This window comes from Podarcis vaucheri (genome assembly GCF_965113315.1).
Source record: "Podarcis vaucheri genome assembly, chromosome: 13".
Classification (NCBI taxonomy): Eukaryota; Metazoa; Chordata; class Lepidosauria; order Squamata; family Lacertidae; genus Podarcis; species Podarcis vaucheri.
Window position 1 is genome coordinate 8,748,667 of NC_138751.1, and position 72,089 is coordinate 8,820,755.

Genomic DNA, 72,089 nt, shown 5'->3' on the forward strand with positions numbered 1-72,089 from the left:
AATGACTTGGATGAAAGAATTGAGGGGATGCTCATCAAATTTGCAGATGACACCAAACCGGGAGGGGTAGCTAATGCCACAGAAGACAGAATCAGATTTCAAAATGACCTTAACAGATTGGAGAACTGGGCGCAAGCTAACAAAATGAATTTCAATAGGGACAAATGTAAGATTCTGCACTTAGGCAGCGCTTGTTAAAATTGTATTCCATTTGATGGTTGGGATGCACTCAACACCCTTCAGAGCTTGCCAGGGTTGGACCATAGGGTGTGGCAAAACAAGAATCCATACACCCGCTAAGCAAACATGGTAGGGATTTAGGCAAGGCTGAATCCAATCTAAACTAGAGCCATGTCTTGATCAATGTCCTACCGGGACATCCTGTTATCTCCACAAACTACTGCCTCTGTGTCCCTAAATAGGGAGTCACCTACCACCACCACCCATCCCTTCCTCCTCGGGGAGTGGCAGAAATTATTCTATACACTTTAACTTCCAAAGACACCTCAGAGCATTCTAAGGTCTGCAACTGCTGTTCTTGGTCCTCTGGCCCAAAACTGGGAAATATATTGGTAGCAGGATAGGAGTTGAGAGTCTCTAACCTGAGCATATTGTTTCTAACCCCTTCATTCACACCAATATAATGAATCCTCCCTTCTTGTCTACTGGAGTTTAGCTGGATGTTTTTAGGATAGCTTACGATGACAGAAGCCTTGTAGCTCGAGTGCTTTCTACTCCTTCCTCTTCAGTTGCCTTTTCTAGACTGCAATTACATTATTGTCACAAGTAACTGGCAACCCCCAAGCATCAAATGAAACCTAAAGTTCCGACCCCTCTGCCATCGTGGATCCATCTACCCCCTGCCTGCAGTGAGTACCGCGTGGCCACTTAAAATGGTTTAAACAAACCTATGTCAGATTCGGCAGAAAACTCAAATGGTAATTCAGATATACAAAATGCTCTCTAATATTCAGAAGTGTAAGATTCACAGGAACAAAACACACACACAAATTTTCAAGGGAGGTTGTCATTCTTCTGTTTTTCAGACATGGATGACTGCTTCAGATGCCCAGAAGATCAGTATGCAAACAAGAAGAAAGATGGGTGCATCCCTAAAACTATCAGCTTTCTTTCTTATGATGAACCTTTAGGGCTCAGCCTAGCCTCACTTGCTCTTTCTTTTTCCCTGACCACAACTTTGGTGCTTGCAACGTTTATTCAGCACAAAGACACTCCAATTGTCAAAGCCAACAACAGGGATCTCACCTATGCTCTCCTCATTGCCCTTCTGCTATGTTTCCTCTCATCTTTTCTATTCATTGGACACCCTGGCAAAGTGACCTGCCTTCTTCGACAACCCACTTTTGGCATTGTCTTCTCTGTGGCAGTTTCCTGTGTGTTGGCCAAAACCATCACCGTAGTTGTAGCTTTCATGGCCACCAAGCCAGGCTCCAGTATGAGGAAGTGGGTGGGAAAAAGAGTGAGCAACTCCATTGTCCTTTCTGGCTCACTCATTCAAACAAGCATTTGTGCTGTGTGGTTGAAGTGGTCTCCCCCATTCCCTGCTCTAGACATGCACTCAGTAACGGAAGAAACCATTGTACACTGTAATGAAGGCTCAGTGACCCTGTTTTACTGTGTCCTGGGCTACATGGGCCTCCTGGCCATTGCCAGCTTCATTGTAGCATTTGCAGCTCGCAAATTACCAGACAGTTTCAATGAAGCCAAGTTCATTACTTTCAGCATGTTGCTGTTCTGCAGTGTTTGGCTGTCTTTTTTCCCAACCTATCTGAGCACCAAAGGGAAATCCATGGTGTTGGTGGAGATCTTCTCCATCTTGTCCTCCAGTGCTGGGTTACTGGGCTGCATCTTTGCCCCTAAATGCTACATCATTGTGCTGAAGCCTGAGCTTAACAGAAAGGAGCAACTAATAAGGAGAATGACGTGAAGGTATTGACATGGACTCACAGAAATAAACAGCAGCTTGAATGTATTTCCTGATGGTTCTTTTGCTGGAGGAAAGTCCCCTTCCCAATAGCTGGAGGGATCTTTCCTGATACCCCTCCCACTGCTTTTGGAAGCCTTATAAGAAGCTGCTGAAGGAGCAGGACTGTGAGCAATGTTTCTAAGAGCAAGGATAATCTGCTGTTTCCAGATTCTGTAATGTTGCTAATGAAGCATTTCATTTATAGTACAGAAATGTTGTTTTTGTAGGTTGTTACATATGCTATTACAACATTGTTCTTATAAGTTATAATAAAACTATTATCAACTCATTTTGAAACATATCCCCTCTCTCTTTTTGTAAGCCACGTGATTACATTTTGTGGAAAGGTGGCACAGAAATGAAATGATGGTGATGGGGAATGGGAGCACATCTTGCTACCATTGGAACAGGTGCTAAAATAGATGGGGGAAGTGCTGCTTATTAAGAAAGCTTTTGTTCGATATGTCCCTTCAAAAGGTGCATCACCATAAAATCTGCTGACTGACATATTAATGGTCCCATTCACTTATCAATAATTTGGCCCATGTAGTAATAGTAGTAGTAATAATAATAATAATAATAATAATAATAATAATAATAATAATAATATGTTATTTAGATCCTGCCCTCCCCAGCCGAAGCTGGGCTCAGAGCAGCTAATAACAATAAAGTAGCACAACATTCTAAAATCAATTCAAAATCAAATTAATGGCAACCATTAGGCTAGAGTTCTATGAGGATTACCAAAAGAGGGGGTCAGACTGTGCCTTGTCTGGTGGAACAGCTCTGTCTTGCAGGCCCTGCGGAAAGATGTCAAGTCCCGCAGGGCCCTAGTCTCTTGTGACAGAGCGTTCCACCAGATTGGGGCCACGGCTGAAAAAGCCCTGGCTCTGGTTGAGGGCAGCTGAACCTCCCTGCGACCCAGGACCTCCAAGATGTAGGGTAGTGCAGATGGAGATGTGGCCACCTGGAGGGGAACAATTCTTGAGCACTGTCAAGCACAACAACCCCTTTAAAAAAATAAATAAAAATGTGTTTTTGTGGTTAGAACAGTAATTGGGAAATAAGGAAACTGTGGAATGAGAATGTGTGAATTGGAAAGTCTGGAAAGAATGAATGATGGCCTTTATTTTGTATTGCCTTATTAGATTATATCTGGACCTCAGAACTCTCTACAGGTTATATCGTTTCCTAACTCTGCTTGATTTTGGGGTGGGGTTTTTTTGGTTGCCTGGAATTTCCCTGAACTTGGATAATGCTTCTTGGTGATCAGAGAGGGGTCTATGTATGAGTGTAGAAACTAGCCCCCATGCAGTAGTAAAATTTACATTATACACTTTCACCTTCGGTCCCACTCACAAGTGAAATATGGCCTTCAGAAGCTCACTCAGAAGGGAATTCAGGCTGAAAAAGATTGCTCAACCCTCCAATACAGGAATATTCTCTGTTAGTTCATGCAAGTGAGTCAAACAACCGGTTTTTAAACTATAGTCTTGAGAGGTATAGTCAGAGAAGTCTTGAACCCCATTCCCTTGGTGAGAACTGGAGCTGGGAAGTGGCCATTTTCTCAAAATTCTGCACTTCTCCTTGGTAATGACTTCACTCTGAGTTTCCTGTTGGTCTGTCACTTTTTCTGACTCTAAGGTGCAGAAGAGACTTGTGGTTAGAACTGGGAGTTGAAAAACAAACAAAAACCAAAGTGCCACTTAGACATCAAAACTCAGAGGAAGTAATTAATGATCTTACCCTGAAATTACTCAAGTGACTTCAATTTCTTCACCAGGTCAAACCTCCAGGTGCTTTCTAGGAGGAAATAGAAAAAGATCAATAAGAAAGTCTGAAAATGGTTATAAATAATTTCATGTGGTACGGAGAACAAGGGTAGAGGCAAGTGGCAGGCAGGGCTTGGTCAGTGTAATTTCTGGCATTATAATCTCTGTTAGTACTCAAGAGATGCAATGCTTTAATTAAATACAGCCCGTAATGTCTCTCATAACACTGGCTTGACTGAGCTATATATCATTCACTGTAGCCTATTCAAACGTAGCTACTATGGATGCACAAAGCTAGGCTGCCAGGATGTTGCTGCTATTGTTGTTGCTCTTTCTAATACCCCCTGTTTCTAATAGCTCTAATTCTATCTGGTGCCCCAGGAATAATCCTTTCCCTGTTCCACATGAGTGGTACCAGCCGGGTGACCTAATAATTGGTGGGATTGCCTCTCAGAACTATTACATTTTCTATGAAGTTTTATTCAAGGAACACCCATCACAGAACCTGTTTGATGTTTCATAGTAAGAATCTTCCATTCCCCCTCTCGATTGCCTTTCTCTTTGTCTCATGCCTTTCTGACAGGAATCTTGGGGAGAGGGGCTATCTTATCATCTGCATTTGCAAGCTACAACAGGGGTCACTTTTTGGCTGAAAGGTGGATTAAAAAAAGATGTTTCCATTGTTTAAAAGCTACCAGCTCACAAAGAATGATTTGAATAACTGTCAATAATTCTCCTGTTTATGCATCTCTGAGAAACCCATTGGTTTCGGACACCTCCTGAACCTTTCACAACCTAAGCTTCTCGACAGGAAATACAATTTTTCTTCTCACATAATAAATACTTTCAATTTTGTAAATGACTATTTTATTTTATTTACACCAAGTGTATTCACAACTGCTCTGCTGCACGAATATCGCGAGGAGCAAGGAAGAGAAGGGTGAAAGTGAAAATAAATTTTAAAAAGCTTACATGGTGGGGAAATTATGTTTCATTAGCTCATTTTCAAATTGATTGAAAGTTTCAATGTGTGCTGGGTTGGGCTTACATCTTGGGTGTGATGTTGCTGACATTCCTGAGGGTACTTTTCTTTCCATTAAACATTTCTTCTCCGTGGAGAAGTTACATGATGGTGAAACTCCCTGGGCTGTAATCGAAGTTCCATTACTGGGGCTATTTGGAGTTATCTGTGGATGGTTGAGTTGCACTGAGGCAAACAGGGATTGCTAAGGTTCAGGTTGGACAGAGAGACCAAAGGCTGTCAGGATGGGACATTAGGTCAGAAAGAGAGGCAGTCATTGGGCAGGAAAACCTGAGACAAATTTTACCACCAGCTGTGTCTTCCAGTGAGAAGATAAATTCAATGATACCTGACTCCCCTTTCTGTCTGATGCCTCACAGGATCAATGACTGTGCTTGACTACTGAGGACTGCACACCTCCAACCTGTGATTCTGATTTACAAGCATCTTGTCTAACCCTACTTCAACTTTATACAGAGACGTAAGCCCCACTGAATTCAATGGGACTTTCATATAAGGAAGAATTAGTGTCACGAGCATGGTTCTTTAGAAATAGGGTGTGGTCACCTACGTAAGGAGAAACAGAAAGTTTACTTTTGTTTTCTTTATCTACTGAGATGAGAAGGACAAGCAATAGATGAACAGCAGGTGTTTGAAAGTACTATACACAGCAAGAATGACCTAATCAACCATGGGTTTTCTGTGATTGTATGGTGTTGATTATTTTAGGTGCATTAATCACAAATAAAATAATTTCCCTTCGGTTTGAAACAGAAGATGTCCAATATTGTAGTATATTCATATTTGTACCTAATTTACTTTATTTGCAGTATGGTGCCAAAATTTTATCAGCACATCCTAGCATTGGCATTTGCTGTGAAAGAAGTCAATGAGAATCCCAATATCTTGCCCAATATCACACTTGGCTTCCACATCTATGACAGCTATTATGATGCAAGGATGACCTACCGTACGACTCTAGACCTCCTCTTCAAGATGCATAGATTTGTCCCCAACTACAAATGTGACACACAGAAAAACCTCATAGCCATCATTGGAGGACTTGGCTATGATACAACTTTCCATATGGCAGATACATTAGGTCTCTACAAGATACCACAGGTAAGATGCATAAATGAGGATATGGGGATATCTCATCCCACCCACCTTATATTTGGTTTTTATCCTATATTTGTTCTACACAGAGCAGATCTGTTCGGAAGTAGTTTACTCAGTAGTTTACTCAGAGTTGACTCATCAAAATTAATGGACCTAGTTATGATCCTTGATTTTAACTTAAATTGGATACCAACTTACATCGTTCCACCATGCTCCCTGCACATTGCTTTTTCTCTGTTATTTTTAGAGGTGTGAGACTGATCTGTTCAAATATTAAATCAAAATGTGCAATCAGAAATAAAGCTGAGAATAAGCCTTGACTGTAAGGGTTCTTGATTTAATTTATATATTACTTCAACATAGGACAAATCTTTGTTATGGTCATATACCAGCATAAGGAGGGAGTGGTACAATCATTTAAAATCTAAAAAAAAAGTTTTAAAAACAACAACAAAAAAGCGTTCAACGTATATTTGTTCAATAAAATGTCATATGGTGCAGGATGAATGCTTTCTGCTTAATTAGATTTTTTTTTTTACATTTTCTTTTAGTTTGCATATGGTTCATTTCCCCCAGTGGAGAGTGATACAAGTCAGGTTCCTTCTTTTTACCACATGGTGCCCAATGAAGCCCACCAGTACATGGGTATTATCAGTTTGCTTAAGCATTTTGGATGGATGTGGGTTGGACTTTTTGCTCTGAATGATAACAGTGGAGAACATTTTTTGCAAACCCTGGAGCCACTGCTTTCTCAGAATGGAATTTGTTCAGCCTTTGCACAAAGAATCCCAAAACAAATCTATCTTGATGACTTGGATGAAATGCATGATATAGCCTTAAATATGCATGTGCCATTCACAGATAATAAGGTCACTGCATTTCTTGTCTATGGAGAATCCCTAACAATTATAGCACTGAGAGCTCTTATATTTCTGCAATATCCTACAAATAAAGAAAACACATCATTTAAAAAGGTTTGGATTTTTACAGCACAGACTGATTTCGTATCTATGGGTCTTCTTAAGGCTTGGAATGTTCTGCTCTTCCAAGGTGCCATTTCCTTCACAATTCATTCACAAAATCTTCTAGCATTCCCAGAATTTCTTCAGAGCATAAAGCCTTCCCAGAGCCAGGGAGATGGTTTCATCAAAGGCTTCTGGGAGCAAGCATTTGACTGTATTCTTCCCAATTTCAATACGCCAATGGAGTTCAATGGTATGTGTACTGGAGAGGAGAGATTGCAGAGTCTTCCAAGGTCTCTATTTGAAATGAGCATGACTGGTCACAGCTACAGTATCTATAATGGTGTCTACACTGTGGCTCATGCCTTGCATAAAATACCTAAATCCAAGCAAACAGCTATGGGGAGAAGTAAAAGTTTACTTCAAGATCTACAGCCTTGGCAGGTAATGTTTTGAAAATGAATTGGTCCCTATGGCTGCCCCTATCGATCTTGTCACCAAAGGAGGTTGCCTTATCTCATGGGTGGGCTGGGTCTGCTCATAAAGAAGGGTTTCTGTAAATCATGGCATTTGTTATTTTCGCTTCATCTCTCTCTCTCCCCCCCCCTTTCCCCCTTAGCTCCACTCTTATCTTCATAGTATTTCATTTAACAACTCAGCTGGAGAATCAGTGACTTTTACTGATCAAAGAGAAATGGGAGGTGGATTTGACATCACAAATATGATCATGTTCCTGAATAGGTCCTTCATTCGAGTGCAAGTTGGATGGATTGATCCTGATGCAATAAATGGAAGAGAATTCATCCTTTTTGAGGACATGATTCAGTGGCACAATGGTTTTAATCAGGTCTGGAATCTAGGGGTTTTTTATCTCGCTATATTCTCCAGATTAGGCAATAACCATCACTGTTCTCCTGGATAGGTTGATTGAAAATGTTTGAATAGCTAGTTGGATGAAACGATGAACTTTCCAATCAAAGATTACCTTTCGTATTTGAAGTTCAGTGGCTATTTCTCCCTTCTGAAATTATTTCCTGTTTGTTTCTGTTTGTTTAAAGGTGATGCCCATATCTGTGTGCAATGACTACTGTCGCCCAGGTAATAGGAAGAAAAAGAAGGAAGGACATAAATTTTGCTGCTATGATTGTACTCCATGTCCAGAAGGGGAGATTTCAAACCAGAATGGTAAATGACATGTTTTCATTGTACAAGGTTAGCAAGTATCCGTTGAAAGGAATTTAAACATTACCTTATGCATGTAACCACTGCTTGGAGTGGTGTGAATATTTTATTGCTACTTTCCAGTAATTTTTCAGTGAAACATTCAAAGACTGTTAAGCCTGGTGAAATCCCATGCACATGGATTTGAAAGGAAGCCCCGGACAACAGAATTAATGATTTTCATAATTTAAGAGAACCTGTCAAGTACTACAATTGTACAGAAGTTGCAGATTTGTGAAACATGTCTGTGGCAAGAATGAAACACACTAGACACCCATTGTGGGTGAAATTGGCCCAGAACTTTATTCATTACATTTCAGGATGGAGGGGATGGCATGACACTAGAGTGAAGATAGGGTCATGATTCCAGCCAGCACTTGCTGTTCAAATGATATTCCACTTGAATGTGCAGATGCACTCAACACCCTTCAGAGTTTAATAATGCTGGACTTTTTTGTGTTGGCAAAACAAGCATTCAGGTTCCCAGTCGCAACTGTGGGAGGGGTTTGGGCAATTCTGGGCTCCAACTGACCTCAGGGCATGGCTTGATACTATCTGTTGCTAGGCCCTATATGGTCCACAATAATGATGTATTTCTGCCTAATGGCTTTTTGGCCCAGCTTTTCAACAAAAGTTTTAGATCAACTAACAAAGGTTGTTTCCACTTCCTGAGGGAAAGGTGAAAACTCCTCAACCCAGAGAAAATTAAGTATGGGAGTAATATATATATATATATTGTTCCAATTAACTGGTGACCCAAAGATTCAAGATTCCATACCTTCTGCCATTCTGGTGCATCAAGTGGCAATTTAAAATGTTTAAACAAAACTATGTCAAATTAAGCAGACAAATCAAAGAGTAGTTCAGATATTATACGACAATTGGCTGACACATAATCAGATGATTCACACGAAAAACAGCAAAAACTGTTATATGGGGGGGGGGGCAAACGTCAAACACAAATTGCCAATGGAATTTGGCATTCTTCTGTTTTTCAGATATGACTGACTGCTTCAGATGCCCAGAAGATCAGTATGCAAATAAGAACAAAAATGGATGCATTCCCAAAATAATAACCTTTCTTTCTTATGAGGAAGCTTTAGGGATCAGCTTAATGGCAGTTGCAATTGCTTTTTCCCTAATCACAATTTTGGTACTAGGAACATTTATCCAACACAAAGACACTCCCATTGTCAAAGCCAACAACAGGGATCTCACCTACGCTCTCCTCATTGCCCTTCTACTTTGCTTCCTCTCATCTCTTCTATTCATTGGACACCCTGGCAAAGTGACCTGTCTTCTTCGACAACCAACTTTTGGCATTATCTTCTCCGTGGCTGTTTCTTGTGTGTTGGCAAAAACCATCACTGTAGTTGCAGCTTTCATGGCCACCAAGCCAGGGTCCAGTATGAGGAAGTGGATGGGGAAAAGACTGACCAATTCTGTTATCCTTTCCTGCTCCCTCATTCAAGTGATTATTTGTACTGGGTGGTTGATGACCTCTCCCCCATTCCCTGCTCTAGACATGCACTTGGTAATGGAAGAAACCATTGTGCAATGTAATGAAGGCTCAGTGACCATGTTTTACTGTGTCTTGGGCTACATGGGCCTACTGGCCATTGCCAGCTTCACTGTGGCATTTGCTGCTCGCAAACTACCAGATAGTTTTAATGAAGCCAAATTCATTACCTTCAGTATGTTGCTGTTTTGCAGTGTTTGGTTGTCTTTTGTCCCAACATACCTGAGCACCAAAGGAAAATCCATGGTGGTGGTGGAGATCTTCTCCATCTTGTCCTCCAGTGCTGGATTGTTGGTCTGCATATTTGCCCCTAAATGCTACATCATTGTTCTGAAGCCTGAACTGAACAAAAGGGAGCAACTAATAAAGAGAAAGATGTAAATTTTACCTTATTTTTTATTCTGTTGCACTGTTATATGTTAAGGGTTTTAGTATAAAAGTGGTTGCCTCTAGTAGGAAGTCAAACACATATTGGAAAGTTTAAGTTTATGGATTTAAAAGCAGGTTATAATGTTCTCTTACCCTATCTCAGGGGTGATGAATCTGGCTGGTGGATTCAATTTTGCCCAACTAAGATTCTTACTGGCAGATCAATCCCAACAAACCGCAACCACCTGCCTCACAGGCACAAAGACACAATCAGGAGGTTAAAGTGAGTTCCCAGTTTTTTCCTTGCTGAAGGAAGGTTTCATTGAAACTGCAACAAAAACAATTGAGGGACTCCATTTTTGCAGGATAAATTTCTTTTACCTTCTATAGCAAGCCTGCTTGTAGATGTGCCTTTAAAGGACTCATTGCATTTTGGCATTCCGTGAGTGACAGCTTTGTGCTCCAACCACCTATCAACCTTTGGCTCAAAAGGGTTAGAGGAAAGAGCAATCAGGCTGACTGCTGTGGAACAAGTTCTAATCTCTGCCCTAGATTACATACCAATTATAAAAATTAAGTTTTTATGGGTAAGAAAGAAATAGGGAAATGCATTGGACAGTGTGGGATGAATTACTTCAATTTTATTGAATGAATCACTTTCAAATGAATTACCGGTACTTCGATTGTATTGACTTATTAATATATATTTCTTTCATGGGATTGAGTAATCTTATATCATTCTCTTCATAAATGCTGAACCACATTTGCTTAAGTAAATAAATCGATTGCCTAAGATTAAGGGACTGAGACTCCTAACTACTTTGTAGGATAATACGGAGGAGTATATACTCCCTACAATGTTGTGGCTCTTACTGGGATAATCTACAATGGTACTTCCATCACTGAACATTGATTTTGATGCACCAGAGGCAGTCTTTATATTTTTTACCCTGAGTAGGGCAATAAAGGTCACACAAATTTAAGAACAGAACAAATCAAATGTCTGGGTATGCCCACAAAACATATAGGTTTTCAGCAGGTATCCTTTAGCTAAAGTGGTACCTCAGGTTAAGAACAGTTTCAGGTAAAGAATGGACCTCCAGAAGGAATTAAGTTCTTAACCCAAGGTACCACTGTAGTCTGCGGGAGGCAGTGGAAGACAGAAGTGCCTGGCATGCTCTGGTCCATGGGGTCACAGAGAGTCGGACACGACTAAACGACTAAACAACAACAACAACCACTGTAGTCCAGTTCTGTAGTGGCCAATGACTTCACCACTTTTGACAATATGTATCTTTTCCGGAGCCATCAGAGGAAAGTGATGTGCCTTCTCTGACAATCAACTTTTGGTATTGTTTTCTCAGTGGCTCTTTCTTGCATGCTGGCCAAAACCATCACTGTGGTTATAACTTTCATGGCCAAAAACCTGGGTAAGTGGGTAGAAAAAAGACTGACCAACTCTGTTGTTCTTTCTTGCTCCTTTATTCAAGCAGGCATCTGTACGCTGTGGTTGTCAACCTCTCCCCCATTCTCAGAAAGAAATCATAGTGTAATGTAATGAAGGGTCAGTCACCATGTTTAACTGTGTCCTGAGATACATGGGCCTCCTGGCTACCACCAATTTCAGTGTGGCATTCCTTGTTTGCAAATTACCTGACAGTTTTAACGAAGCCAAGTTCATTACATTCAGCATGTTGTTGTTTTGTGGTGTTTGGCTTTCTTTTCTTCCAGCCTCTCTGAGCACCAAAAGGAAAGACGTGGTGGCTGTGGAGATCTTCTCCATCTTGGCTTCCAGTGCTGGGTTATTGGGCTATATCTTTGTCCCTAAATGTTACATCATTATACTAAGGCCTGAACTGAACAACAGAGAGTAACTGATTAGAAGAAAAGTTAGTGAATCTCTCTCTATGTTTTCGGTCTGTTTTATGTGAATATTAATTGTTTTAGGAGAAAATATGTTTTTAATTCATTTATTACAAGCATTTGTTTAAAATTATCGACAGATGTTACATTTCTCTATCAACTCCCCTCATCCCCTCTCATTACCTCACATCCAAACTAACTGACACCCATCCAGGTTGCCATGGTGGATTCTGGGCATTTAAATGAGCTATTCTGTACAGAGCTTCAGCATGTTGTGTTATGGGTAGCAGCTATAAAAAAGTCAAAGTTTTCTTCACCGAAACATACCTTCCCCATCCACATGAGTAAATGTCACAGTTCCAGGACATATTCCCATCATTAAGAAGAGCTCGAGGCAGAACTGCCTTGAAGCGGCATTAGGATGGCCATAGTCTAGAGACAGTCTTAATGGACACGTAGAGAAGCCTGGGGACACATATTGGGCCCTGTTCTCAGGTTCCACTTCTCTGATCTAGCCTAAGGAATTTAAAAGCAGAGGGCAAACTACCTTAGACTTTAAAGGTCAGCACCAAAACTTGGAATTGTTGGGTTGTCAGAATTATTATTGGTGCATTTTTTTAACATGGCTACAGGTAAAGACAAGTATAGGTTGAGCCCTAAGGGCAAAGGAAATGCACCTGCACCCTTGAGGAAGCATGCACAGTCAAACCCCACCTCCTCTGAAGATGAAGAGCAAGACTGGAGGACTATATTGGTGTGCCTTTATAGAAATCAGCCCCTGCTGCAATTGCGACTCCCAAGTCATCATCATCAGTGCATGGCATGGTACAAACTGGAAGTCGTGTTGAAGGTCTTGTCAGGTCTCGGGCCATGAACTTTGAGGCTCAGCATGACCTTCGACATCAGGCCTCAGAAACATCACTGCAGTGTGTTACTGTGACATGACATCATGACGTCACATTATGGTGTCACATTACATTGCGGGTGCCATTGGGCACCCATAACCTGGTGCCCAAGTTGCCTCCCCCCCCCCCGATGAAGGTATGAGTTTCACAGGAAGCACCAGCTACGGACATCACACAGGAGGTGGGCATGGCTGCTGATTTTCCTATGGCTCCAGCCTTTGGAGTAGCATTTTATATACTGTAGATCACAGGTGTCAAACACAAGGCCCGCGGGCCGAATCCGGCCCGCCAGACCTCATCATGTGGCCCTTGTACATTTGAATATCTACTTATATCCTAGTTCCGGGCAAGCGGCTTCTCTAAAAGACAGGAACCGGCCGCAGCCCCGGGTTTTTATTCCCCTCCCTTCCTTTTGCTGTGGAGAGGAAGCGAGAACTGCAACGAGCCCCGGAGCTGGGAAGAGGGCGCGTGGGTGGCTGAGTTGGAGGGTGAAGATTTGGGTTGGGCAAGAAGGATCAAGGGCCGGGAGCGAAAGCGCAAGTCAGGGCTCCCTCGCCACCCCCACCCCCCTCTTAGGACATCCGAGCAGACCCCGCAGCACAGGCAGCCGTGAATGGGGTGGGGGAAAGCAGGCGAGAGAGACCACCAATCCGGGCCAGCTGTGCCCAAAGAGGGTCGGCGATCCAGCTGCGCTGCAGCCCGCCCCCTCCTCCAACGCGAAGATCAGCCACACATGCTCGCCAGCCAAGCTCCGGGACGCGGGCCTGACTGAGTCCCTGGCGCAGCCGCTGAAGCTAGCAAATGCACGGGAGCGGCAGGGTGAGAAGAAGCTGGGCTCCGGTTAGGTCGCCAAAAATGCTGTAGGTGTGAGGCTGTGCGGCGCGCTTATTATACGGCGCGCTGTATCCCTCCGCCGGAGCAGCACCTTCTTTTCTCCTCTCCCTCCTGGGACTGGGGCATGTGGCAGCAGAGTGACTGCAGCAGGCAGCCCTGCCCCCTCCCCTCCCCACACCCGCCCCGACCCCTCCCCCGCTCCCTCCCAGCCGCCAGCCCAGCTGGGCGCGCGCTCCATCTCCCTCCAAGGAAACGGCGGGCAGCTGCAGCAGCCAGCACACTGGCTTCGGAGCGCCTGCCAGGGGTTGCAGCAGATGCTGCTTGCGGCTTAGGCTGCTTCCGTGTTCCTGCTTTGGTCGGAGAGGCCGAGCTGTTCCGCAGCAGGCAGGGAGAAGGGCAGGCTGTGTGTCTGCTGCTTCCCTCGGAAGCCCCGAGGTGCAGAAGCCTGGCAATAAAAACAAGAGCGGAAAGGGGCCTGGCGAGGATGCATTTGGGGCTGGCCCTACTGTTAGGCAGAGTGAGGAGGAGAGATCTTGAGGCGACTGGTTTGGGGGTGGGGGTGGGGGGCAAGAAGAGGAAGCAAATTCTTGCCTAGTTCACTTATTGTTTCTGGAGTTTTGCTCCCAGGGAGAAGGAGAGGAACCTGTGGGAATTCGCAGTATCTGCAATAGCCAGCCTGTACATTTGAATATCTACTTGCCATTATTTTGACTATGTTTCTGCTTTCAGAGCTAGTTATTACTTACATTATTACAAAAAACAGTAATAATTGAATGCAGTGACAATAATTTATGATAATAAAGAGTGGACACATAGTCCTACAGATACAACCGGCCCTTTGAGGGTGACCAAACTGCTGATGCGGCCCCCGATGAATTTGAGTTTGACACCCCTGCTGTAGATAATGGCTCCTTTGCTGTGTTTCTCTGTTGTTAGGATGTTTTTCAAAGTTAGTCCATGATCTGATGGTTGCTGCTTTTGCTACTGCATTGTTTATGAAAGCTTGTGGTTGGTGGCAGGTCAGCCAGGGTATTAGAGTGTTCCCCTAATTTGTCCTGTGTTTCTCATATTGATATGCGGTTGTCATTTTTGCCCTAGTAAATCATACATTTTCCTGATCTTCTTCTTCTTCTTCTTCTTCTTCTTCTTCTTCTTCTTCTTCTTCTTCTTCTTCTTCTTCTCCTCCTCCTCCTCCTCCTCCTCCTCCGCTTGGAGACATCCATTAAGAATAAAACATTGACATTTAAATCCCAAACGGTTTGAGACAGAAATGCACAATATTTTGATATGCTGATTTAATTCATTATAGAATTCTCCTCTGAAACTGTAAATTGATCAACTTCATTTGCAGTATGGTGACAAAATTCTACCAGCACAGACTTGCCTTGGCATTTGCTGTGAAAGAGATCAATGAGAACCACACGATCTTTCTGAATATCACTCTGGGGTTCAACATCAATGATGTTTTATGGCCATGATTATGGTTAATCATTACCATGAATAATAACACCACCAACAGCTAGATATCCCTCCCATGCTCCGCTCCACTTCATATTCTGCTTACGCAAAACATGACCTTGAACTCTGATAATGTCTCATGAAACTTTGATCGGGGAACAGAGCCATGGGAATGTGTGAGAGAGTATAAAGTAGACATGATACACTGTTAAGATTTAGATAAGGTGTTCTGTGCTCTTTTATTTCTGGTCCCACTAACCAATGGCATATAGCTTATTTAAGGTTAGCAAGAAGAGAATTCATTAGTCAGGCTGAAAATGAAAGCCCACCCCTCCAATATACCAATACCTTCTCCCAGTGCTTTTTTCCTAAAAAATAATTATGTTTAGGGTACTCTCATTTTGACTCAAGAAAACCACCATTTTATAGTTCAAATCGGGGGGAAAAATACAGTAAATGGACAAAAGGCCACCATCGGGGGTAGCAATGAAACTGATGAATCACCATGCTAGAAAAATAAAATAAAAAATAGTTTCTTCTCCCGTTAGGTTCACAAAATGTATAGGGGTATGCGTATCACTGCATCCCCCCAGAAGAAAAGCAGTGCCTTCTGTTGTTTCTTGAAAATGAATCAGGCCACCCATTTTAAAAATATAGCTTGATCTTATTGAGAAGTGCTGAGTCCTATTTTCTTGCAGAGAACTGGAGTTGAAAGTGGTCTAAATCTCAAAATTTAGAACTGCTACTTTATATCCTGATGACAGTGTCTTCACTCAGAGTTTCCTGTTGTTCTTAGCACACCAAGGAAAAATCCTTCTGCCACTTTTTTCTTTCATCTAAGCAGAAGGATTGGGAGTTAAAAAGTGTTACTCATACTCTAAAATCTGAATAAGCAAATAATATTCCTATTCTGCAATTACTCAAATCACTGCAATTTCTTCACCAGGTCAAATCCCCAGATGGCTTCCTGAAGGGAAGAAAACAATCAACAAGCAAGCCTGAAAGTACTTAAAATTAAGCTCATATGTTATGGAGAGCTAGTGTAGAGGTGAGAGTCAGAAAGGGCTCTATCAGTTCAATTTAGGACGATATAATTTCTGTTACTTCTCAAGGAATGCATTTGCAACCTTTCAATTAAATGTATACCATAAGCTAGGCTGCCAGGATGGTGTTGCTATGGGTGTTGCTGAATCTAATAACTCCTGTTGCTAATAGCTCTAATTCTATCCGCTGCCCTAGGAATAATCCTTTTCCTGTTCCACACGAGTGGTACCAGCCAGGTGAATTCATCATTGGGGGAGTTGTTTCTCAGAGCTATTACATTTTCTATGAAGTTTTCTTTAAGGAACACCCATCAAAGAACCTGTTTGATGTTTCATAGTAAGACTTTTTCATTGCCCCTTTCAATTGCCTTTCCCTTTTTCTCATATTTTACAGACATGAATCCTAAAGAGAGGGATAATTTTATCACTGGCATTTTCAATCTGCAATTGGAGCTACATTTTGCCTGAAAAAAAATGTTATTTCAATTCAAAAAAAAATGATTTGAATAAAAAGGTGTATTTACAATTGCTCTGCAGTATACTTATTGTGAGGAGTGGGGAAGAGAAGGGCGAAAATGTAAATAAATAGATAAGGTTACATTACAGATGAATTCAAAACATAAAACCATACACCGTCCTTCAATATCCCCAAAGCTTCCTTGCCGTTTGAAAGAGTATTAGATTTTACTACCACATATTCTAGGTCTTTTAAAGTTTCAGTGTGTGTTGACTTGAAATGATTGCTTAGGTAAATTGTATTGCCGCTGACATTCATGAGTATATTTGCCTTTCCATTAAATATTTATTTCATGGCTCCTGATCTGAAAAACTTCCATGGGAGGAGTTACATCATGGTGAAAGTTATCCTATACAGATGGATATGGAAATTGGTTGAATTGTGTTGAGGCAGACAGGGATTGAGACAGTTCAGGTTAGATAGCACAGGGAAACCTGAGATTGTCAGAATGGGGCATTAGCCCAGAGAGGCTGACAGTGGGCTGGGAAACCTAAAGAAATAGGAGACTAATTTTGCCACCAGCTGTGTCTTCCAGTGTGAAGGTAAGTCCATTGGCACCTGACTCCCCTTTCCATCTGATGCACCACAGGATCAATGACTGCTTCTAATGTGCAAGCAACCTTCCTGCCCCAACCGCAGCTGTATACTGAGAAAAAAAGCTATCTGAATTCAATGGGACTTTAATGTAAGTCTGTATAAAATTGCAGCTTTCAGTTAAATGAAGTTGTCGTCTACTGAAGGAGAAACAGATGAATTTTATTTTTTTCTTGATCAACTGTGATGGAAATGTCAAGCAATAGAAGAACAGCAGGTGTGTGAAAGTGTCATGCAAAATAGTAATGCCCTGATCATTAGACAGTATGGATTTTATTAGTTTAGATGTTTTAATTACAAATGCAATCTTTTCATTTCAGTTTGAAACAGAAGATGTCCAAAATTGTAGTATGTTCATATCTGTAACTAATTTATTTTATTTGCAGTATGGTGCCAAAATTTTATCAGCACGTCCTAGCATTGGCATTTGCTGTCAAAGAAGTCAATAAGAATCCCAACATCTTGCCTAATATCACACTTGGCTTCCACATCTATGATAGCTATTATGATGCAAGGATGACCTACCGCACGACTCTAGACCTCCTCTACAAAATGAGGATATTTGTCCCCAACTACAAATGTGACACCCAGAAAGCCCTCATGTCCACCATTGGGGGACTTGGCCATGATACCACCTTCCATATGGCAGACACATTAGGCCTCTACAAGATTCCACAGGTAAGAGATATGAAGGGGCAAAAGGGACTTTTTTCTTCCTGCCTCTATGGGTTGCTTCCATGTTTGTTCTAGACAGAACAGACCTATTGGGAAGTATTCTAGCCAGTAGTTTTACTCAGAACAGACTCATAAAATTAATGCATCTAGCTTAGTCATGATCATTAATTTAAAATTTAGATCTATACAAGCCTGCATCTTTATCCCATATTCCTTGTAGATTGCATTTTCTAGGGATATGTGATTGAACTAGTCACAGCTCAAATCAAAATGTGCAATTAGAAAAAATAAAGCTTAGAATTTGTGGAATAAAAAGCCAAATGGTACAGGAGGAATGTTTTCCATATGATCTGAGATTATATTCACATTTTCTTTCAGTTTGCATATGGTTCATTTCCCCCAACGGAGAGTGATGCAAGTCAGGTTCATTCTTTTTACCATATGGTGCCCAATGAAGCCCACCAGTTTCTTGGGATTATCCGCTTGCTTAAGCATTTTGGATGGACGTGGATCGGACTCTTTGCTCTGAATGACAACAGTGGAGAACATTTCTTGCAGACCCTGGAGCCATTGCTTTCTCAAAATGGAATTTGCTCAGCCTTCACACAAAAAATCCCAAAACAAGTCCACTATGATAATGTAGATGAAATGCATGATATAGCCTTGAATATCTATGTACATATCAGAAATAATAAAGTCACTACAATTATTGTTTATGGGGAATCTCTGGCAATTATAGCACTGAGAATTATTATATTTCTGCCAGATCCTACAAATAAGAAAAACACTTCATTTAAAAAGGTGTGGATCTTTACAGCACAGACTGATTTCATAACTATGGGTTTTAGTAAGGTTTGGGATGTCCTGCTCTTCCAGGGTTCCCTTTCCTTCACAATCCACTCACAAAATCTTCCAGCATTCAATGAATTTCTTCACAACATAAAGCCTTCCTGGACACAGGGAGATGGTTTCATCAAAGGCTTCTGGGAGCAAGCATTTGACTGTATTCTTCCCAATTTCAATGCACCAATGGAGGTCTATGGTATGTGTACAGGAGAGGAGAGGTTGCAGAGTCTTCCAAGGTCTCTGTTTGAAATGAGCATGACTGGTCAAAGCTACAGCATCTATAATGGTGTCTATGCTGTGGCTCATGCCTTGCATAACATTTACTCACCTAGATCCAAACAGAGAGGAATGGGGAAAAGTGAAAGATTAAAACTTCAGAATCTGGAGCCTTGGCAGGTAATGTTCTGAGAATGAAGAGAAAAAAATATTATCATTATCTGCATGACATTATATAGCACTGGAACTTAAGACATTTCTGCTTGGTTATCTAATAAAACTATTATTATTTAGAAGTCCTCTGAAAGCAGCCTTGTATCAGGAAGTTATTGATGTTTGATTATATTTTAATATGTGCTGGAAGCCTCCCAGAGTGGCTGGGGTGACCTTGCCAGGTGGCTGGGGTATATATAATAAATAATGATTATGATTATAAGACAGTATTCCAGAAAATTATCAAGAAATTTAGATCATCCTCATAAACTGCTGCTAAGACTAAAATAGCTAAGAATATCTGAATGAAAAGAGCAAATTTAGTCCATAGTAACTATGATTGAACCAACTTACAAAGAATACATATAAACCAGCCTAACAGCTCTATGGAAAAAAATCATATTTTTTGTTATGTTTTGGAATAACAAGTTCAGTTATAATTTATTTAGGCTGTCTTTAATTTATTTATTCTTAAAAGAAATATTTTTTTAAAAAAAATAAGGACTTTATCACATTAGGGTTCAAAAGTCCTGTTAAAATGGTATTGCAAATTGTATTCACTGAAAAAAACTTAATCTTTGCATCTTAAATTGTGTACTTCTTTTTGCCAAATATGTCTCCTGTCAAGGGCTCGCCATGACCACACCTATGAATAGTTAATCCATGGACCTTAACAAGGGCCCCAATATAGGACCTCAAAAGAAAAAAAGAAGAGGGAAAGGAGAAAATAAAGGAAAGGAATATTAAAGATAAATAAAAAGGGCTTCCAATGCATAATAAAGTCTCCATCTGTTGTGTCAAAATCACTGATATTTTGCACATGTTCTTTGTTAACTGAAGCTACGTTATTATACCTAAATAAGCTTCATGAAGAAATGTTTCTGTAAACCATGGCATTGTATTCAAAATCTCATTTATGCTATTTCCCATTCAACTCCATTTTCTCTTTCTATTAGCTGCACCCTGTTCTTCAGGACATTTCATTTAACAACTCAGCTGGAGAAACCGTGTCCTTTACTGATCAAAGAGAAGTGGGAGGGGGATTTGACATCATGAACATAGTCACGTTCCCAAACAGGTCCTTCCTTCGATTGAAGATTGGATGGGTTGATTCTGATGCAGATGATGGAAAAAAATTCATCATTAATGAGGACATGGTTATATGGCACAATGATTTTAACAAGGTCTGGAATCTATACAGGGTTTCCAACTTCAATAAAATATTGGGGGTGGGGGAGGTAAGCCCTGCCTCAATTAATCAATTCAAGACGTGGCTCATGCACACCTTTTGAATGACAATGCCCATCACCTCTGAGAGAGGGTTGCCCCCTCAATTATTTTACTGAGGGTGTATGTGAAGCGACTTTGGCCCCTAGAAGTTGGCTCCTAAGACTCTAGAGTTTACTTGTAGGCCCCACATTCTCCTACTTATGAGTATGGATGACGTTTCAGGTTAACTTGTTTCATTCACTTTGAGTCTGAGGCCTCAAAGGCAGTGTGAATTTAAAAAAGGCTTACCAAATACTGACAGGTTTAGGAGAGTGACAGAAGATTTGAATATCTGCCACATATGATATTTCCGCTATAAAATTTCTGATTTCTGAAAGTTAGTTAATAAAATGACCCTAGTTTTATCTGCATTTTGTCTTTTGCCTCTTTCATTCCAATTTCTTAAGAAGAACAACAACAACAACAATAAATTTTATTTATACCCCACACTCCCTGGCCAGAGCTAGGCTCAGGGCGGCTAACACCAGTAAAATTACAGTAAAAACATAATAGGAAAAAACCCAAAAATTTAAAATACAGGTTAAAATGCAATTTAAAATGCAGCCTCATTTTAAAAGTAGTCCATAGATCAAAACAATAAGGGGAGGGAAACATAAGTTTCAGACTAAGTCCAAACCAAAGGCCAGGCAGAACAAGCCTCTGTCTTGCAGGTCCTGCAGAAAGATGTCAAGTCCTGCAGGGCCCTAGTTTATTATGACAGAGCATTCCACCAAGTCAGGTCTAGTACTTAAAAGGCCCTGGCCCTAGCTGAGACCAATCTAACCACCTTGCGACTTGGGACCTCCAAAATGTTGTCATTTGTGGACCTTAAGGTCCTCCGCAGGGCATACCAGGAGAGGCGGTCCCATAGGTACGTGGGTCCTAGGCTGCATAGGGCTTTAATGGTCTAAACCTGACCCTTTACTCCACCGGGAGCCAGTGCAGTTGGTAAAGCACTGGATGAATGTGATCCCATGGCAAGGACCCCATAAGGAGCCTCGCCGCGGCATTCTGCACTCGCTGGAGTTTCTTGGTCAACTTCAAGGGCAGCCCCATGTAGAGCGAGTTTCAATAATCAAGCCTGGAGGTGACCATCGCATGGATCACTGTGGCCAGATCAGGGCGAGAAAGGTAAGGCACCAACTGCTTAATACGGCGGAAATGCTGGATGATATATGTACCAATGTTTCTGAGATGAGAGATCCCCTTTCTTATTTGAATTTCAGAAGCTGAAACATTCTTTCAAATATTTATCCCTTCTGAAATGATTTCCTGTTTATTATTAGGTGATGCCAATTTCTGTGTGCAATGACTACTGTCGTGCGGGCTATCAGAAGAAAAGGAAGGAAGGGCAGAAATTTTGCTGCTATGATTGTACTCCATGTCCAGAAGGGAAGATTTCAAACCAAAATGGTATGTGACAGTTTTCATTGTACAAGATTAGCAAATCTCTGTTGAAAAGAAGTTATATGCTATGTTGTGAACCACACTATCCTGCTTGCAGTGGTCTGAATATTTATTGCTACTTTCCAGTAACACGTCATCATTATGTAAAAAAAACAACAGAGTCTGGTGAAATCCCATGCAGGTGGACTTGAAAGTAAGCCCAACCCCCCAAAAAGATTTCATTCTACACATAATTTAAGTGAACCCAGTGCTTATTTTCCCAGTGCGCATACCCCTAAATATTTTGTGAATCTAGGTTTGGCCTCATTGAGGAGTACTATTTCAATATGCGTATGAAAAAGAGAGTACCACTAAACCTTTGTTTAGAAAAAAAGCACTGACTGAACCTATCAAGTAGTAAAATGGTACAGAAGTTGTAGATTTGGTCAATTCTTGTCCATGTCATTTGGGCTTCAGAGAAGAAGGTTCCCTCTCTGCCCAAGGGATTCTTTATTCTCCAAATGTCAATCAAGTCCATATTGTCAGTCATCTCAAAAAAGGTTTTTGGTAGTCTGCCATCTTTAGTAACTACCTGTCTCTGCGTTTGTAGATACCACTCCATTCATATCTCCCATCATGATAATGTTGTAATCCATATAGTCTAACAATGTCTCGTGCAACTTCTTAAAAAATTCAGATTTCCCCTCATTTGGTGCATATATACTCCTACTATCAAAAATTTTTCTCCTTGTGTTTGGATTTCAATTGCCACATATCTTCCTTGGTCATCCTTAAAAATAAATTTCGGTGATAGGCTCTCTTTCGCGTAAATTACTCCTCCTCTCTTTTTAACCTTGTCCGATGAAATAAACTCTTGACCCAATCTTTTATTAATCAATACTTTCCTATGAAGCCTGATCACATGTGTTTCCTGTAAACAAATCAAGTCCAATTGTTCCTTTTTCAATAGATGAAATACTTTTTTCCTTTTCTCCGGGGAGTTAAATCCATGAATATTCCAACTTAATAGTTGCAGGGACATGGTGTGTTTATTTTGCTTTTTCTCCAACTGCACCAAGTAATTGTTCTTGTTCTGTCGGTGGTATCTGTTGCCAGGCAGGTTAAATGGTGATTGCCTGAAGCAACGATTGGATGACCAGGTTGCTGGTTGCAAATTGGGTGGGTGGGACCAAAGGCTTTAAATATTGGAGCACTCCGTTTTTGCTTTCTCTTTCACTGAGTGCATTGGATCACCCGCCCGCCCACCCTGTGTTCCGGTTGACCTTGCTATGCCTGTCATGGGGTCGTCTGCCATTGGGGCAGGGGCCTAGTAGCAATTTTGTCCATTTCGCTGATTGGCTGCTGCCATTTGGTTTTTGCCTACTACTTAGAAATCCGTCACAACTTGTAAGGTTGTGGTTAGGCATTGGTTATAAAAATTGGTGGAGGAGGGGTCAGGATAGGCTGGGCCTGCCCCTCCAATGGTGGTGTGGAAGGGAATTCCATTAAAGGAATCCTGGGGCTTGCCACAATTTCATCCAATCCCTGAAATGGGACCAGGGCTGGCAAGCCTTGGGGAGCAGGTTGGGTGAGTGGTGAGGGAATGTCACTCAGCTCAAGTGATCACCAATATTGTTTTCCCTTCACTGGCTTCCGAGGGAGATCACAAAGTCAGGTCAGTCCCAGGCGGGGGGACAGATAGTCATAACCAATGCCTAAGGAACCACTCACAGATTATGTATTTAAATAAAGTTGTGACCAAAATTGTGCCAAAAAACTTAAACATGTGTGATCTGTGAATTATTTTGAGGGGTTGCTTGGGGACCTCCACATGCAACTGTCCACCCAAAAAACCAAGGGTCCACTCACTATGTCATCTTGGTGTCACAGCATGGCCACTTAAAAAGATGTTTTAAAAAAACCAAACACAACTGTGTAAGATTCAGCAGGAATGTAATGAGTAATTCAAATATACAACCAGCTCTCTGACAATAAAGTAGGTACCAAATAGATCAACAGGATAAATAATGGCTACATGGTCATCATAAAACACAGATGAATTGCAAATGGAGTTTAACTTTCTTCTGTTTGTCAGATATGGCTGACTGCTTCAGATGCCCTGAAGATCAGTATGCAAACAAGAAGAAAGATGGATGCATCCCTAAAACTATCAACTTTCTTTCTTATGATGAACCTTTAGGGATCAGCTTGGCCTCACTTGCTCTTTCTTTTTCCCTGATCACAACATTGGTGCTTGCAGCATTTATTCAGCACAAAGACACTCCCATTGTCAAAGCCAACAACAGGGATCTCACCTACACTCTTCTCATCGCCCTCCAATTCTGCTTCCTCTCATCCTTTCTATTCATTGGACACCCTGGCAAAATGACCTGCCTTCTTCGCCAACCAACTTTCGGCATTGTCTTCTCTGTGGCCGTTTCCTGTGTGTTGGCTAAAACCATAACTGTAGTTGCAGCTTTCATGGCCACCAAGCCTGGGTCCAGTATGAGGAAGTGGATAGGGAAAAAGCTGTCCAACTCCATTATCATTTCCTGCTCCCTCATTCAAGTGATTATTTGTACTGTGTGGTTGATGACGTCTCCGCCATTTCCAGATCAAGACATGCACTTAGTTACAGAAGAAACCATTGTGCAATGTAATGAAGGCTCAGTGACCCTGTTTTACTGTGTCCTGGGCTACATGGGCCTCCTGGCCATTGCCAGCTTCATTGTGGCATTTGCAGCTCGCAAATTACCAGACAGTTTTAATGAAGCCAAGTTTATTACCTTCAGCATGTTGCTGTTTTGCAGTGTTTGGCTTTCTTTTGTCCCAACCTACCTGAGCACCAAAGGGAAATCCATGGTGGTGATGGAGATCTTCTCCATCTTATCTTCCAGCGCTGGACTATTGGGCTGCATCTTTGCCCCTAAATGCTACATCATTATTCTGAAGCCAGAGCTGAACAACAGGGAGCAATTGATAAGGAGAAGGATGTAAATTTATTTTCTTTCTATATTCTATTGTATTTTTATATATAAGGGCTTTATGTGTAAAAGTGGTTACCTTGAATACATCCTGTGAGGTGATACACTTTCGTAGGATCATTTTGGGATATTTAGGGTTTTGAAATTAAAGCAAATTAAAATGCTCTGTCACCTTAGCTCAGGAGTGAGGAATGACTTGGTGGTCGGCCCTGTTTTGCGCAGCTGAGGTTTCAATTCTCAGGCCATTCCTGGCAAACCACACCCACCTTATTCTCAGCTGATATCATATGGGACATCATAGGAACTATCAGGAGCTGAAGGTGAGTTTCCAGATTGTCTCTTCCCAGAAGATCCCCCTCGAGGGATGCTTCCAGCCTTCCCAGCCCCTCAATTTGAAAGTCTTATAAGAAGATGCAGCAGGAGAAGGACTTTGAGGAACATCATGAGACAGGTCTTTCTAGGAGCATGTGAAACTCCTATGTTACTTTGTAAAGTTGTCTGTTGCTCATGAAACCTTGTTGTATTTATTGGACTCAGGTGCAGCTTTTTGGTATGTTTTTATATCTGCCATCATATTGTTCTATTATCCTGTTCTGATATTGTTTTCGTGATGTTTGATTTTAAAATGTGTCCATTTATCCTTTGTTTATGGCAATTTGCCCACCATTGTAAAATCATAGCATTGTATGGTTGGAGGAGTCCCTCAGGGTCCTCTGTTCCAACCCTTTAAATGATTGAACCTCAATTAAAGCATCCATGACAGATGACAGACAGGTTAGTTGTCCCATCCACCTCTCAAAGACTCATTGCCTTCTGGATCCCAGTGACAGACAGGTTGGTTGTCCCTTCCACCTCTCAAACTTTGTCCATCAAGGACTGGGAGAATGATCAATCTGGCCAATTGTGGGGAAATGTTACTGACTTCTGCTTTAGGACAAGAAACTTAATAATAAAAATGAACTTTAGTGGATAGAAATGCACTAGGGAAAGGCATTGAAAAGTGTGGAATTAATAGTAGCTTGATTTACTTTCTATTCACTTATAAAAATGTATTTCTTATATGGGACTGATTTACCTTATATTATTCTGTTCTGTAATACTGAATTATATTTCTTTCAATAAAGAAACATGTTAACTAAAATTAAGTTTCTGAGTGTCTTCCTTGAACCTTAAATGCATTGTTTGCTACTATCGAGCAGGAGTATATACTCTCCTCAATGTGGTGGCGCTTTCTGGGATAATCTAAGATGGTACTGTAATTGCTGAACAGTAACTTTGATACATAAAAGGCATCTTCAATATTTACATTATGTAGGGCAATATATGCCCCACAGATTTAAGAACAGGACAGAACAAATCATATGTTTGGATGGTCCCACAAAAAGAATAATAATACTAATAGTAATAAAAAAACAACTTTTATTTATATCCTACCCTCCCTGGCTGAAGCCGGGCCCAGGGCAGCTAACATAAAATAAATAGCATGGGTATAAAATCAAGCAGTAATGAAATTACCTCCTAAAAACAGGTCTGGATCAAATTAAAATCTAATTAGATGGCTTTCCACAGGATTAGGGTTGGGAACAGTAAATGCTCATCAGGCGCTACTGTTTTCAACAGGCATCTAAAAGAACAAACTTACTGTGAATGCCTAAAGTTATTAGCAGTTCCAAAAGTGTTGCCACATCTTAAAGGGAAATGGCATTGGAAGTGGCCTTAATCTCAAAATTTAGCACTCCTGTTTACCCAATGAAATCACTCTGAATTTCCTGTTGTCATTAGCTTACCAAGGAAAAGTCATTCGGTCACTGTGGTTTGTTGAGTTCATTCATTAGAAATTCTCCTCTGAAACTGTGAATTGATTAACGTCCTTTGCAGTATGGTGACAAAATTCTACCAGCACAGACTTGCCGGGACAATGAGAATCCCATGATCTTACCCAATATCACTCAAGGGTTAGACATTTATGGTGTATTATTATTATTATTAATAATAATAATCCTTATCCTCAGTAATAACCCCAACAACTACTAGATATGCCTCCCATGCTCTGCTTCATATTTTCAGTGTTTTTGCTTACCCAGAATATGACCTTGAATTCTGATAATGTTTTGTGATGCTCTGAATAAGGAACAGAGCAACGTGAATGTGTCAGACAGTATATAGTAGGCATGAAACCCTATTAAAATTTAGACTAGGTGTTCTGTGCTCTTCCCTTTCTGGTCCCACTCACCAAAGGCTTAAAGTTTATGAAAGGTTACCCAGAAGAGAATTCCCATTTCCTTGAAGATAACTGGTGTTGAGAAATGGTCTTAATCTCAAAATTTAGAATTGCTACTTTATATCCTGATGACAGTGTCTTCAGTCACAGTTTCCTGTTGTTCTTAACACACCAAAGAAAAACCCTTCTGCCACTTTATTATTATTATTATTTAAGTAGCAGGATTGGGAGTAAAAAAAGCAAAAGTCTGACTCAGACTCAAAACTCTGAATAAGTAAATAATGTTCCTATTCTGCAATTACTCAAATCACTGCAATTTCTTCTCCAGGTCAAGTCCCCAGTTGGCTTCCTGAAGGGAAGAAAAAAATCAACAAGCAAGTCTAAAAGTGTTTTAAAAATAAGCTCATATGGTATGGAGAGCTAGTGTAGGGGGAGAGACAGACAGGGCTCTATCAGTTCAATTTAGGACAATATAATTTCTGTTACTTCTCAAGGAATGTATTTGCAACCCGTTGATGAAATGTTTATCATGAGCTAGGCTGTCAGGATGTTGCTATTGGTGTTGCTGTTTTTAATAACTCCTGTTTCTATTACCTCTAATTCTATCCACTGCCCCAGGAACAATCCTTTTCCTGTTCCACATGAGTGGTACCAGCCAGGTGAAGTCATCATTGGTGGAGTTCTTTCTCAGAGCTTTTACAATTTCTATGAAATTTTGTATAAGGATCACCCATCACAGAACGTTTTTGATGTTTCATAGTAAGAATCTTCCATTCCCCCTCTAGATTGCTCTTTCCTTTCTTTCATGCCTTTCAGACAGGAATCCTAAAGGGAGGGCCTGTTTTATCACTGACATTTTCAAGCTGCAGTGTGAGCCATAATTTGCCTGAATATTTGAGTAAAAAAACCTTCTTTCTGTAATTTTTAAGAATCTAGCCATTGTCACAGTTTATCTGAATGAAATGGTGTATTTACAATTGCTCTGCAGTATACTTATTGTGAGGAGTGGGGAAGAGAAGGGTGAAAATGTAAATAAATAGTTAAGTTTACATTACAGCTAAAGGTAGGTAGCCGTGTTGACCTGACACAGTTTGTTCTTGGTATAAGCTTTCATGTGCATGCTAGTATCTGAAAAAGTATGTATGCACATGAAAGCTTATACCAAGAACAAACGTAGTTGGTCTCCAAGGTGCTACTGGACTTTTTTATTTTATATATACCGTATTTTTCGCCCTATAGGATACACTTTTTCCCCTCCAAAAATGAAGGGGAAATGTGTGTGCATCCTATGGGGCGAATGCGGGCTTTCGCTGAAGCCTGGAAAGCAAGAGGGGTCTGTGCGCACCGACCCCTCTCGCTCTCCAGGCTTCAGGAGAGCCGCAGCGCCAGCCCCACAAGGTCGGGGGACAGCGGGGAGGTGGAACGCCGCCATCCCGCTGTTTCCCGATGTGATTTGGAGGCTGATGGCGGGGAGACGCGTGCTTCTCCCCGCCACAAGCTCCGGGGACAGCTGGGAGGCCCAGCGCGTCTTCCCGCTGTCCCCGGACCTGGTCTGCAGGCGGGCGGCAGGGAGAAGAGCGCTTCTCCCCGCTGCCGGCCCCACAAGTGCCTGGGGGGGAAAATAATTTTTTTCCCTTTATTTCCCCCCCAAAAAACTTGGTGTGTCCTATGGGCCGGTGCATCCTATAGGGCGAAAAATACGGTATATATTGATTACAGATATATACACACCATTCTTCGATCTCCGAAAGCTTCCTTGCCTTTTGAAGGAGTATTATATTTTACTACCTCATATTCAAGGTCCTTTACAGACTTGAATTTCTTAGGTTAGTTGTATTGCCGCTGACATTCATGAGGGTATTTGTCTTTCTATTATATATTTATTTTGTGGATCCTGATCTGGGGGAAAGAAAAAGAAAAACTCCATGGGAGGAGTTACATATTGGTGAAACTCCCTGGGCCTAAATGTAAGTTCAGAAAGTTATGGAGGGATATGGAAATTGGTTGAAATTTGTTGAGGCATGCAGCAACTGCTACAGTTCACGTTAGATAGTACAAAGAAACCTGATATTGTCAGAATGGGGCATTATCCCAGAAAGAGAGGCTGATATTGGGCTAGAAAACTGAAAGAAATAGGAGACAAATTTTGCCATCAGCTATGTATTTCTGTATGAAGGTAAAATCAGTGAAATCTGACTCCCCTTTCTGCAAGATCAATGACTGTCCTTAGCTACAGTAGCCTGCACACCTGAAACCTGTAGTTCTAATTTGCAAGAAACTTTCCTGACTCTACCGCAAATGTATACAGTGGTACCTTGGGTTACATAAGCTTCGGGTTACATACGCTTCAGGTTACAGACTCCATTAACCCAGAAACAGTACCTCAGGTTAAGAAATTTGCTTCAGGATAAGAACAGAAATCGTGCTCTGGCGGCACGGCGGCAGCAGGAGGCCCCATCAGCTAAAGTGGTGATTCAGGTTAAGAACAGTTTCAGGTTAAGTACTGGCCTCAGGAACGAATTAAGTACTTAACCCGAGCTACCACTGTACTGAGAAAAAAGTCTATCTGAATTCATAGGGCCATTCGCATAAGGGTGTATAAAACTGCAGCTTTCAGTTAAATGAAGTGGTTGGCTATTTAAGGAGAAACAGATTTGCTTTTTTGTTTTTCTTGATCAACCGAGATAGAAATGTCATGCAATAGCAGAGCAGCAGGTATGTGAAAGTATCATGCAAAGCAGCAATGTCCTGATCATTGGACAGTATGGATTTTATTAGCTTAGATGTATAAATTACAAATGCAACATTTTCATTTCATTTTGAAACAGAAGATGTCCAATATTGTAGTATATTCATATTTGTACCTAATTTACTTTATTTGCAGTATGGTGCCAAAATTTTATCAGCACGTCCTTGCATTGGCATTTGCTGTGAAAGAAGTCAATGAGAATCCCAACATCTTGCCCAATATCACACTTGGCTTCCACATCTATGACAGCTATTATGATGCAAGGATGACCTACCGCACGACTCTAGATCTCCTCTTCAAAATGAGGACATTTGTCCCCAACTACAAATGTGACACCCAGAAAACCCTCATATCGACCATTGGGGGACTTGGCCATGATACCACCTTCCATATGGCAGACACATTAGGTATCTACAAGATTCCACAGGTAAGAGGTATGAAGTGGTCAATGAGAATCTTTTCTTCCTGCCTCTAAGGGTTGCTTTCATGTTTGGTTCTAGACGGAGTGGACCTATTGGGAAGTATTCTAGTCAGTAGTTTTACTGAGAACAGACTCATCAAAATTAATGCATCCATCTTAGTTATGATCAATAATTTAAAATTTAGTTATGTACAAGCCTTATATATCATTATCCCGTATTCCTTGTATATTGCATTTTCTGCTTTATTTTTCTAGGGATATGTGATTGATCTGGTCACAGCTCAAATCAAAATGTGCAATTAAAAAAAAAAAGTTTAGAACCTGTTGAATAAAAAGCCAAAAGATATAGGATGAATGTTTTCCATATAACCTGAAAATATATGTACATTTTCTTTCAGTTTGCGTATGGTTCATTTCCCCCAGTGAAGAGTGATGCAAGTCAGGTTCCTTCCTTTTACCGCATGGTGCCCAGTGAAGCCCACCAGTTTGTGGGGATTATCCGCTTGCTTAAGCATTTTGGATGGAAGTGGATCGGCCTCCTTGCTCTGAATGATAACAGTGGAGAACATTTCTTGCAGACCCTGGAGCCATTGCTTTCTCAAAATGGAATTTGTTCAGCCTTCACACAAAAAATTCCAAAAGAAGTCCACTTTGATAATGTGGATGAAATGCATGATATAGCTTTAAATATGTACGTACAAATCAGAGATAATAAGGTAACTACATTTATTGTTTATGGAGAATCTTTGGCAATTATATCACTGAGAATTATTATATTTCTGCCAGATCCTACAAATAAGAAAAACACACCATTTAAAAAGGTATGGATCTTTACAGCAAGGACTGATTTCATATCTATGGGTCTTCTTAAGGTTTGGAATGTTCTGCTCTTCCAGGGTTCCCTTTCCTTCACAATCCACTCACAAAATCTTCTAGCATTCAAGGAATTTCTTCAGAGTATAAAGCCTTCCCAGAGCCAGGGAGATGGTTTCATCAAAGGCTTCTGGGAGCAAGCATTTGACTGTATTCTTCCCAATTTCAATGCACCAATGGAGGTCTATGGTATGTGTACTGGAGAGGAGAGATTGCAGAGTCTTCCAAGGTCTCTGTTTGAAATGAGCATGACTGGTCACAGCTACAGCATCTATAATGGTGTCTATGCTGTGGCTCATGCCTTGCATAACATTTACTCTCCTAGATCCAAACAGAGAGGAATGTGGAAAAGTGAAAGATTAAAACTTCAGAGTCTGGAGCCTTGGCAGGTATTGTTCTGAGAATGAAGAGAAAAAATATTATCATTATCTGCATGACTTTATCTACCACTGGAACTTAAGATATTTCTGCTTGGTTATCTAATAAAACTATTATTATTTAGAAGTCATCTGAAGGCAGCCCTGTATCGGGAAGTTATTAATGTTTGATTATATTTTAATATGTGTTAGAAGCCTCCCAGAGTGGATGGGGCAACCTTGCCAGATGGCTGGAGTATATATAATAAATGATGATTGTGATTAGATAGTATTCCTGAATATTATCAAGAAATTTAATTCATCCACATAAACTGCTGCTAAGACTACAATAGCTAAGAATATCTGAATGGTTGGAGAAAATTTGGTCCATAGTAACTATGATTACACCAACTTTTAAAAGAATACATATAAACCAGCCTAACAGCTCTATGGAAAAAAAATATTTTTGTTATATTTTGGAAAGATAAGTTCAGTTATAATGTCCAAGCTTATGCTGCTTTCAACCTCTAGTAATTGTATTTATTTAGGCTCTTTAATTACTTTTATTTATTGTTAAAAGAAAAAAATAAGGACTTTATCAAATTAGGAATCAGAAGTTCTATTTAAATGGTACTGAGAAATTGTATTCACTGAAAAAAAATTAGTGTTTGCATCTTAAATTGTGTACTTCTTTTTTCCAAATAATATTTTTCTTAAAATTCTTCACCATACAATAATATAACAGCTACAAAAACTACAGTCAAAACAGGAAGAATGCCAAATCCTTTCCTAGAGGCAATTCACAGCTCTCACCTGAGATCCCTCCTATTTCCTCTCTTCCTCTCACTTTGGGGGGCTAATGCTTCCCTGTTTCCCACCTAGAGCCCTCCATGACCACCCCTATGAATAGTTAATCCCTGGGCCTTAACAAGGGCCCCAAATATAGGACCTCACAAGAAAAAAAGAAGAAAAAAGATGAGAAGGAAAGGAGAAAATAAAGGGAAAGGAATATTAGAGATAAATAAAAAGGGCTACCAAAGCATAATAAAGTCTCCAACTGTTGTGTCAAAATCACAGATATTTCAAACATGTTCTTTGTTAGCTGAACCTACGTTATTATACCTAAATAAGATTCATGAAGATATTTTTCTGTAAACCATGGCATATTATTCAAAATCTCATTTATGCCAATTCCCATTCAACTTCATTTTCTCTTTCTAATAGCTGCATCCTATTCTTCATGACATTTCATTTAACAACTCAGCTGGAGAAACCGTGTCCTTTACTGATCAAAGAGAAGTGGGAGGGGGATTTGACATCATGAACATAGTCACATTCCCAAACAGGTCTTTCCTTCGATTGAAGATTGGATGGGTTGATTCTGATGCAGCTGATGGAAAAGAATTCAGCATTAATGAGGACATGATTATATGGCACAATGATTTTAATCAGGTCTGGAATCTAGGCAGGGGTGCCAACTTGAATAAAATATTGGGGTGGGGGAGGTAGGCCCTGTGCCGATTAATCAGTTGCAAGACATGGCTCATGTACACATTTGGAATGACAATGCCCATCACCTTTGGGAGAGGGTAGGCGCCTCAATTATTTTATTGAGGGTGTATGTGAAGGGACATTGGCTCCTAGAGGTTTGCTCCCGTGACTCTAGAGTTTACTTGTAGGGCCCACATTCTCCTACTGATGAGCATACTGATGTACTGCTCCACTGAATTCTTGTTTAAGCTACTTGTACAATGACCTCTTAAGCCGGTGGGGCAGAGTATGGATGACGTTTCAGGTTAACTTGTTTCATTCACTTTGAGTTTGCGGCCTCAAAGGCGGTGTGAATTTAAAAAAAGGCTTACCAAATACTGACAGGTTTAGGAGAGTGATAGAAGTTTTGAGTATCTGCCACATATGGTATTTCCACTATAAAGTTTATGATTTCTGAAAGTTAGTTAACAAAATGACCCTAGATTTATCTGTATTTTGCCTCTTTCATTCCAGTTTCTTAACAAAAATGGGCTGATGGTTGGACGATATATTAAGCAGCAGTCCGGTGCCAATGTTTCTGGGATGAGAGATCCCCTTTCTTCTTTCTTCTTTCTTATTCTTTCTTATTTGAACTTCAGAAGCTGAAACATTATTTCAAATATTAGTCCCTTCTGAAATGATTTCCTGTTTATTAATAGGTAATGCCCATTTCTGTGTGCAATGACTACTGTCATGAGGGCTATCAGAAGAAAAGTAAGGAAGGACAGAAATTTTGCTGCTATGATTGTACTCCATGTCCAGAAGGGAAGATTTCAAACCAGAATGGTATGTGACAGTTTCCATTGTACAAGATTAGCAAATCTCTGTTGAAAACCACACTATCCTGCTTCGAGTGGTGTGAATATTTTATTGCTACTTTCCAGTAACACATCATCAATACGTTCAAAAACAAAAGAGCCTGGTGAAATCCCAACCTGGTGGATCTGAAAGTAATTCCCCTCATCCCCAAAAATGATTTCATTGTACACATAATTTAAGTGAACCCAGTGCTTATTTTCCCAGTGTACCTTCCCCTAAACATTTTGTGTATCTAAGTTTGGCCTCAGTGAGGAGCAATATTTCAATATGAGTAGGAAAAGAAGAGTACCCCAAACCTTTTTTTTTTTTTTTTTTAGAAATAAAAGCACTGAGTGAACCTGTCAAGTAGTAAAATGGTACAGAAGTTTAGATTTGCAAATGATGTGTGTAGTAAGAATGAAACATGCTAGACATCATCCAGGGTAGAATTAGGCCAGAACTTTATTCATTATGCTTCAGGGAAAAGGAAATGTCATGGCAGCATTTGCTGTTTGAATGGCATTCCACTTGATGGTGTAGCTGCATTCAACACCCTTCAGGGTCGGACAAGGTTGGAGCTTTGTATTTGGCAAGACAGGCATTCAGGTTCCCAGTAGGGAACGGCATATGTATGGGGGGGGGGAAAGCAACACTGGGCCCAATCTGTCCAAGTGGCATGCCTTGATCTTTTCACTCTTTACAATCCACCCTATTGATGTGACTTTCTGTCCATCATGTTGACAAAGGCTTTAGAATGCCTAGCAATGGCTACTGGCACTTACTGAAGGAAAGGCAAAAACATTCTAACCTGGAGACAAATGAATATGGGAGCAAAATACCTTTTTTGGGGGGGGGATCTCTGTTAACTGCCCACCCAAAAAACCAAGGTTCCACTCACTATGTCATCTTGGTGCCACAGCATGGCCACTTAAAAAAAAATGTAAAAAAACCACAAAACCTCTGTCAGATTCAGCAGTAATGTAATGAGTAATTCAAATATGCAACCAGCTCTCTGACAATAAAGAAGGTTCAAAATAGATCAACAGGATCAATAATGGCTACATAGTCAGCATAAAACACAGATGAATTGCAAATAGAGTTTGGCTTTCTTCTGTTTGTCAGATACGGCTGACTGCTTCAGATGCCCAGAAGATCAGTATGCAAACAAGAAGAAAAATGGATGTATCCCTAAAACTATCAACTTTCTTTCTTATGAAGAACCTTTAGGGATCAGCTTGGCCTCACTTGCTCTTTCTTTTTCCCTGATCACAACATTGGTGCTTGCAGCGTTTATTCAGCACAAAGACACTCCCATTGTCAAAGCCAACAACAGGGATCTCACCTACACTCTCCTCATTGCCCTCCAATTCTGCTTCCTTTCATCTCTTCTATTCATTGGACACCCTGGCAAAATGACCTGCCTTCTTCGCCAAACAACCTTCGGCATTGTCTTCTCTGTGGCTGTTTCCTGTGTGTTGGCCAAAACTATCACGGTAGTTGCAGCTTTCATGGCCACCAAGCCTGGGTCCAGTATGAGGAAGTGGGTAGGGAAAAAGCTGTCCAACTCCATTGTCCTTTCCTGCTCCCTCGTTCAAGCGATTATTTGTACTGGGTGGTTGATGACCTCTTCCCCATTTCCAGATCAAGACATGCACTCGGTAATGGAAGAAACCATTGTGCAATGTAACGAAGGCTCGGTGACCATGTTTTACTGCGTCTTGGGCTACATGGGCCTCCTGGCCATTGCCAGCTTCATTGTGGCGTTTGCAGCTCGCAAATTGCCAGACACTTTTAATGAAGCCAAGTTCATTACCTTCAGCATGTTGCTGTTTTGCAGTGTTTGGTTGTCTTTTGTTCCAACTTACCTAAGCACTAAAGGGAAATCCATGGTGGTGGTGGAAATCTTCTCCATCTTGTCCTCCAGTGCTGGATTGTTGGTCTGCATCTTTGCCCCTAAATGCTACATCATTATTCTGAAGCCAGAGCTGAACAACAGGGAGCAACTGATGAGGAGAAGGATGTAAATTCAACCTTCCTTCTTCTTTCTATTCTATTGTATTGTTATATATAAGGGAGTTTTCTGTAAAAGTGGTTACCTTGAATACATCCTGTGAGGTGATACACTTTCGTAGGATCATTTTGGGATATTTAGGGTTTTGAAATTAAAGCAAATTAAAATGCTCTGTCACCTTAGCTCAGGAGTGAGGAACGACTTGGTGGTCGGCCCTGTTTTGCGCAGCTGAGGTTTCAATTCTCAGGCCATTCCTGGCAAACCACACCCACCTTATTCTCAGCTGATATCATATGGGACATCATAGGAACTATCAGGAGCTGAAGGTGAGTTTCCAGATTGTCTCTTCCCAGAAGATCCCCCTCGAGGGATGCTTCCAGCCTTCCCAGCCCCTCAATTTGAAAGTCTTATAAGAAGATGCAGCAGGAGAAGGACTTTGAGGAACATCATGAGACAGGTCTTTCTAGGAGCATGTGAAACTCCTATGTTACTTTGTAAAGTTGTCTGTTGCTCATGAAACCTTGTTGTATTTATTGGACTCAGGTGCAGCTTTTCGGTATGTTTTTATATCTGCCATCATATTTTCTATTATCCTGTTCTGATATTATTTTTGTGATGTTTGATTTTAAAATGTGTCCATTTATCCTTTGTTTATGGCAATTTGCCCACCATTATAAAATCATAGCATTGTATGGTTGGAGGAGTCCCTCAGGGTCATCTGTTCCAACTCTTTAAATGATTGAACCTCAATTAAAGCATCCATGACAGATGACAGACAGGTTAGTGGATAGAAATGCACTAGGGAAAGGCGATGAAAAGTGTGGAATTAATAGTAGCTTGATTTACTTTCGATTCACTTATAAAAAATTATTTCTTATATGGGACTGATTTACCTTATATTATTCTGTTCTGTAATACTGAATTATATTTCTTTCAATAAAGAAACATGTTAACTAAAATTAAGTTTCTGAGTGTCTTCCTTGAACCTTAAATGCATTGTTTGCTACTATCGAGCAGGAGTATATACTCTCCCCAATGTCGTGGCGCTTTCTGGGATAATCTAAGATGGTACTGTAATTGCTGAACAGTAACTTTGATACATAAAAGGCATGTTCAATATTTACATTATGTAGGGCAATATATGCCCCACAGATTTAAGAACAGGACAGAACAAATCATATGTTTGGATGGTCCCACAAAAAGAATAATAATACTAATAGTAATAAAAAACAACTTTTATTTATATCCTACCCTCCCTGGCTGAAGCCGGGCTCAGGGCAGCTAACATAAAATATATAGCATGGGTATAAAATCAAGCAGTAATGAAATTACCTCCTAAAAACAGGTCTGGATCAAATTAAAATCTAATTAGATGGCTTTCCACAGGATTAGGGTTGGGAACAATAAATGCTCATCAGGCGCAACTGTTTTCAACAGGCATCTAAAAGAACAAACTTATTGTGAATGCCTAAAGTTATTAGCAGTTCCAAAAGTGTTGCCACATCTTAAAGGGAAATGGCATTGGAAGTGGCCTTAATCTCAAAATTTAGCACTCCTGTTTACCCAATGAAATCACTCTGAATTTCCTGTTGTCATTAGCTTACCAAGGAAAAGTCATTCGGTCACTGTGGTTTGTTGAGTTCATTCATTAGAAATTCTCCTCTGAAACTGTGAATTGATTAACGTCCTTTGCAGTATGGTGACAAAATTCTACCAGCACAGACTTGCCTTGACAATGAGAATCCCATGATCTTACCCAATATCACTCTGGGGTTAGACATATATGATGTATTATTATTATTATTATTATTATTATTGGTAAAGGTAAAGGGACCCCTGACCATTAGGTCCAGTCGTGGCAGACTGTGGGGTTGTGGTGCTCATCTTGCTTTATTGGCCGAGGGAGCCGGCGCACAGCTTCTGGGTCATGTGGCCAGCATGACTAAGCTGCCTCTGGCGATCCAGAGCAGCGCACGGAAACGCCGTTTACCTTCCCACTGGAGCAGTACCTATTTATCTACTTGCACTTTGATGTGCTTTTGAACAGCTAGGTTGGCAGGAGCAGGAACCGAACAACGGGAGCTCATGCAATCACGGGGATTCAAACCATTGACCTTCTGATCAGCATGTCCTAGGCTCTGTGGTTTAACCCACAGCGCCACCCGTGTCCCTATAATAAGTATAATAATAATTATTATCATCATCAATAATAACCCCAACAACAACAACCACTAGCTATGCCTCCCCTGCTCTACTTCATATTTTCAGTGTTTTTTATTACCCAGAATATGACCTTGAATTCTGATAATGTTTTGTGATAATCTGAATAGGGAACAGAGCAACATGAATGTGTCAGACAGTATAAAGTAGACATGAAGCCCTATTAAAATTTAGATTAGGTTTTCTGTGCCCTTCCCTTTCTGGTCCCACTCACCAAAGTCTTAAAGTTTATGGAAGGTTACCCAGAAGAGAATTCATTAGTCAGGCTGAAAATGAAAGCCCACCCCTCCAATATACCAATAGCTCCTGTTGGTTCTTGCAACTGAATTGTGCTATTCATTTTTAAACTATAGCTTGATCTTATTGAGAAGTGCTGAGTCCCATTTCCTTGAAGACAACTGGAGTAGAGAAGTGGTCCTAATCTCAAAATTTATAACTGCTCCTTTATATCCTGATGACAGTGTCTTCAATCAAGAGTTTCCTGTTGTTCTTAGCACACCAAGGAAAAACCCTTCTGCCACTTTTTTCTTTCATCTAAGCAGCAGAATTGGGAGTAAAAAAAGTAAAAGTCTTACTCAGACTCTAATCTCTGAATAAGTAATTAATATTCCTATTCTGCAATTACTCAAATCACTGTGATTTCTTCTCCAGGCCAAATCCCCAGTTGGCTTCCTGAAGGGAAGAAAAAAATCAATAAGCAAGCCTAAAAGTGTTTTAAAAATAAGCTCATATGTTATGGAGAGCTAGTGTAGGGGGAGAGACAGACAGGGCTCTATCAGTTCAATTTAGGACAATATAATTTCTGTTACTTCTCAAGGAATGTATTTGCAACCCGTTGATGAAATGTATATCATAAGCTAGACTTTCAGGATGTTGCTGCTATTGGTGTTGCTGTTTTTAATAACTCCTGTTTCTATTACCTCTAATTCTATCCGCTGCCCCGGGAATAATCCTTTTCCTGTTCCACACGAGTGGTACCAGCCAGGTGAAGTTATCATTGGTGGAGTTCTTTCTCAGAGCTTTTACAATTTCTATGAAATTTTGTATAAGGAACAACCATCAAAGAACGTGTTTGATGTTTCATAGTAAGACTTTTCCATTCCTCTTCTGGATTGCCCTCTCCTTTCTTTAATGTCTTTCTGACAGGAATCCCAAAGAGGGATTCTTTTATTACTGACATTTTCAAGTTGAAATGGGACCCATAATTTGCCTGAACACTGGAATAATAAAAAACATTTTTTCTATTTATTTATTTATAAACCTAGCCACTGTAACAGTTTATTTGAAGGCAATCGTGTATTTACTATTGCTTTGAGTATACTTATTGTCAGGAGTGGGGAAAAGAAGGGTGAAAATGTAAACAAATATACAGTGGTGCCTCAGGTTACAGATGCTTCAGGTTACAGACGCTTCAGGTTACAGAATCTGCTAACCCAGAAATAGTACCTCAGGTTAAGAACTTTGCTTTAGGGTGAGAACAAAAATCGTGTAGCGGCAGCGGTGCAGCAGCAGCAGGAGGCCCCATTAGCTAAAGTGGGGCTTCAGGTTAAGAAGAGTTTCAGGTTAAGAACTGACCTCCAGAATGAATTAAGTTCTTAACCCGAGGTACCATTGTACTACCACATATTCATAGTCAAAGTCCTTTAAAGTTTTGGTGTGTGCTGACTTGAATTGATTTCTTGGGTAAATTGTTACATCATGGTGAAAATTATCCTATACGGAGGGATATGGAAATTGGTTGAATTGTGTTGAATCAGACAGGGATTGCGACAGTTCAGGTTAGATAGCACAAGGAAACCTGAGATTGTCAGAATGGGGCATTAGCCCAGAGAGGATGACATTGGGCTGGAAAACCTAAAGAAACAGGAGACTAATTTTGCCACCAGCTGTGTCTTCCAGTGTGAAGGTAAGTCCATTGCCATCTGACTCCCCTTTCCTTCTGATGCACCGCAGAATCAATGACTGTCCTTAGCTACAGTAGCCTGCACACCTCAAACCTGTGGTTCTAACGTGCTAGCAACATTCCTACCCCAACCACAGCTGTATACTGAGAAAAAAAGCTATCAGAATTCAATGGGACTTTCATGTAAGTCTGTATAACATTGCAGCTTTCAGTTAAATGAAGTTGTTGTCTACTGAAGGAGAAACAGATTAGTTTTATTTTTTTCTTGATCAACTGTTATGGAAATGCAAAGCAATAGAATAACAGCAGGTGTGTGAAAGTGTCATGCAAAACAGTAATGCCCTGATCATTAGACAGTATGGATTTTATTAGCATAGATGTGCTAATTACAAATGCAATCTTTTCATTTCAGTTTGAAACAGAAGATGTCTAATGTTGTAGTATATTCATATTTGTAATTAATTTGGTTTACTTGCAGTATGGTGCCTAAATTTTATCAGCACGTCCTAACATTGGCATTTGCTGTCAAAGAAGTCAATGAGAATCCCAACATCTTACCCAATATCACACTTGGCTTCCACATCTATGACAGCTATTATGATGCAAGGATGACCTATCGTACGACTCTAGACCTCCTATTCAAAATGAGGACATTTGTCCCCAACTACAAATGTGAAACCCAGAAAACCCTCATATCCACCATTGGGGGACTTGGCCATGATACCACCTTCCATATGGCAGACACATTAGGTCTCTATAAAATTCCACAGGTAGGAGGTATGAAGGGGTCAATGAGAATCTTTTATTTCTGCCTCTATGGGTTGCTTCCATTTTTGTTCTCCCCAGAGCAAACCTATTGGAAGGTATTCTACTCAGCAGTTTTACTCAGAACAGACTCATCAAAATTATTGCCTCTATCTTAGTCATGATCCTTAATTTAAAATCTAGGTAAGAGGTATGAAGGGGTCAAAAAGATTCTTTTCTTCCTGCCTCTATGGGTTGCTTTCATGTTTGTTCTACACAGAGAGGACCTATTGGGAAGTATTCTAGTCAGTAATTTTACTCAGTGCAGACACATCAAATTAATGGATCTACCACAATCCATAAGGGAAAAAATACTTTTATACAAGCCTGCATCTTTATCCCATATTCCTTGTAGATTCCTTTTTCTGTTTTATTTCTAGGGATGTGAAACTGATCTGGTCAGAGTTCAAATCAAAATGTGTAATTAGAAAAAAGAAACCTTAGAATTTGTTTGGGGGGGAACCAAATGTTACAGGATGAATGTCTTCCATATAATTTGAGATTATATTCAAATTTTCTTTCAGTTTGCATATGGTTCATTTCCCCCAATGGAGAGTGATGCAAGTCAGGTTCCTTCTTTTTACCGCATGGTGCCCAATGAAGCCCACCAGTTTCTTGGGATTATCCGCTTGCTTAAGCATTTTGGATGGATGTGGATTGGACTCATTGCTCTGAATGATAACAGTGGAGAACATTTTTTGCAGACCCTGGAGCCATTGCTTTCTCAAAATGGAATTTGCTCAGCCTTCACTCAAATAATTGCAATACAACTCCACTTTGATAATGTGGATGACATGCATGATATAGCTTTAAATATGTATGTGAAAATAAGAGATAATAAAGTCACTACACTTATTGTTTATGGAGAATCTCTGGCAATTATAGCACTGAGACTTACTATATTTCTACCAGATCCTACAAATAAAGAAAACACATCATTTAAAAAGGTATGGATCTTTACAGCACAGACTGATTTCATATCTATGGGTCTTCTTAAATTTTGGAATGTTCTGCTCTTCCAGGGTTCCCTCTCCTTCACAATCCACTCACAAAATCTTCTAGCATTCAAGGAATTTCTTCAGAGCATAAAGCCTTCCCAGAGCCAGGGAGATGGTTTCATCAAAGGCTTCTGGGAGCAAGCATTTGACTGTATTCTTCCCAATTTCAATGCACCAATGGAGGTCTATGGTATGTGTACTGGAGAGGAGAGGTTGCAGAGTCTTCCAAGGTCTCTGTTTGAAATGAGCATGACTGGTCACAGCTACAGCATCTATAATAGTGTTTATGCTGTGGCTCATGCCTTGCATAACATTTACTCCCCTAGATCCAAGCGGAGAGCAATGGGAAAAAGTGAAAGATTAAAACTTCAGGATCTGGAGCCTTGGCAGGTAATGTTCTGAGAATGAATGGAAACAAATCTTACCATTATCTGCATCACCAGAGTCATGTAACAGAAAACTTTATATACAATTGCGACGTAAAACATTATTGCTTGGTTATACAATAAAACTATTGCTATTTAGAAGTCATCTGAGGGCAGCCTTGTATTGAGAAGTTTTTAATGTTTGATTACATTTTTATAAGTGTTGGAAGACTCCCAGGGTGGATGGCGCAACCCTGCCAGACGGCTGTGGTATACATAATATACGATGATTATGATTATGATAATGATAAGACGGTATGCCAGAAAATAATCAAGAAATAATGTTCAACCTCATAACTGCTGCTGAGACTTCAAAAGCTAACAATATCTGAATGGTTGGAGAAAATCTGGTGCATAGTAACTTTGATTACACCAACTTATGCATATAAACCAGCCTAACAGCTCTATGCAAAAAATCATATTTTTTGTTACGTTTTGGAATAACAAGTTCAATTATAATGTCCAAATGTGTCCTGCTTTCAACCTGTCATAATAGTATTTATTTTGGCTGTCTTTATTTTACTTATTTTTTAAAATAAGATTTTTTTTTACAAAAATAGGACTTTATTACATTAGGATCCAGAGGTGCTGTATAAAGAGTATGGAAAGTTGTATTCACTGAAAAAGACAAATGTGTGCATTTTATGTACTTAATTCTGCCAAATATTTTTTTGTTATAGTTTTTCATCATACTATAACAACTTCAAAAACTGCATACAAAACAGGTAGAAATCGGAGTCCTCTCCTAGAGGCAATTCACAGCTCTCACCTGAGATCCCTACTTTTCCCTCCCTGCCTCTCACTCGGGGGGGGGGGGGCAAATGCTTCCCTCTTTCGCACCTAGGGTCTGCCATGACCAAGCACCACCCCATGAGTAGTTAATCCGTGGACCTTAGCAAGAACCCCACATATAGGACTTCAAAGGAAACAAGAAACAAGAAGAAGAAAAGAGAGAGAAAGGACAACTAAAGGAGAACATAAAGGGAAAGGAATATTAGAGATGAATAAAAAAGGCTTCCAATGCATAATAAAGACTCCATCTGTTGTGCAAAATCACAGATATTTCGCACATGTTCTTTGTTAACTGAAGCTACGTTACTATAACTAAATAAGCTTCATGAATAAATGTTTCTGTAAACCATGGCATTTTATTCAAAATCTCATTTATGCTATTTCCCATTCAACTCCATTTTCTCTTTCTATTAGCTGCACCCTGTTCTTCAGGACATTTCATTTAACAACTCAGCTGGAGAAACCGTGTCCTTTACTGATCAAAGAGAAGTGGGAGGGGGATTTGACATCATGAACATAGTCACATTCCCAAACAGGTCTTTCCTTCGATTGAAGATTGGATGGGTTGATTCTGATGCAGCTGATGGAAAAGAATTCAGCATTAACGAGGACATGATTATATGGCACAATGATTTTAACCAGGTCTGGAATCTAGGCAGGGGTGCCAACTTAAATAAAATACTGGGGCGGGTAACCCCCACACTGAAAAATCAATTGCAAGACGTGGCTCATGATCACCTTTTGAATAGCAGTGCCATCACCTCTGGGAGAGGGTAGGCCCCTCGATTATTTTATTCAGGGTGTATATGAAGGGACTTTGGCCCCTAGAAGTTGGTACTTATTACTCTAGGGTTTACTTTTGGGCCCAACATTCTCAGATTTAGGAGCACACTGATATACTCCTCCACTAAATTCTTGTTTAAAAGACTTGTACAATGGCCTCTTAAGCCTGTGGGGCAGAGTATGGATCACTTTTTAGGTTAAATTGTTTCATTCACTTTGAATTTGGGGTCTTCAAGGAAGAATAAATAAATAAATAAATAAAAATCTTACCAAATACTGACAAGGTTAGGAGAGTGACATAAGTTTTGAATCTCTGTCACATATGGTCTTTCCACTATAAAGTTTCTGATTTCTGAAATGGCCCTAGTTTTATCTGTATCTTGTATTTGCCTCTTTCATTCCAATTTCTTAATACAAAGGGGCTGATGGTTGGACTATATATGAAGAAGCGGTCCTGTGCCAATGTTTATGGGATGAGAGATCACCTTTCTTATTTGAACTTTAGAGGCTGAAATTTTCCTTCAAAGATTTCTCCCTTCTGAAATTATTTCCTGTTTATTGATAGGGGATGCCAATTTCTGTGTGCAATGACTACTGCCGCACAGGTAATCAGAAGAAAAGGAAGGAAGGGCAGAAATTTTGCTGCTATGATTGTACTCCATGTCCAGAAGGGAAGATTTCAAACCAGAATGGTATCTGACAGTTTTCATTGTACAATATTAGCAAATCTTTGATGTAAGGAAGTTAAATTATTATTATTATTATTATTATTATTATTATTATTATTATTATTATTATTATTATTATTTCTATACCGCTTTATATTTTTAAGAAAAATCTCAAAGTGGTTTATAACATATTAAAATATCAATAAAACAATCCAGAATCAAACATTTCCAAATAAAGTCAAATACAAAGAATACAGTCAAAGCAACATAATTAACAGGAAATTAAAATATTTTCTTAAAGATTTCAAAATGGATCATTACAAAGGAGGTCAAGTACAGAATACATATTTAAATACATACATACATACATACATACATACATACATACATACATACTATGCTGTGCACCACACTATCCTGCTTGGAGTGGTGTGAATATTTTATTGCTACTTTCAAGTAACATCTCATCAAAACCTACAAAAACCAAAGAGCCTGGTGAAATCTCATGTAGGTGGATCTAAAAGTAATATTTCATTGTACACATAATTTAAGTGAAGCTGCCAAGTCAAGTAGTAAAATGGTACAGAAGTTGCAGATTTGCAAATGATGTGTGTAGTCAGAATGAAACATTCTAGACATCATCATGGGTGAAATTAGGCCAGAACCTTATTCATTATCCTTCAAGGAAGCGGAAATATCATGGCACTAATTCCAACCAGCATTTGCTATTTGAAAGGCATTCCGCTTGATGGTGCAGCTGCATTCGACATCCTTCAGAGCTGAACAAGGTTGGAGCTTTGTATTTGGCAAGTAGGGAACTGTATATGTATGGGGGGGAGCAACACTGGGCCCCATCAGACCTCGTGGCATGCCTTTCTCTTATCACTCATTAGACCCTTTACAGTCCACCCTATTGATGTGACTTTCTGTTCATCATTTGACAAAGGCTTTAGAATGCCTAACAATGGCTACTGGCACTTACTGAAAGAAAGGCAAAAACATCCTAACCTGGAGACAATTAAATATGGGAGCAAAATACATCCCCCCCTCACAGTTAACTGTCCACCCCAAAAAACCAAGGTTCCACTTACTCTGCTATCTTTGTGCCATTGGAAAAAGACCCCCACCCTGCTGGGTGCACAGCATGGCTACATAAAATGATTTAAACAAACCTATGTCAGATTCAGCAGGAAAGCAATGAGTAATTCAAATATACAACCAGCTCTCTGACGTAAGTAAGGTTCAAAAGAGATCAGCTGGATCAATGATGGCTTCATAGTAGGCAAAAAACACAGATGAATTGCAAATGGAGTTTGACTTTCTTCTATTTGTCAGATATGGCTCACTGCTTCAGATGCCCTGAAGATCAGTATGCAAACAAGAAGAAAAATGGATGCAACCCCAAAACTATCAACTTTCTTTCTTATGAAGAACCTTTAGGGATCATTTTGGCCTCACTTGCTCTTTCTTTTTCCCTGATCACAACTTTGGTGCTTACAACATTTTTTCAGCAGAAAGACACTCCTATTGTCAAAGCCAACAACAGGGATCTCACCTACACTCTACTCATCGCCCTTCTACTTTGCTTCCTCTCATCTTTTCTGTTTATTGGACACCCTGGCAAAGTAACCTGCCTTCTTCGTCAACCCACTTTTGGCATCGTCTTCTCTGTGGCAGTTTCCTGTGTGTTGGCCAAAACCATCACTGTAGTTGCAGCTTTCATGGCCACCAAGCCAGGCTCCAGTATGAGGAAGTGGGTAGGGAAAAAACTGTCCAACTCCGTTGTCCTTTCCTGCTCCCTCGTCCAAGCAATTATTTGTACTGGATGGTTGATGAACTCTCCACCATTTCCAGATCAAGACATGTTCTCAGTAATGGAAGAAACCATTGTGCTATGTAATGAAGGGTCCGTGACCATGTTTTACTGTGTCTTGGGCTACATGGGCCTCCTGGCCACTGCCAGCTTCATTGTGGCATTTGCAGCTCGCAAATTACCGGACAGTTTCAATGAAGCCAAGTTCATTACCTTCAGCATGTTGCAGTTTTGCAGTGTTTGGTTGTCTTTTGTTCCAACTTACCTAAGCACTAAAGGAAAATCCATGGTGGTGGTGGAGATCTTCTCTATCTTGTCCTCCAGTGCTGGGTTGTTGGTCTGCATCTTTGCCCCTAAATGCTACATCTTTGTTCTGAAGCCAGAGCTGAACAACAGGGAGCAACTGATAAGGAGAAGGATGTAAATTCAACCTTCCTTCTTCTTTCTATTCTATTGTTATACATAAGGGATTTTAGTATAAAAATGGTTGCTTTGAGTACCTCCTCCGGTGTGATACTCCTTTGCGGGATTGATTTTGAAAAGTTTAGTGTTGTGAAATTAAAGATTAAAATGCTCTGTCACCTTAGCTCAGGAGCGAGGAACAACTTTCTGGACGGGGGAGAGGGTGTTAGTTTCCATTGAAAGTGATAATAAAATGGATGCAGGGGAGGGGAGCTTGGTTTTTGATAGAGAAACTGCTTCCACCTCATTGATCAAGCCTCTTTGTAGCTGTCCATTTAAAAGACTCATTGCCTTCTGAGACCCAGTGACAGACGGGTTGGTGGCCCCTTTCAAGTACCAAACTTTGGCCCTCAAGGCCTGGAAGAATGATCAATCTGGCCAACTGTGGGGAAATGTTACTGACTCCTGCCTTAAGGCAAGAAACCTCTGAATAAAAATGGAGTTTCGTGGGTAGGGAAGCAATAGAGAAATACATTGGAAAGTGTGGAATGAATGGTGGCTTTGATAACTCTGAATTACTTCCTATTCTCTTATTAATATGCATTTCTTATATCGGACTGATTTACCTTATATTACTCTGTTCTTTAATTCCGAATTATATTTCCTTAAGTAAAGAAACATGTTAGCTAAAATTAAAGTTCTGAGAGTCTTCCTTGAACCTCAAAAACCTTGCTGACAAATATGGAACAGAACAGAACAAATCAACTGTTTGGATTGGCCCACCAAAAAAAAAAAAGGTGCTGCCACATTTATTTATGTATTTTTAAACTCTTTAAACATGCATAACAGACACTGCAGGGCACTGGAAGAAGCTTAAGTTCTTTACATGGATGTTATTGGCGCGTGTGAGGTAAAGCAATCCCTAAAGTAAACTGGTGCCAATATATTTATGACTTCCTATATGAATTGATTAGAGTAAGTGCCTCATAAATGGTTTCAATACAATGGGAGAGAGGCGTCAGTCCAAGGGGCTCTATTCCCTCTGAATGTCTCTTCCAGACCCTCGGAACTCATCCCAGGTTGTATTCCTCACTGGCTCTGCTTCAGATCCTGAGGCTTTGCTTGCCTGGTATATGTCCTTGAACTTTGATAATAAGACTGCTTGGCCTGAATGGGAATAGAGAGGGGTCCATGTGTTTGAGTAGAAAGTAGACACCATACAGTAGTTAAACTTGCATTAGGTGCTCTGTCCAGTTTTACTTCTTGTCCCACCCACCACTGGCATATGGCTTTTGGAAGGTTACTCAGATCCTGGGGCCGAAACAGGTTCCCCACTTGTCCAATATATCAATACGCTCTGTTGGTTCACGCTAGTGAGTGAAGCTACATGTTTTAAAACTAGAGCTTAATTGTATAGAGAGATATTGATTCCCATTCCCTTGAAGGGAAATGGCACTGGGAAGTGGCCTTTATCTCAAAATTTAGCACTGCTACTTACCCAATTCCATTCAGACGCCAAACCCTGATGAAGTAATTTATAACCTCTCAGGTTTAGCTTTGCTTCAGCACTATGGATACACCAGTGATCATCTGGTTTGGGGGTTCCTGCAGTTATAACAGACCTCCACGCACATAGTTTTTTAACTCTTAAAAGGTTAATTTATGCCATACAAAGATAACAGCAAAAGAAATGGAAGCAAATGTCCAGGTAACCCCACAAAATAGCTAAGTTGTCAGCAAGCATACAAAACAGTACACTGGTACCTCGGGTTAAGAACTTAATTCGTTCTGGAGGGCCGTTCTTAACCTGAAAATGTTCTTAACCTGAGGTACCACTTTAACTAATGGGGCCTCCCGCTGCCACCGCGCCACCACCACATGGTTTCTGTTCTCATCCTGAAGTAAAGTTCTTAACCCGAGATATTATTTCTGGATTGGCAGATTCTGCAACTAGAAGCATCTGTAACCTGAAGTGTCTGTAACCCGAGGTACCACTGTACAGTGATCACGAATGCCTAATGTATCCTTTATCATTAGCTCACCAAGGAAAAGTTATTCAGTCAATTTTTCTGCCTATAAGGAGCAGAATGGCATTTTTTTAAAAAAGAAAAACTGCCACTCAGACATCAAACTCTAGAGAAGTAAGTCATAATCCTACCCTGCAGTTACTCAGACCACTGCAATTATTTCACCAGGTCAAAACTCCAGAGCAGTGGAGCAGTGGAAAAACCCAGAGCAGATTTTCCCCAGAAGCAACTAGAAAACAAGAAGCAAGTCTGAAGGTGGTTATAAGAAAATCTACCTATTCAATTCTTGATGCTGCATTCAAGGAATGCATATGTAACAATTTGATAATGAGCACTCACACTTTACACTGTGGGTGCACTTTACGGGATCACGTGCAATGCTTCGGATCCCGGGGAATTCACCAGTTTGTATGGGCTGGCCTGCCTCTCAGTGTTATTCTTTGGAGGCTCATGCCCAGCCTCCGCAGTCAAGTTACACTGCTGGGAGGTGGGGCAGTCATATAAATAGGGGGTGGAGCTGGTAGCAGCCAGGCAGTCGGCTAAGGAGCTTCATCCACCCAATCCTCTTTTTGTTTAATGTTTCTTGTTTACAGGTTGACTTTTTTCTTCCTGTTTAGTGAGCGTTGCTATGACCTTTTGACTGGTTGCTATTGAAGACCCGGGAAGAAATTTTCCTGCATTGGCAGGTTTTGTACTTCCCATAACAATTCATCACCTTTCATTACCTTTATACCCTTCATTACCTTTAAAGTATATAGGTAAAGGGACCCCTGACTGTTAGGTCCACTCTGGGACTTCCACTCTGGGGTCCACTCTGCTTTATTTGCCAAGGGAGCCGGCGTACAGCTTCTGGGTCATGTGGCTAGCATGACTAAGCTGCTTCTGGCGAAGCAGAGCAGCGCACGGAAATGCCGTTTACTTTCCCGCCGGAGCGGTACCTATTTATCTACTTGCACTTTAAGGTGCTTTTGAACTGCTAGGTTGGCAGGAGAAGGGACCAGGCAACGGGAGCTCACCCGTCGCGGGGATTCGAACCGCCGACCTTCTGATCGGCAAGTCCTAGGCTCTGTGGTTTAACCCACAGAACCACCTGCACCTTGATCTTATTGAGAAGTGCTGAGTCCCATTTCCTTGAAGACAACTGGAGTAGAGAAGTGGTCCTAATCTCAAAATTTATAACTGCTCCTTTATATCCTGATGACAGTGTCTTCACTCAAGAGTTTCCTGTTGTTCTTAGCACACCAAGGAAAAACCCTTCTGCCACTTTTTTCTTTCATCTAAGCAGCAGGATTGGGAGTAAAAAAATTTAAAGTCTTACTCAGACTCTAAACTCTGAATAAGTAATTAATACTCCTATTCTGCAATTACTCAAATCACTGCAATTTCTTCACCAGGCCAAATTCCCAGTTGGCTTCCTGAAGGGAAGAAAAAAATCAACAAGCAAGCCTAAAAGTGTTTAAAAAATAAGCTCATATGTTATGGAGAGCTAGTGTAGGGGGAGAGACAGACAGGGCTCTATCAGTTCAATTTAGGACAATATAATTTATGTTACTTCTCAAGGAATGTATTTGCAACCCGTTGATGAAATGTTTATCATAAGCTAGGCTGTCAGGATGTTGCTGCTATTGGTGTTTCTGTTTCTAATAACTCCTGTTCCTATTACCTCTAATTCTATCTGCTGTCCCAGGAATAATCCTTTTCCTGTTCCACACGAGTGGTACCAGCCAGGTGAAGTCATCATTGGTGGAGTTCTTTCTCAGAGCGTTTACATTTTCTATGAAATTTTGTATAAGGAACAACCATCAAAGAATGTGTTTGATGTTTCATAGTAAGACTTTTCCATTCCTCCTCTGGATTGCCCTTTCCTTTCTTTCATGTCTTTCAGACAGGAATCCTAAAGAGGGATTCTTTTATCACTGACATTTTCAAGCTGAAATGGGAGCCATAATTTGCCTCAATACTGGAATAAAAGAAAACTTTCTTTCTATTTTTTTTAAAACCTAGCTACTGTCAGAGTTTATTTGAATCAAATTATGTATTTACAATTGCTTTACAGTATACCTATTGTGAGGAGTGGGGAGGAGAAGGGTGAAAATGCAAACAAATATACTGCCACCTATTCATATTCAAGGTCCTTTAAAATTTCATTGTGTGCTGACTTGAATTGATTTCTTGGGTAAATTGTTACATCATGGTGAAAGTTATCCTATAAGTAGGGATATGGAAATTGGTTGAATTGTGTTGAGGCTGACAGGGATTGTGACAGTTCAGGTTAGATAGCACAGGGAAACCTGAGATTGTCAAAATGGGGCAGTAGCCAAGAGAGGCTGACATTGGGCTAGAAAACCTAAATAAATAGGAGACTAATTTTGCCACCAACTGTGTCTTCCAGTGTGAAGGTAAGTCCATTGCCATCTGACTCCCCTTTCCTTCTGATGCACCGCAGAATCAATGACTGTCCTTAGCTACAGTAGCCTGCACACCTCAAACCTGTGGTTCTAATGTGCAAGCAACCTTTCTGCCCAAACCACAGCTGTATACTGAGAAAAAAAGCTATCTGAATTCAATGGGACTTTCATGTAAGTCTGTATAACTTTCAAGCTTTCAGTTAAATGAAGTTGTCGCCTACTTAAGGAGAAACAGATTTATTTCATTTTTTTCTTGATCAACTGTTATGGAAATGTCAAGCAATAGAAGAACAGCAGGTGTGTGAAAGTATCATGCAAAGCAGTAATGCCCTGATCATTAGACAGTATGGATTTTATTAGCATAGATGTACTAATTACAAATGCAATCTTTTCATTTCAGTTTGAAACAGAAGATGTCCAATATTGTAGTATGTTCATATCTGTAACTAATTTGCTTTATTTGCAGTATGGTGCCAAAATTTTATCAGCACGTCCTAACATTGGCATTTGCTGTCAAAGAAGTCAATGAGAATCCCAACATCTTGCCCAATATCACACTTGGCTTCCACATCTATGACAGCTATTATGATGCAAGGATGACCTACCGCACAACTCTTGACCTCCTCTTCAAAATGAAGACATTTGTTCCCAACTACAAATGTGACACTCAGAAAACCCTCATATCCACCATTGGGGGACTTGGCCATGATACCACCTTCCATATGGCAGACACATTACGTCTCTATAAGATTCCACAGGTAGGAGGTATGAAGGGGCCAATGAGAATCTTTTCTTTCTGCCTGTATGGGTTGCTTCCATGTTTGTTCTCCACAGAGCAAACGTATTGGAAAGTATTCTACTCAGCAGTTTTACTCAGAACAGACTCATCAAAATTATTGCCTCTGTCTTAGTCATGATCCTTAATTTAAAATCAAGATCTATACAAGCCTGCATCTTTCTCCCATATTCCTTGTAGATTGCCTTTTCTGTTTTATTTCTAGGGATGTGAGAGCTTAGAATTTGTGGAATAAAAAGCCAAATGGTACAGGATGAATGTTTTCCATATGATTTGAGATTATATTCACATTTTCTTTTAGTTTGCATATGGTTCATTTCCCCCAACGGAGAGTGATGCAAGTCAGGTTTATTCTTTTTACCGCATGGTGCCCAATGAAGCCCACCAGTTTCTTGGGATTATCCGCCTGCTTAAGCATTTTGGATGGAAGTGGATCGGACTCATTGCTCTAAACGATAACAGTGGAGACCATTTCTTGCAGACCCTGGAGCCATTGCTATCTCAAAATGGAATTTGCTCAGCCTTTACACAAATAATTTCAATACAACCCCACTTTGATAATGTGGATGAAATGCATGATATAGCTTTAAATATGTATGTGAAAATAAGAGACAATAAAGTCACTATACTTATTGTTTATGGAGAATCTCGGGCAATGATATCATTGAGACTTATTATATTTCTACCAGATCCTACAAATAAAGAAAACACATCATTTAAAAAGGTATGGATCTTTACAGCACAGACTGATTTCATATCTATGGGTATTCTTAAGGTTTGGAATGTTCTGCTCTTCCAGGGTTCCCTCTCCTTCACAATTCATTCCCAAAAACTTCCAGCATTCAAGGAATTTCTTCTCAACATAAAGCCTTCCCAGAGCCAGGGAAATGGTTTCATCAAAGTCTTCTGGGAGCAAGCATTTGACTGTATTCTTCCCAATTTTGATGCGCCAATGGAGGTCTATGGTATGTGTACTGGGGAGGAGAGATTGCAGAGTCTTCCAAGGTCTCTGTTTGAAATGAGCATGACTGGTCACAGCTACAGTATCTATAATGGTGTCTATGCTGTGGCTCATGCCTTGCATAACATTCACTCACGTAGATCCAAGCAGAGAGCAATGGGAAAAAGTGAAAGATTAAAACTTCAGGACCTGGAGCCTTGGAAGGTAATGTTCTGAGAATGAAGAGAATTTTTTTTTACCATTATTTGCATCACCAGAGTCATGTAACAGAAGGCTTTATATACAACTGGAAATCAAAATATTACTGCTTGGTTATCCAATAAAACTATTGTTATTTAGAAGTCATCTGAAGGCAGCTGTGTATCGCGAAGTTTTTAATGTTTGATTACATTTTTATAAGTCAAAATAAAAAAATTCCTTCCAGTAGCACCTTAAAGACCAACTTAGTTCTTGGTATGAGCTTTCGTGTGCATGCACACTTCTTCAGATACACAGATTTTCAGATACAGATTTTTATAAGTGTTGGAAGACGCCCAGGGTGGATGGAGCAACCCTGCCAGATGGCTGTGGTATAAATAATATATTATGATTATGATTAAAAGGCTTCCAATGCATAAAGAAAAAGGGCTTCCAATGCATAATAAAGTCTCCATCTGTTGTGTCAAAATCATTGATATTTTGCACATGTTCTTTGTTAACTGAAGCTACGTTACTATAACTAAATAAGATTCATGAAGAAATGTTTCTGTAAACCATGGCACTTTATTCAAAATCTCATTTATGCTATTTCCCATTCAACTCAATTTTCTCTTTCTATTAGCTGCACCCTGTTCTTCAGGACATTTCATTTAACAACTCAGCTGGAGAAACCGTGTCCTTTACTGATCAAAGAGAAGTGGGAGGGGGATTTGACATCATGAACATAGTCACGTTCCCAAACAGGTCCTTCCTTTGATTGAAGATTGGATGGGTTGATTCTGATGCAGATGATGGAAAAAAATTCAGCATTAATGAGGACATGATTATATGGCACAATGATTTTAACCAGGTCTGGAATCTAGGCAGGGGTGCCAACTTAAATAAAATACTGGGGCGGGTAACCCCCACACTGAAAAATCAATTGCAAAACGTGGCTCATGATCACCTTTTGAATAGCAGTGCCATCACCTCTGGGAGAGGGCAGGCCCCTCAATTATTTTATTGAGGGTGTATATGAGGGGAACTTGGCCCCTAGAAACTGGCATGTATTACTCTAGGGTTTACTTGTGGGCCCCACATTCTCGGATTTATGAGCACACTGATATATTCCTCCACTAAATTCTTGTTTAAAAGACTTGTACAATGGCCTCTTCTGCCTGTGGGGTAGAGTATGGATCACTTTTCAGGTTAACTTGTTTCATTCACTTTGAGTTTGTGGCCTTAAAGGCAGAATTAATAATAATAATAATAATAATAATAATAATAATAATAATAATAATAATAATAAAGTCTTACTAAATACTGATATGGTTAGGAGAGTGACATAAGTTTTGAATCTCTGTCACATATGGTCTTTCCACTATAAAGTTTCTGATTTCTGAAATGGCCCTAGTTTTATCTGTATCTTGTATTTGCCTCTTTCATTCCAATTTCTTAATACAAAGGGGCTGATGGTTGGACTATATATGAAGAAGCGGTCCTGTGCCAATGTTTATGGGATGAGATATCACCTTTCTTATTTGAACTTTAGAAGCTGAAATTTTCCTTCAAAGATTTCTCCCTGTTTATTGATAGGGGATGCCAATTTCTGTGTGCAATGACTACTGCCGCGCAGGTAATCAGAAGAAAAGGAAGGAAGGGCAGAAATTTTGCTGCTATGATTGTACTCCATGTCCAGAAGGGAAGATTTCAAACCAGAATGGTATGTGACAGTTTTCATTGTACAAGAATAGCAAATCTCTGTGGAAAAAAGTTAAATTATTATTATTATTTGTTTCATTTCTATACAGCTTTATATTTTTAAGAAAAATCTCAAAGTGGTTTACAGCATATTTAATAAAGCAATCCAGAATCAAACATTTCCAAAGAAAGTCAAATACAATGTATATAGTCAAAACAGCATAATTAACAGGGAATTAAAATATTATCTTAAATATTTCAAAATAGAACATTACAAAAGAGGTCAACTATATTTAATTACATACATACACATAGTGGTACCTCGGGTTAAGTACTTAATTTGTTCCGGAGGTCCATACTTAACCTGAAACTGTTCTTAACCTGAAGCACCACTTTAGCTAATGGGGCCTCCTGCTGCTGCCGCACTGCTGGAGCACAGTTTCTGTTCTCATCCTGAAGCAAAGTTCTTAACCTGAAGCTCTATTTCTGGGTTAGCGGAGTCTGTAAGCTGAAGCGTATGTAACCCGAGGTACCACTGTACATAAATACTGTATATACATACATACATACTATGCTGTGCACCACACTATCCGGCTTGGAGTGGTGTGAATAATTTATTGCTACTTTCCACTAACATCTCATCAAAGCCTGCAAAAACCAAAGAGCCTGGTGAAATCCCATGCAGGTGGATCTAAAATTAAGATTTCATTGTACACATAATTTAAGTGAAGCTGTCAAGTCAAATAGTAAAATGGTACAAAAGTTGCAGATTTGCAAATGATGTGTGTAGTCAGAATGAAACATGCAAGACATCATCATGGTGAAATTAGGTCAGAACCTTATCCATTATGCTTCATGGAAGAGGAAATATCATGGCACTAATTACAACCAGCATTTGCTGTTTGAATGGCATTCCACTTGATGATATACTCAACATCTTTTCAGAGCTGAACAAGGTTGGAACTTTGTATTTGGCAATACAAGTTTCTGCCCATCATTTTGACAAAGGTTTTAGAATGCCTAGCAATGGCTACTGGCACTTACTGAAGGAAAGGCAAAAACATCCTAACCCGGAGACAAATATGGGAGCAAAATTCACCCCCCCCCCACTTAACTGTCCACCCAAAAAATCCAAGGTTCCACTAACTCTGCCATCTTGGTGCCATTGGTCAAAGACCCCCACCCTGCTGGGTGCACAGCATGGCTACTTAAAATGATTTAAACAAACCTATGTCAGATTCTGCAGGAAAGCAATGAGTAATTCAAATATACAACCAGCTATCTGCCGTAAGGAAGTTTCAAAAGAGATCATCAGGACCAATAATGGCTTCGCAGTAGGCAAAAAACACAGGTGAATTGCAAATGGAGTTTAACTTTCTTCTATTTGTCAGATATGGCTCACTGCTTCAGATGCCCTGAAGATCAGTATGCAAACAAGAAGAAAAATGGATGCATCCCTAAAACTATCAACTTTCTTTCTTATGAAGAACCTTTAGGGATCAGCTTGGCCTCACTTGCTCTTTCTTTTTCCCTGATCACAACATTGGTGCTTGCAACGTTTATTCAGCACAAAGACACTCCCATTGTCAAAGCCAACAACAGGGGTCTCACCTACAGTCTCCTCATCACCCTCATATTCTGCTTCCTTTCATCTCTTCTATTCATTGGACACCCTGGCAAAATGACCTGCCTTCTTCGCCAATCAACTTTTGGCATCATCTTCTCTGTGGCAGTTTCCTGTGTGTTGGCCAAAACCATCACTGTAGTTGCAGCTTTCATGGCCATCAAGCCTGGGTCCAGTATGAGGAAGTGGATGGGGAAAAGACTGACCAATTCTGTTATCCTTTCCTGCTCCCTCGTTCAAGTGATTATTTGTACTGGGTGGTTGATGACCTCTCCACCATTCCCTGCTCTTGACATGCACTCGGTCATGGAAGAAACCATTGTGCAATGTATTGAAGGCTCAGTGACCATGTTTTACTGTGTCTTGGGCTACATGGGCCTCCTGGCTATTGCCAGCTTCATTGTAGCATTTGCAGCTCGCAAATTGCCAGACAGTTTTAATGAAGCCAAGTTCATTACCTTCAGCATGTTGCTGTTCTGCAGTGTTTGGTTGTCTTTTGTCCCAACCTACCTGAGCAACAAAGGAAAATCCATGGTGGTGGTGGAGATCTTCTCTATCTTGTCCTCCAGTGCTGGGTTGTTGGTCTGCATCTTTGCCCCTAAATGCTACATCATTATTCTGAAGCCAGAGCTGAACAACAGGGAACAACTGATAAGGAGAAGAATGTAAATTCAACCTTCCTTCTTCTTTCTCTTCTATTGTTATACAGAAGGAATTCTAGTATTAAAGTGGTTACTTTGAGTACCTCCTCCATTGTGATACTCTTTGGTGAGATCGATTTTGGAAAGTTTAGTGTTGTGAAATTATAGCAGATTAAATTGCTCTGTCACCTTAGCTCAGGAGCGAGGAACAACTTTCCGGGCAGGGGATGTCAGATTCTCTAGCCGCAGTCAGAGGTAACTGGCCTTACTCCAGGCATTCGGCTTGAGATCCTTGTTGACCTCCCTGTCTGTGTCTCCCGGCAGGATACAGGCAAGGTCACCAATCGGCGATCCCACTCAGCAGGGGTAAAGAGACAGACAGAAATCTATTTACATGTCTTTATTCCTGTCATTCCAGCAGTACAGAGAAACGTGTCTGCACTCTCCAGTCTCCAGCAGTAGAGTGAGAAACTCCACCCCTGTACTTCCAGTACAGGTCAGATGACACTCTGAGCTAACATCCGGTGCTCAGTACAAAGAATAGACTGCCCCTTTGTTCTAATAGTACAGTCCCACACATCAACATCCTGTTTTGCATTCCAGCCACCTGCAGCTGGCTTTCGCATTGCTGCTTTTTCCTGACAGGGGGAGGGTGTTACTTTCCATTGAAAGTGATAATAAAATGGATGCAGGGGGAGGGGAGCTTGGTTTTTTATAGAGAAACTGCTTCCACCTCATTGATCAAGCCTCTTTGTAGCTATCTGTTTAAAAGACTCATTGCCTTCTGACACCCAGTGACAGACGGGTTGGTGGCCCCTTTCAAGTCCCAAACATTGGCCCTCAAGGCCTGGGAAAATGATCAGTCTGGCCAACTGTGGGGAAATGTTACTGACTCCTGCCTTAAAGCAAGAAACTTATGAATAAAAATGGAGTTTTGTGGGTAGGGAAGCAATAGAGAAATACATTGGAAAGTGTGGAATGAATGGTGGCTTTGATAACTTTGAATTACTTCCTATTCTCTTATATGGGACTGATTTACCTTATATTACTCTGTTCTTTAATTCCAAATTATATTTCCTTAAATAAAGAAACATGTTAACTAAAATTAAAGTTCTGAGAGTCTTCCTTGAACCTCAAATACCTTGCTGACAAATATGGAACAGAACAGAACAAATCAACTGTTTGGATGGGCCCACAAAAAGAAAAAAAAGTTTTCAGCAGGCATCTAAAAGAGTTAAAGTATTGTGAACGTCCTAAAGTTAGTAGTAGTAGTAGTAGTAGTAGTAGTAGTAGTAGTAGTAGTAATAATAATAATAATAATAATAATAATAATAATAATAATAATAATTTATTTGTACCCCGCCCATCTGGCTGGGTTTCCCCAGCCACTCTGGGCGGCTTCCAACAAAGATGAAAAATACACTAAAATGTCACATATTAAAAACTTCCCTGAACAGGGCTGCCTTCAGATGTCTTCTGAATGTCAGGTAGTTGTTTATCGCTTTGACATCTGATGGGAGGGTGTTCCACAGGGCAGGCACCACTACCGAGAAGGCCCTCTGCCTGGTTCCCTGTAACTTGGCCTCTCGCAGTGAGGGAACCGCCACAAGGCCCTCGGAGCTGGACCTCAGTGTCCGGGCAGAACGATGGGGGAGGAGACGCTCCTTCAGATATACTGGACTGAGGCTGTTTAGGGCTTTAAAGGTCATCACCAACACTTTGAATTGTGCTCGGAAACGTACTGGGAGCCAATGTAGGTCTTTCAAGACCGGTGTTATATGGTCTTGGCGGCCGCCCCCAGTCACCAGTCTAGCTGCCGCATTCTGGATTAGTTGTAGTTTCCGGGTCACCTTCAAAGGTCACCCCACGTAGAGCGCATTGCAGTAGTCCAAGCGGGAGATGACCAGAGCATGCACCACTCTGGTGAGACAGTCTGCAGGCAGATAGGGTCTCAGCCTACGTACCAGATGGAGCTGGTAAACAGCTGCCCTGGATACAGATTTGACCTGTGCCTCCATGGACAGCTGTGAGTCCAAAATGACTCCCAGGCTGCGCACCTGGTCCTTCAGGGGCACAGTTACCCCATTCAGGACCAGGGAATCCTCCACACCTGCCCACCTCCTGTCCCCCCAAAACAGTACTTCTGTCTTGTCAGGATTCAACCTCAATCTGTTAGCCGCCATCCATCCTCCAACCGCCTCCAGACACTCACACAGGACCTTCACCGCCTTCACTGGTTCTGATTTAAAAGAGAGGTAGAGCTGGGTATCATCCACATACTGATAAACACCCAGCCCAAACCTCCTGATGATCTCTCCCAGTGGCTGCATGTAAATGTTGAAAAGCATGGGGGAGAGGCCAGAACCCTGAGGCACCCCACAAGTGAGAGTTGCAAACGTGCTGCCACATTTATTTATGTATTTTAAACTCTTTAAACAAGCATAACAGACACTGCAGGGCACTGGAAGAAGCTTAAATTCCTTACATGGAAGTTATTGGACTGGCACGTGTGAGGTAAAGCAATCCCTAAAGTAAACCGGTCCCAATATATTAAGGACTTCTTATATGAATGTGTTAGTAGGTGCCTGATAAATGGTTTTAATACAATGGGAGAGAGGGAACTTCAGTCAAAGGGGCTCTATGCCCTCCAAATGTCTCTTCCAGGCCCTCAGAAGTCTTCCCAGGTTGTATTCCTCACTGGCTTTGCTTCATATCCTGAGATTTTGCCTGCCTGGAATATGTCCTTGAACTTTGATAATAATACTGCTTGGCCTGAATTAAAAAAAAAATATTGTGCCAGCTCACAAGAAATGTTTTAAATAATTGACAATAAATCATGTTTATCCACACCTGAGAGACTCAGTTTTGGTCACCTCCTGAGTCATCTTCTAGTAAGCTTGTAGACAGGAAAAAGGGCTTTTCTCCTTTATTAAAAATAAAATAAGAATGCTTTCTGTTTTCTAAAAGAGTACAGAAACAAACTTTTTATTTATGGTTTTCTTTGCACAAACTGTATTTGCAATTCCTCTGCATTAGAGAAACTGGGGAGGACAAAAGTGGAAATGAAGATGAATTTATTTTTTTTATCTAAGTAACATGGTGGATACTGCCAATGCTGTGCCATACTTTATCCTCCAATTTTTCCAAGCTTCTCCTGTGATTCAGTATTATATCTTACTACCTCATTTTCATGCTGCTTTGATGTTTCACTGGGGGTGGTAGAGAGTTGAATTTAGCTCTGGGTTGTGAGATTGCTGACATTGGAAAGAGTGTTTTTCTTTGATCAAATATTTCTTCTGTGCCTCCTGATCACAATTTGATGCACCTCCCTGGACTTTAATGTAAGTTCAGGAAGCTTGTGACGCTGGCTCCTCATCAACTTGGATCAGTACACTTGCTAATTTTGTTTTTCAAGGAAGTTCATACTTTTACTTAAACAGATAAGTACATTTATACAGTGGTACCTCGGATTAAGTACTTAATTCGATCTGGAGGTCTGTTCTTAACCTGAAACTGTTTTTAACCTGAAGCACCACTTTAGCTAATAGGGCCTCCCGCTGCTGCCGTGCCGCAGCTGTGTGATTTCAGTGCTCATCCTGAAGCACAGATCTTAACCCAAGGTACTATTTCTGGGTTGGCGGAGTCTGTAACCAGAAGCATATGTAACCTGAAGCATATGTAACCAGAGGTACCACTGTATATAAAAAAGAACATATGTCAGTAGTAGAGTTTGCAGCTTCCACTGATTTGCACACCTATAGAAATGTTAGTGGGGAATGTCATGACTCTTCAGGGAACTGGAACATCTGGAAAGGCTGAACATTGCAGATACATTTCCAGATTCACCCTCCACCCTCTATTCTCCATGTAATGGGGGATGGCAAAGAAGTGGACAGCTCAGCTCAAAGAGTAATTCACATAATGCTATACGTCTTGTGACATTTCCATTCTACCTTTAGTTACAGACGTGGGATTGTTACATGTCACATGTCTGTTTACATTCCAGCACTGTTTGATGGCGTAAGTGGAACTTCTGCTGTGTTGTATTGCTTTTGCTTTTCTCTCTCTCTCGGAAGAGACGGCAAAGAGAGACGACATGTTTCCTTGTCCTGATTTATGTTTAATAAATCCGTAGTTTATAGTATGTCTCCACAAGCCTCAAGCCTCTTTCATTGCACAGTTTGCTTTGCTAAATAAACTGTGCCCATCTCAGCAGACTTGGGTCACTGATTTATGTTGCACCAGAGGTCAAAGGATCTTCTCAGCATGACGTCTGGAAGGAGACGATCCAGCTGGGGGCTAGCCAGCTGGCCGTTTGACCCCCAGATGCTGACAATATGACCATATCTTTTTCAAATATGAATGACTGGACTCTTCTGGACAACCCTTTTTTATTGTGTAGAGAAATATTAACTGCTTGGGTTGGGCTAAAAGTGTTGTACAGTGGTGCCTCGCAAGACGAAAAGAATCCGTTCCACGAGTCTCTTCGTCTTGCGGTTTTTTCATCTTGTGAAGCAAGCCCATTAGCGGCTTAGCGGATTAGCGCTATTAGCGGCTTAGCGGGCTTAGCGGATCAGCTGATAAGCGGCTTAGCGGCTTAGGGTCAGCTGATAAGCGGCTTAGCAGCTTGAGGAAAAGGGGGAGGAAAAAAACCCCGCAGGAACTCGCAAGACATTTTCGTCTTGCGAAGCAAGCCCATAGGAAATTCGTTTTGCGAAGCACCTTCGTCTAGCGGGTTTTCCGTCTTGCGAGGCATCCGTCTTGCGGGGCACCACTGTATTAGGATTTGGTGCTTTGCTAGCCCAAAGAAAACAACTTCACTCTGATTGGCATTGACTCAGATGGGAAAAATGAAAGCCAAATGGGATTGGTTGTGCCACAAAGGAGCAGAGGTAACAAACACCCAAAAGTGGCTCTCTGAGGAAGGGGAGAAAAGAACATCTAAGAAAGTTATTATCTCTCCCTGCAATCATCCAAATCACCATAATTAGTTCACATAATCAAAGCCAGAGAGGTTTTTAGTAGGCACTAACAAAGTCAAAAAGCAACTCTTTTATAAATTATGACATGTTCTATGGATAGCTGTGAATAGGGGCAAGAGACAGGAAACTCTTCATCAGTTTCATTTCTGACTCCCCATTTTATTGACCAGCCTTGAATTCAGATTGTTGACAATTTTATCTACTATGAAATACATTTGTTTGTAATTTTTGATTCTCAAAACCAGCTCACAGAACTATCTTCTAGAAAAGTGTTGCGAAATACAGGTATCACTCATAGTAGGTGGCTCAAGCCAGGAACCTGATAGTGACAGGCAGGTCTGCATTTCTAGTGAAGCAGGATGTTGTGGCTCTTGGTTTTTATGTTTCTGTTGTCCCCTGTTGAGTGCAAAGAAATGACTTTGAGCTGCCCTCAGAGTGATCCTTTTCCTGTTCCACATGAGTGGTATCAGCCAGGTGGCCTCATCATTGGTGGAATCGCTTCTCAGCTGATTTATGTATTCTATGAAGTTTTCTTCAAAGAGCACCCTTCACAAAATCTGTTCCAGGTTCCACAGTAAGAGTATTTCCCTCTCTGCATCCTTTCTCTATGTGCCCTGCCTTTTATAATTGAAACCTTAGAGAAGGGAGTGTCCCCTTTCTCATTTACTTCATGTATTCTATATTGTGATCCCTAGGTTTTGTTGCAAAAATTAAATATTGCACAGTTTGAAGTGTCTGGAAGCATAAAAACTGACTACTGTGGAAATGATAAATTGTCCAGACCTTTGAACATGTTATTTAAACCTATGAAATAATCCAAAGGTGTCTCTCTCTTTCCTCTCTTCTTTTCTGCTGGTTTGCTGTTTCTTGTTTTATAAAAAGCATAGGCTAACTTTCATTTTAAAACTAAAACAAAGCAATTTTCTGGTATCTTTATAGCGAATAAAGCAGAATGTAAATAAATAAATGTTAAGAATTCAATTCTCAGAAGACTTACTTGAGAGTTAAACCCACTGAACATTATAGGACAATATTCTGCATAGAAATGCGTAGGTCTTCCCTGGAAATTAAGTCAAATGAGTTCCCATTAAAATTAGTGGAACTTCTAAAGCCATTATAATAACTCATCTCCTTGATTCCACTGTGACATAACTTTTAAGAAACTTTTAGTGTTTCCATATAAACAAACACTGCCTTACACCAAGTCCCCCCAAATGTCCATCTAGCTCAATATCATCTGACCTGAATGTCAGGATTACACAAGGGTCTAAACCTTCCTGGAGATGCTAGATACGGGAAGTGATCACCTACCTAAAAGGAAATATGTGAGGGAAAGATTTGCACAATTCTTAAATCAACTGAGATGAAAAGATCAAGGAAGAGTTAAGAGTAGGTGGGTGTGTCAAAATACTATGCAGCATGCAAATGTCCTGATGAATCCTACATTTTCCTGATCTGCGTGTTATTTGACTTGAAAACATTGATTAAGAATAAACCAATAACATTTAAATCCCAAACAGATTCAGGTTGAAATGCATAATATTTGGTATGTTGATTTCCTTCATTATGGAATTTTCCTCTGATATTATAAATTAATTAACTCCATTTGCAGTATGATGACAAAATGCTACCAGCACATACTTGCCTTGGCATTTGCTGTGAAAGAGATTAATGAGAACGCCAAGATTTTACCCAACATCACGCTGGGCTTCCACATCCATGACAGCTATCATGATGCAAGGATGACCTATCGAAGTACTATTGACCTACTCTTCAAATCACATAGATTTGTCCCCAACTATAAATGTGACACCCAGAAAAACCTCATAGCCATCATCGGGGGAATTAGCTATGATACCTCCTTCCACATGAGAGACATCATAGGCCTTTATAAGATTCCACAGGTAGGATTCCCCCCCCCTTTTGCTTTGCTGATGTGGTCCATAGGAAAATAGATTTGGCACCAGCTTAGCTGCAGGCATTGCCAGAAGGAGGCGTACAAGGCACCATCCAACTGACTTAGGGACTCTACTCTGGATTTGTGTATGGTTTACGGCTTAAGATTTTCTTCTCCTGAAATATCCCACAAGGCAGCAGAGATTTAGGATCAGAGTTTTTCCTGTTCCTAGATAGACTACCTTTCCAGGTGCTCAAACCCCTCATTTCCCACTACAGCATGTGCAGTAACTGCCTTCTTGACTTTTGGACCCACTCTTTGTCGCATCCACTCAATCCACTGCATGCAGGGGAACCCATAACTCACCAAGGGTGTGAGATCCATTGGCTGCCCTCCTCTGGTTTAGCCAGCTGGTCGAAATTGTTTCCTAGGGTATGGTTGACAGTTTCTAGGAGCCAAAGGTGATATCTGAGTGCACGGTGGAGACCAAAAGTAGACAGACTTCCAAAAAAGGAGCACAATGTGACCTGCACCTGAGATTCTACCCCTCCACTGACAACCCGAAGATCCCATAGTAGTTCCACTCCTTTTAAGATTGCATATTAAACAGTTGTGTCCTTTCCAGGGACCGTTATAGCTTTGCTATTGCTGCAGTTTTGTTCTTCATCAAAAGTCAAAGGCAACTTCCCAGAAAGGCGGTAATATAATTGTTGGATTTTTAATGTAAAAAATATTTGCATAACTGTAAAGGTAAAGGGACCCCTGAGCATTAAGTCCAGTCACTGACGACTCTGGGGTTGTGGCGCTCATCTCGCTTTACTGGCCGAGGGAGTGGGCGTTTGTCCGCAGAGAGTTTTTCCGGGTCATGTGGCCAGCATGGCTAAGCCGCTTCTGGTGAAACCAGATCAGTGCATGGAAACGCCACTTACCTTCCCGCCACAATGGTACCTATTTATCTACTTGTACATTGATGTGCTTTCGAACTGCTAGGTTGGCAGGATCAGGGACCAAGCAATGGGAGCTCACCCTGTTGCAGAGATTCAAACCACTGACCTTCAGATCGGTAAGCCCTAGGCTCAGTGGTTTAGACCACAGTGCCACTCGCGTCCCAACCTGTAGAAACGTTTAATTGAAAAAGTTGTTGAATTGAATTTTAATGGAAATTACAAATTGCTTAAACATTTTTGTTGGTGGTGATGTTTTAATGAAAGAGGCACATGTTCAGGAAGAAAGCTTACAGTGTAGCTCTGTAATATCCTTGTAATTTCTTTCAGCTTGCATATGGTTCATTTTACACTGAGGAGGTAAGAGATACAAGTCGGATCCCTTCATTCTACCGAATGGTGCCAAATGAAGCCCAACAATACATAGGAATTATCAGATTACTTAAGCATTTTGAATGGACATGGGTTGGTCTATTTACTATGGACGATGACAGTGGACAAAATTTCTTGCAGACCATGGAACCTCTGCTTTCCCAAAATGGAATCTGCTCAGCCTTCACACAAAGAATCCCACATCAAATCCATCTTGATAACCTGGATGAAACACATGACATAGCCTTAAATATGTATGTACTGGTCACAGATAATAAAGTCACTACATTTATCGTCTATGGAGAATCTCTCACAATCATATGGCTTAGAGCCATTCTATTTATGCAAGATCCAACAAATAAGATAGACACATCATTTAAAAGGGTGTGGATCTTGACAGCACATACTGATTTCATAGCAATAGGGCTTTTTAGATTCTGGGATTTTCAGGTCTTCCATGGTGCCATAACCTTCACAATTCATTCACAAAATCTTCTAAAGTTCAGTGAATTTCTTCAGAGGATCAAGCCTTCCTGGAGCCAGGGAGATGGCTTTTTCAAGGACTTCTGGGAGCAAGTATTTGACTGTATATTTCCGAATCCCCATGTGGTAGTGGAGCCCAAAGAACTGTGTACCGGAGAGGAGAGCTTGGACAGTCTTCCAGGGGCTCTGTTTGAAATGGAGATATCTGGCCATAGCTACAGTATCTACAATGCTGTTTACACTGTGGCTCATGCCTTGCATAACACTTACTCATCTAGATCCAAGCAGAGAACAATGGAGAGGAGTGAAAGATTAAAACTTCAGGATGTGCAGCCTTGGCAGGTAACGCTTTGCAAACAAAGAGCAACAAACATATGATTCTTTCACTGAAACACTAAGTCCAAAAGTAGTAGTATTTTTTGCCACATACAAACGAAGCTTTATGCATTCATATTTCCTTCATATATTTGGTGTGTGTGTGTGTGTGTGTGCGCGCACGCATAACAATTTTTGCATCAACTCTGCCAAGACAACTGTTTTTTCACACTTGGTCTATGTACTGTAAAGCTACATAATTATAGCTATATAATGCTGATGAAGAAAGTTGTTGTAAATAATGACATTTTGTTCAATATCTCCATTATGTAGTTTCTCCTTCATCTCTCTTTCCCCTTTCATTTAGTTACACCGTTTTCTTAATGAAATTTCATTCAACAACTCAGCTGGAGAAACAATGTTCTTTACCAATAAGAGAGAAATGGGAGGTGGATTTGACATCATGAACTTGGTCACCTTCCCAAACAAGTCTTTCCTTCGAGTGAAGATTGGATGGGTGGATCCCAACGCTCTCAACAGAAAAGAATTCACCATTCATGAGGACCTGATTATATGGAACAAAGCCTTTAACCAGGTATAGAAACTGGGCATTCCTTTAATCCAAGGTAAAGGTAAAGGTACCCCTGACCAACAGGTCCAGTTGTGACCAACTCTGGGGTTGCGCGCTCATCTCGCTCAAGAGGCCGGGAGCCGGCGCTTGTCCGAAGACAGCTTCCAGGTCACGTGGCCAGCGTGACTAAGCTGCAGCTGGCAAGCCAGCACCAGCGCAGCACACGGAAATGCCGTTTACCTTCCCGCTGGAGAGCAGTCCCTATTTATCTACTTGCAGTGCTTTTGAACTGCTAGGTGGGCAGGAGCTGGGACCGTGCAACAGGAGCTCACCCCGTCGCGGGGATTCAAACCGCCGACCTTTCGATCAGCAAGTCCTAGGCTCTGTGGTTTAACCCACAGCGCCACCCGCGTCCCAAGGTGGCCAAGGTGGCCAAGGTGGCTAAGGTACTCGCCATATAATCACCATTTCTCTCTCTTGTGATTGACTGGTGGGCTAAGTGACCTTTCCCACCTGCTTCATACACCTACCCAGCAGTGCCAAATAGGTGCAATTACACATTACTTGAATTGGCTTTCTGGTCACTTGGCAGGTGGGTGCAGAAGAGGAAAGAGGTTGGCAAAGATGTTGAGCTCTTTGTGAATTCTGATTCTAGAGACTTGTCACTGCACTCTCTGAAACATGTGGCAGGGTATGGGTGATTTTTGAAATTAACATGTGTTGCTAACTTAGAGTTGTGTGTCTCAAAGGCTGTGTGAATCAGAAAGACCTTGGTTAATCATGGCAGGTTTAGGAGCCTGATAGAAGATCTAAAGATTTCTTTATGCATGGGCTTTCCCCTTTGCCAGGCATAGGCAAACTCAGCCCTCCAGATGTTTTGGGACTACAACTCCCATCATCCCTAGTTAACAGGACCAGTGGTCAAGGATGGGAACTGTAGTCTCAAAACATCTGGAGGGCCGAGTTTGATTATGCCTGCCCTTTGTTATTTATAAATTCTTAAACGTACAACTAATAAAGTGGCCTTAGCTTAATTCATGTATTTTATCTTGCCTCTTTTTCTGGTTTACTAACAAAGAATGGGTCAATGGCTGTGATTTATATGAAGCAGCTTCTAAGGCTTTTTTTTGGGGGGGGAGAAGGGGGTGGTTGTGAGAGGTTTACTTTCTTATTTGAAGTGCAGTGACTGAACGTTTTTTAAGAAAGAAGCCTCCCTTATGAAATTAGTTCCTGTGTATGGATAGATGACACCCATTTCTGTGTGTAATGACTACTGCCGGCCTGGTAATCAGAAGAACAGGAAGGAAGCGCAGAAATTTTGCTGCTACGATTGTACTCCATGTCCAGAAGGGAAGATGTCAGACCAGAATGGTACAGGACACTTTTCATTGTTCAATATTAATAAAGATTATTGTGTCAGATCTATTTAAAATAATTTAATTACTACATTTTTGCATGTATCTGCACTATCCTACTTGGAGTGGTGTGTTCATATTTTTCTGCTGTTTTCCAGCAACCTCTGAAGAAAGCATTTAAAAACCAATAAGTCTGGTGCAATACAATGCACATAGATTTGAAAGTGCTCCCCACTCATTTCAAATGTATTGTTAAATGCATCTCTAGAAGTACAATCATCTGCAAGTTGCAAGTTTGCGACTTGTTAGTATGACTGGAATGTTAGTATGACAACTATGCTAGGTGAAATCCGGTCAGACATTTATTATGCCTCAGGTAAGCAGGTTTGGGAAAGGAGTAGGGTGAAGAGAAGGTTATCATTTCAGTGAGCACCTGCTATTCAAATTCCACTCAGTGGTTGAGATGCACCCATTACCCTTAGGAGTTGACCAGCATTGGAGAGTGGTGTGCCACAGGACAGGTATCACAGATCTCACTAATAATAATAATAATAATAATAATAATAATAATAATAATATACCTTTATTGTCATTGTACAACCTGTGTACAATGAAATTAAACAAGCCTCCCTCCCCACCCCCAAACACTCAGTCTCTTATTGAACGACACACCACCTCTCAAGTCAATTTTGCTATGTTATTTTCTGCTCAACAGCCTAACAGCCCATGGATAGAAGCTATTTTTTAGCCTGTTGTTACGGCTGATTATACTTCTATATCTCCTGCCCGAGGGTAGAAGATAAAAGAGGTGATGTCCGGGGTGTGAGTCATCCCTAAGAATTTTTCTCACTCTCCTAAGGCAATGATCCCTTGCGATGTCATCTAGCAGGCTCAAGGGACAGCCCATGATATCATGTGCTGTATTCACCACCCTCTGTAGAGACTTTCTGTCTGTGGCTGTCAGGCCAGCATACCACACTGTGATACAATATGAAAGCAACCATGGGAGGAGTTTAAGAAAGGGCAGCCTCATCTCAACTAGGGGCATGCTTTCATTCTGTGCCCTGTCATGTGCCTTGTCCCCTGCCAGCAACAAAAAGCGCCAACTTGTGCCTAATTCTCTGCCCCACAACTGTATCAGTGGTGTAAGAGGAAGCCCCCCCAGGGGCAGGATGCATGGCAAAGCAGCTTAATATTGTTTAAACTCAAACAGGATAAATTCAGCAGATAACTCAAAGAGTAATTCACATAATGCTATATGACCATATGTTTTTCAGATATGGATGACTGCATCAGATGCCCAGAAGATCAGTATGCAAACAAGAAGAAAAATGGGTGCATCCAAAAAAGAATAAGCTTTCTTTCTTATGATGAATCTTTTGGGATCAGCTTGGCTTCCTTTGCCCTTTCTTTTTCCCTGATCACAACTTTGGTGATAGGAACTTTTATTAAATACAATGACACTCCCATTGTCAAAGCTAACAACAGGGATCTCACCTACACTCTCCTCATTGCCCTCCTACTCTGCTTCCTCTCATCATTTCTGTTCATCGGACACCCTGGGGAAGTGACCTGCCTTCTTCGCCAACCAATGTTTGGCATTGTCTTCTCATTGGCTGTTTCATGTGTGTTGGCAAAGACTGTCACTGTAGTTGTAGCTTTCATGGCCACTAAGCCAGGGTCTAGCATGAGGAAGTGGGTGGGAAAGCGGCTGGCCTATGTTATTGTCCTTTCCTGCTCTCTTACTCAAGCTAGTATTTGTACTGTGTGGTTGATGACTTCTCCCCCATTCCCCCAACTAGACATGCACTCAGTAGCAGAAGAAACCATTGTGCAGTGCAATGAAGGCTCAGTAACCATGTTTTACTGTGTCCTTGGCTACATGGGCCTCCTGGCTATTGCCAGCTTCATTGTGGCATTTGCAGCTCGCAAATTACCAGACAGTTTTAATGAAGCCAAGTTCATTACCTTCAGCATGTTGCTGTTCTGCAGTGTTTGGATGTCCTTTCTTCCAACATACTTGAGCACCAAAGGAAAATCCATGGTGGTGGTGGAGATCTTCTCCATCTTGTCTTCCAGTGCTGGATTGTTGGGCTACATCTTTTCTCCTAAATGTTACATCATTTTCCTGAGGCCTGAGCTGAACAATAGGGATCACATAATGAGAAAGAACTGAGCAATACCTTTGTTTTCATCTTACTGATTTATTATAAGATATATTTATTATAAATGTCTCCAGCATGCCACTGTTTTGTTGGGAAGGGGGATTTAGTTTAGATTTTTTTTTAAAAAAAACTATGTTAATATGCTCTGTCACCCTAGAACAGGGATGGGGAACCTTCCCAATTTTTCCCTAGCAGGGGCCCCAGCTGACAGGCCATTCCAGACACAGCAAACCTACCAACACCACTCCTGACATTCTATGTGCCATCAAGTGTGGGGTGGGTACTGATAATGCTCCAGAAGAAGAATCATGAGCTGAAAGGGAGTTCTCAGTTTTTAGTTTGCTGGAGGAATGTGCTCTCCCAAGGTCAATAATGGAGGAACACCTCGCTCCAGCATCATATACAAAACGCACTATTAGAAAAGTTAACGAACAAACTTAAACTAGCATAGGGACAAGCAAGTGAGGACATGTTCACACTGTTGTGGTATCACATATACAGCGCAAGACAATTGCTGGTTACACTCCTATCATGCCGATCATCAGGCCATTATTTTTTTCTGCACACCATTGGTCTTCAATTATTATCTAAAAGCCACAACCATTTGCAACTCATAGTGCCTGGCATAACCTGTCGTTCAGCTTCAAGCAAGAGGTCCTACCTCCAGAATGCCACCCCATTATACTCAAAGTGAAATTCAAGCCACATTTGTAAGTCAGTCTGAACATGATTCAACTTTATCCAGTCCCTGACCCTATCATCAGAAAAAGTGGTGCAAAAGTGCCTTTACCAGAGAGATAAGCAATCACAATACTGATTAGATTCTGATGCCTTACGTCCAGATTTGCATATGGCTGTGGAGCCTCTCGGACTTGCCCATAAGTCTGAAGTGGTTAAGCTTTTGGATACAGAACTGGGACTGGGAGTGTGCACCAAGTAGGAAGAGGGTGGCTTGAAGAGATTGTGATGGATTAGAAACTGGAAACATGCTTCAAAACAATAAGTTGTTACTGCGCTGCTATTGGGTTAAGCATGTGTCTGTGTTTGACAGCAGAAAGGGTGACATAAGCCAAACTCTATTTGAAGGGTTTGGCTTCCCTTTGCAAGGCTTTGGGTGTCTCAAGGAGCAGTAGCTCTGCTCCAGAATGGCGTTTGGATCCCGTGTGCTTTATCCCAGCCTTATTTACATTTACACCAGCTTCCAATACAACAATAAAGGTAAATGTAAAGGTACCCCTGCCCAAACAGGCCAGTCTTGACAGACTCTGGGGTTTGTGCGCCCATCTCACTCAAGAGGGCCAGCGCTGTCCGGAGACACTTCCGGTCACGTGACCAGCGTGACAAAGCTGCATCTGGCGAGCCAGCGCAGCACACGGAACGCCGTTTACCTTCCCGCTGGTAAGCAGTACCTATTTATCTACTTGCACCCGGGGGTGCTTTCGAACTGCTAGGTTGGCAGGCGCTGGGACCGAGCAGCGGGAGCGCACCCCGCCGCGGGGATTCGAACCGCCGACCTTTCGATCGGCAAGCCCTAGGCGCTGAGGCTTTTACCCACAGCGCCACCCGCGTCCTTTACAACAATACAACAATACCTGCATATAATACAACAATACCTGCATATAATTCATGCAATGAGACAAGTTGCCTGGTTTTAAATCATAGTTTGAAAATGGAGTTGAGAAGTGGCTTTAATCTAAATATATAACACTTCTGCTTTGTATCCGGAAACTAGTGCCTTTGCTCTTGAGTTTCCTGTTGTTGTTAGTTCACCAAGGAAAAGTTCTTCTGCGCCCCACCCCATGTGGAGCAGAACTGGGCGTAAAAAATAGCAAAAGTGTCATTCAGACTCCAAACTCTGAACAAGTGATTAATACTCCTATACTACAATTACTCAAATGACTGCAATCTCTTCACCAGGTAAAGCCCCCAGATGGTTTCATGAGGTAGGTAGAAAACAATCAACAAGGAAGCCAGAAAGTATTTAAAAAATAAGCTCATATGCTATGGAGAGTCAGGCAGGTCACGATTTATGAGAATATAATCTCTGTTACTGCTACAGAAATGTATTTGATTAAATGTATATCATAAGCTTGGCTGCCAGGATGCTGCTGCTCTTGATGTTGCTGTTTC

At 40.8% G+C, this 72,089-nt stretch overlaps 2 protein-coding genes across 3 annotated transcripts; both read left to right on the forward strand.

The window, feature by feature from the left end:
* The first annotated feature begins 17,718 nt into the window (after nucleotides 1-17,718).
* LOC309516861 (vomeronasal type-2 receptor 26-like) lies at nucleotides 17,719-36,215 on the forward strand. Of its 2 annotated transcripts, none has more exons than XM_082195810.1 (5): nucleotides 17,719-17,862; nucleotides 19,038-19,101; nucleotides 32,618-32,845; nucleotides 33,583-33,709; nucleotides 34,844-36,215. In XM_082195810.1, exons 2-5 carry the CDS (start codon nucleotides 19,054-19,056, stop codon nucleotides 35,743-35,745), a joined length of 1,305 nt encoding a protein of 434 aa, XP_082051936.1. In that variant the 5' UTR covers nucleotides 17,719-17,862; nucleotides 19,038-19,053; the 3' UTR covers nucleotides 35,746-36,215. The 2 variants fall into 2 exon arrangements, with proteins under 2 accessions (XP_082051936.1, XP_082051937.1); XM_082195811.1 differs by lacking the exon at nucleotides 17,719-17,862 and adding an exon at nucleotides 18,824-18,901.
* A 2,607-nt stretch (nucleotides 36,216-38,822) lies between these two features.
* Nucleotides 38,823-46,562, forward strand: LOC309517401 (vomeronasal type-2 receptor 26-like; the record flags this gene model as incomplete). The annotated part of the gene is made up of 6 exons (XM_082196638.1): nucleotides 38,823-39,037; nucleotides 40,334-40,625; nucleotides 41,184-42,047; nucleotides 43,289-43,516; nucleotides 44,223-44,349; nucleotides 45,661-46,562. 6 exons carry the CDS (start codon nucleotides 38,823-38,825, stop codon nucleotides 46,560-46,562), a joined length of 2,628 nt encoding a protein of 875 aa, XP_082052764.1.
* Between the last annotated feature and the right edge of the window lie 25,527 nt (nucleotides 46,563-72,089).

What these genes read in the sequence shown, in the direction of transcription:
- LOC309516861 (XM_082195810.1), top strand. Translation starts at nt 19,054, where the DNA reads ATGGGGAAAAGTGAAAGATTAAAACTTCAGAATCTGGAGCCTTGGCAG. An exon ending in AGAATCTGGAGCCTTGGCAG is followed by an intron (nt 19,102 to 32,617) that starts GTAATGTTCTGA and finishes TCTTTCTAATAG; the next exon opens with CTGCATCCTATTCTTCATGA. An exon ending in GGCACAATGATTTTAATCAG is followed by an intron (nt 32,846 to 33,582) that starts GTCTGGAATCTA and finishes GTTTATTAATAG; the next exon opens with GTAATGCCCATTTCTGTGTG.